The 72,089-nt window shown below is 37.0% G+C and overlaps 1 protein-coding gene and 1 non-coding gene across 3 annotated transcripts; both read left to right on the top strand.

Annotated features, from left to right (window-relative positions):
* The first annotated feature begins 15,429 nt into the window (after positions 1-15,429).
* RNF11 (ring finger protein 11) lies at positions 15,430-69,835 on the top strand. 2 transcript variants are annotated; one of them, XR_013170978.1, is made up of 5 exons: positions 15,430-15,753; positions 58,196-58,365; positions 60,065-60,388; positions 66,290-66,389; positions 67,795-69,835. XR_013170978.1 is itself a non-coding variant. In XM_077149700.1 (3 exons), the coding sequence occupies exons 1-3, from the start codon at positions 15,631-15,633 to the stop codon at positions 60,234-60,236; spliced, it is 465 nt and encodes a 154-aa protein (XP_077005815.1). In that variant the 5' UTR covers positions 15,430-15,630; the 3' UTR covers positions 60,237-60,620. The 2 variants fall into 2 exon arrangements, 1 of the variants encoding a protein (XP_077005815.1); XM_077149700.1 differs by lacking the exons at positions 66,290-66,389; positions 67,795-69,835 and having other exon boundaries at positions 60,065-60,620.
* LOC143675132 (U5 spliceosomal RNA) lies at positions 35,920-36,036 on the top strand. The gene has a single exon (XR_013171376.1). It is a non-coding gene; the product is annotated as a U5 spliceosomal RNA (small nuclear RNA).
* Positions 69,836-72,089: the final 2,254 nt, after the last annotated feature.

The raw sequence follows: 72,089 nt of genomic DNA, 5'->3' as shown, positions 1-72,089 counted from the left end.
GAGTTGGCTTGACTGCCTTATCAAAGATCAATTGTCCATAAATGAGAGGGTCTATTTCTGAACACTCAATTCAATTCCATTGGTCAGTATATCTATCTTCCTGCCAGCACCATGCTCTTTTGACCATTGTAGCTTTGCAATATGCATTTTATATATATAATATATATATATAGGGGAAGGAAACAGAGAGTCCTGGGATACAAACATGGCTTCCTTGGGCCATGCATCTTTGGGGATAGGTGAAAAGTTTTTGGAGAGGGGAACACGGCCATGTCAGCAATTTAGAAAGAGGCCCAGCTTAGGTCAGGCTTGCGTGACTCAGCAGTGCTCAGTACATCTGCCCCTGCCCTGAGCAATCCCAGAGACTGGGGTGGGGGGTGGGGGTGAGGATGGATGAGGGTGGGAGGGATAGAGTGGAATTCTGCTGCCCACCCCCTGGAAACAGTGCATCCGCTTCAGGCTGGTTTTTGCCTTCTCTGCCAGAAGAGAAGCCTGAAGCCTACCTTCAAGGGTACACAGCTTTGACCTTTTCTCCTGTAGGACTTAACATCTGTTTAGAGCAGTGGTTCTCAAAGTATGATATTCTCTGAATGGGGATGTTGAATTTTGTCAGATGCCTTTTCTGCATTAATCGAGATGATCATGTGGAGTTTGTGCTTTGATTTATTGATGTGGTATATTACATTAATTGATTTTATTATGTTGAACCCGCCTTACATACCTGGAATAAGTCTTACTTGGTCATGATGTATAATTCCCTTAGTGAGCTGCTGGATTTGATTCGTGAGTATTTGTTGAGGATTTCTGCGTCTATGGTCATTAAAGAGATTGGTCTGTAATTTTCTTCTGGTATCTTTATCTGGCTTTGGTATTAGGGTAATGTTAGGTTCATTGAATAAGTTAGGTAGTTTTCCCTCCTCTTCAATTGTTTTGAAGACTTTGACAGGATTGGTGCTAATACTTTCCTGAATGTTTGGCAGAATTCACATGTGAAGCCATCTGGGCCTGGACTTTTCTTTTTCGGGAGCTTCTTGATGACTGATTCAATCTCTTTAATTTTGATTGGTTTGTTAAGGTCATGTATTTCTTCTTGAGTCAATGTTGGTTGTTCATGTTTTTCTTGGTTGTTCATGCTTTCTATTTTGTCTACATTGCCTAGTTTATTAGCATATAGTTGCTCATAGTATCCTTTCATTATCTCCTTTATTTCTGTGGGGTCATTAACTATGGGGGAGGTAGTCATGGAAAGTTGCACTGAAGAAGTGACTCCCAAGCTGGGTCTGAGGGGAGAGCTTTCCAGGCAAATGGACTTAATGTGAAAAGGCTTGAAGGTATCATTAAGTTTCAAGTTTGTTAAGGCTAGAAGGCAGGATGTGTGGGATGAAACTCTGTCTCATCCTTTGTTCAATTTTATTTGGGCCAGGCAGGTTTTATGGCCTTTTGTGGACATTTTAAAATCTCAAAGATGTGTCTGGTCTTAAACTTGCAACTGGGGTTCTGGCTTTGAGGTAGCAATAATGCAAACAGCTGTAGATGACGCAGAGTCACAAATGGGAAGGCTAGGAAAACAAGAGAATATTCAAACTCTCTAATAGCTTCATTATAGTTAGGTACTTTCAGTGTGTCTGATTTGTAGAGTTCCAGACTTTCCAAATTTTGAAAATAAGCTTTTATCTAGGCTTCTCAAAGCAAAAAAACAGTCAGTATTTAATCATCCTTCAAAATATCTATGGGAAATACATATTAGCTATGAAAATAAAACCCATTCCATATATTCATTGGTTCCTTTTCCTCCATTCCCACTGCTGCTGTCCTAGTTCTGGCCTCCACATCTGACCATTGCAACCATGTCCTGAACAACCTTCTCTCTGTCTCCAGTCTTTTTCATTCAACCTGTTTTCCCTTGCCACCAAGGGGTGTTCTTTCTAAAATATAGACCTAATTCATGCTGCTCCCTTGAATAAAAGCAAATAGTAAAAAGAAAAAGAATTTCAATGACTTCCAATGGTCTACAGGATAAAGTACAAATTTCATTGCCCAGTATTCAAGGCCCTCCATTATTTGGCCCCTGTTCTAGTTTGCTAGCTGCTGGAATGCAACAAACCAGAGACAGATTGACGTTTAATAAAAGGGGATTTATTTCTTCAGAGGAAAGGCAGCCAGCTTTCAACTGAGGTTCTTTCTTACGTGGGAAGGCACAAGGCGATCTCTGCTGGCCTTCTCTCCAGGCCTCTGAGTTCCAACAACTTTCCCCACAGTGATTTCTTTCTGCAGTCTCCAAAGGCCTGGGCTGAGCTGTGAGTGCTGAGATGAGGTATGCTGAGCTACTTGGGCTGTGTGCTACATTGAGCTCTCTCATTTAAGCACCAGCCAATTAAGTCAAACATCATTCATTACAGCTGGCACACCTCTTAGCTGACTGCAGATGTAATGAGCAACAAATGAGGTTCATGTATCATTGGTTCATGGCCACAGCAACAGAACTAGGTGCCTTCACCTGGCCAAGTTGACAACTGAATCTAAGTACCACAGCCCCCAACTACAATTCTAGCACCTTCTACTATCATCCTTCTCCTCTTAGTCTCTCTTTCCACCTCCCAACACACACACACACACACACACACACACATAAACGCAGTTATTTCTCTATGTTTCAGCTACCTTGAAGTATTATTCTTAGAACACACTCAACTTTCATGCCAACAAACATTTGCATGTGTTTTTCTCTCTGAAATGTCCATTAGCCCCACAATTTGTCCTATCCTAAGACCCAATTTAAATGGTTTAAAAATTGTATCCAATCCTGGCTCACTAGATGTGGGACCTTGAACAAGTTACTTTACTCTCTTTGCTTTAGTTTCCTCACTTATAAAATGTGGAAAATAATAGTACCTACTTCATAAGATTGCTTTGAGACACAAACAAAACAATACATCTAAAAAACTTAGAACAATGTGTGGCATATAGTAAGAGCTCAATGAATGTTAGCTCTAGTTTAAAAAATACTATTAATAATGAATAGATAAAATGTCCCATTTTCTGGGTTTTTTTCACTTCCCCAAGGAAAATTTATAATTTCTTCCACAATACAGTCATAGAGCTATATTGCTTAGGATACTTACTTTTACATTTCTTCTAGTTTATATAATCTCTGGGTACAAAAAATCATTAAAAAAAATTAAGTCATATTCATTTTTGTAATATTTTAAATATAATTTCAGAGATGTTAGACGTGGATTCAAATCCTAGATTAGCCACCTACTAATTATGTGATGTTGGACAAGTGACAAAACCTCTGAGCCTCAGTTTCCATGTATACATAATAAGAGGAATGATATCACTCACCTGATTGAGGATTTAGTGATCATTTTGCTTTTGGAGTCTCCTATGGCCTACAGTCTCTCTTGGCCTAACACACAAGTCTCTCTACAATCTAGCCCTTATCTACCTTTCCAACCTTACCCCTGGCCACCATCCTCCCCCTGTACTTGCTACCTCAACAATTCTGAAATGATTGCAATTTGCTAAACTTTCTAGGTTTTTGAGTCTTTTTGCATGCTGTTCATTCTGTTTGAAATGACCCTCCCTTCACTTCACTTCTACTTCCTCGGCTCTTATTCATATTTCAAAACAATTAAAACAGTTATTGAATACCTAATTATATATATTCTATGTTTCTCTGGTAATCCCATGAATGTCTAAATGTCATCTGGAAAAGTCCAACCTCCTTCACCTAGCATCTGCATGGGAATTGAAAATTAGAGCTATAAAATCCCTTAGATTCATCTAATTCAACCTAACACTTCCCAAACTGAGTGCTCTGCTGCTAAAGCAAATACCATACAATGGGCTAGTTTAAACAATGGGCATTTATTGGCTCATCGTTTTGAGGCTATAAGAAGTCCAAAATCAAGGTGTCATCTAGGTGATGCTTTCTCCCAGAAGACAGGGACTGGCTGCTGGTAATCCTGGGTGTTTGACATTTTTGTTACATGGCAATGTATATGGTGACTTTGCTGGGATTCCATTGACTTCCAGCTTCTGGCTGCTCCGTGTGGCTCTCTCTCATGATCTCTCTCTTTTTATCTCTCTCTCTCTGTGAACTTCTCTACAAGGCCTTCAGCAATATAATAAAGACCTATCCTGATTCAGTTGCCCACACTTAAACTGAAGTAATCTCATCAAAAGGTCTTATTTATAAAAATAAATAAATAAATAATAAATAAATAAAAAGATTTTTTAAAAAAGGGTCTTCTTACAAGGGTCCACACCCACAGAAATGGATTAAGTTTAGGAATGTGTTTTCCTGGGGTACATTGCTCCAAGTCATCACACTCTGGAAATACTTTCAGAGAGGGGATGAGATGACTCAGGGTCACGCAGTATCTCAGTTATCCAATGCTGTTTAAAAAACTACCTCAAACTTAGTGGCTTGAACCGATAGCCATGTTTTTATCTCTCATGATTTTGTTGATCAGGAATTCTGGTAGGTCTAATTTGATCACTTCTGCTCCACATAGAGTCAACTGAAATTGCTCAGTGGTACTCATCTGGCTTCCCTCATATTCCTTGAGACTTGAAGGGAATGTCTGGAAAGCTGTCCCCTGACACATATAGTTTCAATGTAATTTCTCCAGCAGGGTACCTGGTGGTTCAGGGCTCCAAAAGACAGTGTTCCATAGAGACAGTAAGTAGAATTTACCAGTCTCCTAAGACTTGGGCTTTGAAACTGGCACAAAACAATCACAGATCCCACCTAGACTCAAGAAGAGAAAACAGATCCCACCTGTCAATGGGAGAAGTGTAAAATATTTTACAGTCATCTTGAATCTGTCACAGTCTGCCCTTTGGCTACAAATTATTTACATTGCTTTCACATGCAAAATACATTCAGCTCCTGAAAGAACCTATTCCGAAAAACTCAACCCATCAGACTCAGGATCAAGGTCCAAGGTCTCATCATCTGAGTAAGTTCCAGGTTTGGATGAGGATCCTCAGGTGCAGATTTTAGGGTACAGCTTTTTGAGTCCTGTTCTTTTGAATCCAAAGACCTGTGAACTAAGGACATAAGTTATCTGTCCCTTATGCAACCAACTGCAGTGATGAGAGGCCCAAGATAGCTGTAATAGATACTCCTGTTCAAAAGTAGGGAGAATGGAAGCACATAATAGTCAGCCCACAGAAATTCTGAAATCTAGCCTCACACATGTTGCCAGTTCCTTAATTATGGCCTAGTTCTGCTCCCTAGAAATGATTCTCTGAATCTTTTGGTTCTGCCCTCTGAGTCATCCTTCCTTTTCCATAAAAAATGCCCCAAATTTGCAGCTTAATCGTTTGGTTTTTTTTTCAGCTTGCTTTTTGCCCGCAGTAGGTTAGGGATTGAAAGCCCTCTTCTCATTTTGTACTGTCTCTGTCACTTTCAGGCCAAGATAATGTAATCCCTTTAAAATTGTGTTTTGTTGGGGTTTTTTTTTTTCCTGTGTATCAAATTACACTCATTCTGTTCGCCAAAAACCACACCAAGAAATCTTTTCAAGATAACTTTTCTCTACATTGGGACCCTGTGAGGCTGCTCTGAAACAACATACTTAAGACTCTTAAAAGCCCCATTGTTTAACAGAGAGGGTCCATGAGGCACAGCAGTAAGAGCCTTAGAAAGAATTTAGAAAGGATCTAGGAGACATTGCCTGAAATCTTTCCGAGGTCTTAACAAAAGTTTTTACATTTTGCGCCTTTGACTTCTCTTTACCCAGTGACTTCATTTCACCGGTAACACTCTGGATTTGATCTTTACCCTGAGACCATTACTTCCTTTGAGATCCTCATGCTGTCTAGAAATATTATTTCAGGCCCCTCTTTAGTTTAGGTCTCTCTCTCCTCTTATTCTAGGCAGCTAGAAAAGGCCCATTGACACTTTGCACTTTCTTCCTGGAAATCTCCCCTTTCAGAGCTACAAGTTTATTAGGTATCTTTCGATTTTCCAGGTCACCACAAACTTCCAATAACAATTTCCAATAACAATTTCTTAACTGCCTTGCAGGTCCTCACCAACAATCGCCTCCAGACCTTTTTTTTTCAGTTTTCACTAAAAATCTCAAGGCCCTTCAAGTCTCCACCTACTGCTTGAGTTCCACCACATGTTCCAGGTCATTTGTTATAACAGTCTTACATCTAGGTATGGAATTCTGTTCTTATCTGATCCCATGTAACAAACTATCCCAAAACTTAATTGCCTCAATTTTGTGGGTCAGAATTCAGGATAAGTCTTGGATGACTAATTCTTCTGCTCTACATAGAATTGACTGGGGTCGCTTGGTGGTATTCAGTCACAGCTGGGCTAGATGGAGGATCCAAGACAGCTTTATTCATATGCCTGCATAGTCTCAAAGTCTGCCCATGACTCTTGAGAAGGAGTCTCAGACTTCTTTCATGACACCTCAGAATTCAAGAGGCAGTTTGGGGAAAGTGGGAGCTCCCGGTCTCTTCAGTCCTGGTTTGGAAACTAGCGCAGTATCATTTCTGCCATATTTTATTAGTTAAAGCAGCATAGAGTCTGCTCAGATTCAAGAGGAGGGAACATAAACACCATGTCTTAATAGGAGGAACATCAAAGAATTTGTGGCCATATTTAATCTGCCAGTAAAAAAAGTTAATAAAGCCAAGAGTTGAACTCAGATCCTCTGCCTGCAATGCATGTGTACATCATAATGGTATTCATTCATTCATTCATTTGTTTATTCACTCATGGATTCAACAAACATTTCTAGAATTCCCCTGTGTGCCATGGCAGGTGCCGAGACAGTATATAAACAAGAAAAAGGTATAACCTCTCCCCACAGTCTAATGGGCTCAGCAGATAGGTTCACAGATAACGCTAGGGGCCAATGAAGAAGTGTACCAAATGCTGGAGAAACACAGAAGAGGGAGAAAATACCTACAGTGGGGAAACAGGGATATCAAGGAGGGCTTCCCAAAGTAGTGAAGTTATTAAAGTCTTAAAGGATGAATACAATTTGCTAAGAGGAGAAGAGAAAGAAGGACTTTCCATGCATGGGCCAAGGAGAGGAGGGTTGAAAGAGCATGGTATGTATGGGAAACAGTGAGGAGTTCGTATGGTTGGTGTAGAAAATATGAGTATGAACTGCTCAGAAATTATTTCAGGGTTTTCCTTGAGACGATTAGAGCTGCTTAGGGGGGAAATTATTTAAGATTCATTTCTACTTAATGTTTTTCCTATTGATAATTCTAAGAGTTGTGATTCCAAAGCTTTCTTTTATGTGTTCCCACATGCAACTCATCCCCTCATTCCTTCATTAAATCATGGCAGTAAGATTAGAGCAATATAAAGTCATTTAGTGTACTATATTTACATTCAACATATAAACTTGTCTTTCAACATGTGTATAGATCTGGTCAATAGACTGTATGTGATAAATATTAATCATGCTTGTTCACACGGTTCTTTGAAGAGTATGCATTGAAGCTGCCCCTAACACTTGATGGCACAGAGACTGATGTGCAAGTAAAAGGCTATTTCACTTGGCATCAGACTCCAGCATGGCCCATTATACTACCCGTAGTACGGCTCCTGGTGTCCTCTGTGATACCTTTGTGAAAATTAGAAAAGACACATCCTCTAGGTAGATGCAGCCCCATGCAAGGTTTCAAGGGCTTGGAGAGCAGAATAAGGTCTGAATTTCCTGGCTTGGGTGCCTTTGCGACATGTACAAACTGCCCAACTCTATGCTTTTGCTTTGCCTGATCACTGGTGTTTCATCATTAAATTCAGAACAAAGCCTGTGGACACAGACCAGAGAGGCTACTTTCTGTTCATTTCTCCCCATAACGTGGGGAGATTCTGATGTGTACTGTGACTTAACAGGTTAAGCACCAAGCAAATCATCTTACTTCTCTGTGCTTATTTTTCTCTCTGAAAGCTTCAAGGACTACCCTGGAATATGGAGCTCCATTTGTTAGAAATAAGCTTGGCAAACATAATACAATATCCATACCTTCATTTGATATTTTTAAAAAATGTTTTCATTGCATAAAACATTTTGAAACAATAATAACGAGAGAGAGAGAAAAGAGAGAGAATATTACCCACAATCTTATCCCTACCAAATCAACTGTTTTCATTTCTCCACATTACCTTAATGATCATCACGTATAAGTTTCTAAATTCCAGTCACTGTCAACATGTACGTGTCATTTTTTCATTGTTGTAATGAGAAAGCACATTTCATTTTATTTTATGTGTGTTTTCCTAAATATAACCCAAAGAAATTTTTGTGTTTCTGTATAGCTAATTCATGCATTCATCCAACAAATATTTATACAGCTCCTTCAGGGTGCCAGGTTCTATTTTAGATGCTGAGGATTTGGTAGTGAATAAGACAAGGCCCTTATTCTGTGGACTTAATTCCAGTGGAGGAGACATACAATGAACAAATTCATACAGTCAAATGTCAGGTGCTATAAAGAAAATCAAGAACGGTAAGGGAATTGAGAATGATGGTATGGAGGTTGACCATTGATATTGTAATCACCACAATTCTTTTTTTTTTTTTTCATTTTTGCAGTGTTTATTTTTCAAATAGTTGTGGGGTTTTTTTTTTTGTATTTTTTAAGACGCAATGGTCCAATTTCTTAAGTATTCTGTTCCTTTTTTTTTTACAATTGACTTTTTTCTTCTTTTTTGTAAAAAATAACATATGAAAAAAGCAATACATTTCAAAGCATATCACAATTAGTTGTAAAACAGATTTCAGGATTTTGGTATGCGTCATAATTCCACAATTTTATGTTTTTACTTCTAGCTGTCCTAAGATACTGGAGACTAAAAGAAATATCAATATAATGATTCAGCAATCATATTCATTTGTTAAACCCTACCTTTTCTGTATAACTCCTTCTTCTCCTTTGATCTTTCTCCCACTCTTTAGGGGTATTTGGGTTATGCCCATTCTAACTTTTTCATGTTGGAAGGGGCTGTCGATAACATAGGATAGGGGATGGAACTAGTTGATGCTCTGGAGAGGCTAGGCCCTCTGCATTTCAGGACTTATCTGGTCCAGGAACCTAGGAGGTTATAGGATTCTAGAAAGTTACCCTAGTTCTAGTACATGGAACTTTTGTAGAATCTTATGTATAATGCCCCAGGTACTTTTTAGGATTGGCAGGAATGGTTTTGGTTGGGGTTTGGTAACTTATGGTAGGTAGCAATGTCTAACTGAAGCTTATGTAAGAGTGACCTTCAGAGTAAATTCTCGACTCTATTTGAAATGTCTCAGCCACTATCAGTGATATCACCTTATTTGTCGCACTTCTTCTCCCCCTGTTGGTCAGGATGACATTGTTCATCCCACAGTGCCAGGGCCAGGTTCATCCCTGGAAGTCATTTCCCTTGCCACCAGGGAGACTTTCACCCCTGGATGTCATGTCTCACATAGTTGGGAGGGCAATGGTTTCACTTGCAGAGTGGGCTTAGAGAGAGAGAGGCCACATCTGATCAACAAAAGAGGTCCTCCAGAAGTAACTCTTAGGTATGCCTATATGCAGGCTAAGCTTCTCCACTACATATGTAAGCTTCACAAGAGCAAGCCTCAAGATCAAGGGCTTGGCCTATTGATTTGGGTGTCCTTAATGTTTGACACAGTGCCAGCGGTTTCCCCAGTGCTAAAGGTTAATAGTTCCATATTTTTCCCCCATCCCTCAAGGGATTTTGCCAATACTTTTTGATTATCTGTTTAATATACTCTGGGATGTGTCCAGGCATTACATTAAACTATATAGGATTAAAGGCTCTCATTCGTATTCTGGGCTGCCTGTGTTTGGATCCTTTAAATGATCTATACAGACAGGTTGAGTTAGATTATGTGCTACAGAAAATTTAGGTTCTTTACAAAATAAACCTTTCTTCCTTTGGTCTCAAATTGCAAATGAGACAATGCTTCCTTACCCCTATATTCTGAATTATCTTAATCCTGACTTGATTGGCTTCATTCTTACGTCTAAATACCAGGCTACCACAACACATTTTTGAGAGGATAAAATGTTACTGACAATCGAAATACATTCTATTTGCAGTTTCCCAGTCTATCGAGATAGTTCTCTCTATGACACCTTCTCCCTTTGCCAGAAAGGTCCTCCCCAGTTGTGCCTGCTCATCCTCATTTATTATCTCCTCCAAAAAGTTTTCTTAACCACCACCACACCACCCAGACAGTGTTTCTCAAACTTCAAGGTGCATACAAATCAACTGAAGACCATGGTAAAATGTACATTTTGACTTAGTCAGTCTGGAGTGGGATTTGAGACTTTACATTTTCTGACAAGTTCCTCAGTGCTTTAGATAGTGCTGATCCACTGACCACATTTTTAATAGGATGGCTTTATACCAGCGATTCCCAAACCTTTTATCTTAGGACCCTGATACACTCTTAAAAATTATTGAGGACCCAAATTTGATTTATGTAAATTATATCTATCAACATTTACCATATTAAAACTCAAAACTGAGGAAGGTAAGAAAAATATTTAATTCATTAAAAAATAGTTTATTAAACCCATTAAAAAATAACATATTAAGCCCAGTACATGATAACACAAATAACATGTTTTTATGAAATATTTTCCAAGAAAATAGTTTTTTTATATTTTGCAACATCTCCTTAATATATGGTTCAGTAGAAGATAGCTGGGTTCTCATATCTGCTTCTGCATTCCATCTCCTGCAATAGTCCTGTTTACCATTTTCAATTAAATGATGTTTTATGGTCTACAAGAACTCCTACCAAAAACCCTGTTTGTAAGAAAGATAATTGAGTAACTACTTCCTTACAAAGGTAGAAGTGGATGCCAAAGGCATCCCTTAATTCCTTTGTTTTTACACAGTATGGGAAGAATGTAAGGATGGAAAAATATGCAGTCCCTTCCTGCAACCTAAAAAAGTTAACTGGTATATGAGTTAAAGTTTGGTTTTACATCCAAAAGCCATGTGACATCAGAGAAATTACCTAATCTCTCTGAAGCCATGTTTCCATTTCTGTAAAATAAGGATATCAATATATACCTTTCAGGGCTCTTACATGTCTGGTTCAGACCAGTAAGTGATAGTTATGACTATATATACTAAAAAAAATAGTGTTAAAATAGTTATGTAAGATTATTAGTATAAACCATAACACAATGATAGATTCCATTTGTTTTATTTTATATGTTCCAACTGGGTGAAACCAGGAACAGCTTCATGAAGAAAATGGTGTTTAAGGTTGGTCTTAAAAGATGTCTGAATTTCAACAGAATGGAATAGCATAGCAAAAAAAGTCAAAAGTGAAAAAGGCTAGGGTAAACTGAGGGCATAGCAGGCAACATGAGGATGCCTCATTGGGGCTGGAGTCCTATGAGAGACAAGGATGGGTCTCTATGGAGCAAGACCTCAATGGCACATTAAATTTCTAAACACAAGTCTGTGAATGCTCTCTGATTACATTTTTCATGGCAGTAATGTGGAAAATAGATTGATGGTGCAGAGGCAAGGGCCTCATTAAGAAGCAGTTGGAATTATTCAGAGGAAGCAAGGAAAATGGCAAATGGGGACTGGGGGTAGGGTGGGGAGGGTCAGTGAGGAAGGAAGAGGCAAATGCCTGCGAAACTTTCCTCACAAAATTCCTGAAGTTTTAACTATTGGCCAAAAGCAGGGTATGAACCAGTCTAGAACATTTCTGCTTAAATCCTATCTCATCTGTAATGTGGGGCTTTTAGAAGTGCCTACTTCATAGAGTACTGAGGGTTAAATGAATTACTATGCAGTTCAGTTAATCCAATTGCTGGTATGTAGAAAGTGCTTTATAACTGTTTGCCATGATGGTTACTCTTATACTTCGTGTTTTAGTTTCATAGCTGCTGAAACAACTACCATTCAGTGAGTTGATTTAAACAAAGGGAATTTTATTGGTTCACAGCCGGAGATGCTTTCTCCCTGAAGACTGTCGCATTCTGGGGCTGATTACCAGTAAATCTCAGTCCTTGGCTTTTCCATCACATGGTGATATCCTCTCCTTTCTCTTTTGGGTTCTGTTGACTTCTGTTGTCTTGCTCTTCCTGTGGCTTCTCTTTCCGTGCCCAATTTCCTTTGCTTAGAAGGAATTCAGCCATGTTGAATTAAGTCCTACCCTCATTCAGTTTGGGCATCTTCAAAGATCTTAACTAATAACATCTTCAAAGGTCTTATTTACAAATGGGTTCACACCCACAGGAACAGGGTTGGGACCTGAGCATGCCTTTTGTGGGGGACATGATTCAATCACCAATACTTGGGTTAAGGTCAATATTATTATTACATCTCTTTAGCTTGTGAGTATCCAAACCAGCCATGACTTTGTGTTAGAATCTATTTACTTAGCAGATCATTTGATACTTAGTATAGATATTCCTATCATTCAATGAAAAGAAATAAGTAAATCAGTTAGAATGCTGCTTGGTACATAATAAGCACCACATAAATAACAGCTGTGATTATTTTTATGGTATTGTAATCTTATTCATTATTATTATCAGAGACCATTTGTATCCATTTAAAAACTTATGTTACTGAAATTATATGCTATAGTTTGTCCATCTCTAAGGAAATAATTAATAGTAACCATCCAACTTTTCTAAAATCCTTTTGACATCTCTTCATATATGTGATTTACATGATATTTCTTATTATGTCCTGGTAGGTATAGCACCTGATAGGTGCTGCTATATAATCATGTGCTCTGTGGCTACCCAAAAAATGATTTGTTACTGACTTGAATTTCTGCCAAAAGAGAAGGCAACTGACCTCTCTACATTGTCCACTAATTTAGGTTTCGGCAGTAGTGCTGTGCTCAGGGGAACATGCAACAGTTGTTCTCACCACACACACACACACACATACATCTAAAGCTGTACATCTGTGAGGCGTGATTATATGCTCATGGGAACAAAAGCATAATAAAGTAAAATAAGGATGAAGGTATCTGAATTGTAGTCCTGCAAACTGTCTGCTCATCTGTTTGTGTCTCCAAGGAGACACAGCTGTTCGAGAGCAGAGACAACCTCCAACCCATTATTGGGCCTCAAATGCCCCTGCCATTCCCTGGTAAACAACCAGTTTACTTTCAGACTCAGCAACATCTGCTCTTCTCATTAGGCAGTATAAACATGGTGACCAATGCCCATGAGCTTTTCAATGGCCTATGAAAACATTACACACCTGAAAGAAAAAAAGTATGAAAGCCAAAAGGTATTTTTAAAAAAACTATCTATAAATCTAACACTATGTAAATATTATATTACATTTATTATTTATTAAAATTTCATTATGAAGACAAAGTAAAAAAAATTAAAAACAAGAAAAAAAGTTCATTATGCTTGAAAGTAATTTATAAGCTGAATTTTCTCACTAGGCAAACAATTCCAGAGTACCTCTGATTTCTGGAAAATGTAGTCAAATATAAATTAAATGAGTTTCTGGGAGCTCAATAATTTCGAAAGCAAAATTTTAACAGTCTATTCAAAAGCTTATATGTCATATGGGATAAAATGCATTTCAACAAAATGGTGTCTTTTTAGAATGGCTACTCCAAAGCCATTGTGCCTCGACCATATAGTCCTACCTCTAAGAATCCTTTCTGATCCCCACCCAAATGGACTAATTGCTCTCCTCTGGGCTCTCTAGAGATGCCTGGGGAGAGGGGGAGCATGTATTTATTTGTCTTCCCATCTAGACCCTGGGTTTCTCAGGATCAGGAACATTAAATTTATTTACCATGTCAGGTAAATAGTGACATGGTAGTGCCTAGCATAGGTTCTGGCACTAAATAAATAAATAAATCAGTAAATGGTGAATAAAAGGAGGAAGTCAATACCCATTTCTTTTTTGAATGAATGAATATCATCAGGGGCACTCTCATCTTTGTTTCCTGCCTTTGCAGTTGTTGCTTCATGAGCTGTTTGCTCATTAGACAAAGAAGAGCGCTTACTGTTCCTTAGGCAATGTGCCAGACCTTGCAGACAGAAGGATAAATGATTCAGCTTGATCAAGTTGTGACAGAGAAAAGCTCAGGGGCTGCAGAGCAGAAGGAGGCAGCTAAGGCAGGCTGGAGGGTCAGGAGAGGCTTCCCAGAGGTAATGAAGTTGAGACCAGGAAGGAAAAGTGGGGAAATACGGTTAATCTGGTGGAAGATAGAGGGTTAGGAATGGGGAAAGTGGGTTTCTGACAGAGAAATAATATGGGCAAAGGCCCCAGTCAGGAGGAACAGTCTTCGAGGTAACCGAAAGTAAGACAGGCTGGAGTTTAGGATTTGGGATGTGGGGTGTGTATGTGTGGTGTACACTCCTACTAATGAGTTTGAAGAGATAACCGACTTACGGATTTATAGTCCAGTCAAGGATTAGCACTTTGTTTATAACGGTATTAGAAGCCCTGGATGGTTTTTAAACAGGAGGATAACATGATCAGATTTGCATTTTAAAAAAGCAAATGTTTTGCAAATAGTAGGTCGGATAAGAACAACCGCGAATGCAGGGAGAATAGCTGGGAGTCTACTGCAGTAGTCTGGGCAAGAGATGGTGGTGGTTTGGACAATGGTGGTGTGAATGAGAAAAAAAATTGGAACAATCTGAGATATACAACTGTTTATCAGTCTATCCAGTAGAATCTGTCTGGCTGTGATGTTGGAAGATAAGGAAATGATTGGACAGGTAAGGAGGGTTCATTAATGAGCTCGGACTTTATTCTGAAGGGATAAAAGGGAACGCATTTAACATTTTAACCCTGGGAGTGATCCATTCAGATATTCGTTTATAAATAGACCACTTGGCAGTGAAGGATGTCAGAACAGTGCACAGGTGAGAGCTGAGACCTAAAAAGGGCGGAAGCAGTGGATGAAAGGAGGCGTCGGAGACTGGAGAGAGGTTTCGGAGTCAGGTACCGAGCCAAACTGTCAGAGAGATTAAGCAGAAACTGACGCAGGCCGGGGAACAGCTGCTGGGCGGGGAGCGGAGCAGGCGAGGGTTGGGGGGTGCAGTCGGCGGGTTGAGACGCGCAGCCGGAGCCGCCCAGGCCTCTGGGCGCCGAGGGCGGGATCAGGCCACGCACAGCGGGATGACGCAGGGCCGAAGCCCGCTTCGTTCTGGCCGTCGCCGCCGCGCTGAGGCGGTGTAGGATGAGGCCCGCGGCCGCAGCTCCGGCGTCGGCGGGGACAGCAGCTGAGACAGCAGCTGAGGCAGCCGCGGCGGCCGCGCCCCCCCCTCCTGACCTGGATTAGGTCCAGCAGCTCCGTGGCCGCCGCCGCCCCGCGGGGGGGCGGGGTGGGGAAGCGCCTCGTCTCCCCGCCCCCCCCCCCCCCCCACATCACCGCCCTGCAGGAGGCCACCGCCGCGACCCTAGCGGAGCCCGCGGCCCAGGCTTGAGCCCCCACTCTTGGGGACCGGCATGAACGGCCCCACGGCGGCGCCGAGGGGCGGGGGAGTCGCCGCCGCCTGAACCCCGGCCTGCCGCCGGACCCCACCTCGCCGACCGAAGCTGACCGCGGAGCGTTCGAAGGACCCCGCCACTCCTTTCTTCCTCCCCCAGATCACACACCCCAGCCCCAGAAGATGGGGAACTGCCTCAAATCTCCCACCTCGGATGACATCTCCCTGCTTCACGAGTCTCAGTCTGACCGAGCTAGCTTTGGCGAGGGAACGGAGCCGGATCAGGAGCCGCCGCCGCCATATCAGGTAGGGGAGGGTGTGTGTTTGGGGAGGGGGGACGAAGAGCAGTAGCAGCTCTGGTCGGAATTGTGGGGCTTACGGACCGTCACTACCCCTGTGTCCTGACAAGGCCTGGGTTGGGGGGATTTGGCCCTCTTAGAGGGCTGGGTCTGAGGGGATTACTCCCACTCCCAGAATAGGGGTGATCCTTCGCCTCCCCTTGGGCTCCGTGTGGGGATGGGACTCTCTGTCCTTGCGTTCCGGGATCCGAATATGTGATCATATCCTCTTGGCCAGTATGTGGTAGTTCGCTTGTGGAGTTTGGGAGTGACATTATTTTCCTGCTTTTATGGTTGAATCGTGGAGTCTGAGCTATGGTTTGGGAATGATTTCCTCATCACGACACCAAATTGGATTATGGTTTCTGGATAGGTTGTTAAAACCACTCCATGTAAATTTTCATGTGTGATAACCTCATACCCCCACCCCCACCCCCACCCCCGTTTCTCTGTTAATTGGATCTGCTAAGTGTTCATTTCTTCCTCTCCTTAGATGAGGATCTCCAAATGGTGATTTTTTTTGTCCTAGCAATATCTAGTCACTTGTTTATGTATGTATGTATATATTAATTTTTTTAACCTCTCCTCAATACAGCTCCACCCTCTGTGACACACCTCTTAAAAAAATGTGCTTACTTAATGAAACTTGATTATCTTGAACTTTGGAAACCTTTAAACCTAATTTGGGAAGTACCTTCTGTTATTTCTGGGGTTTTTGTATCAGACTTTCTCCTAAATAGGTGTCATTGCTCTGTGTACAGCAACCAGCAGCTTCGAATGTGTTTACAGAATTAATAAAGAACTAAAACCTCTTGAGGGAAATCAGAATATGCGGATATTATAATCCATAATATGTACTTAAATACCTTTTCTCTACCTTTTCAAATTTCAAATAAAAACTTTTTTTCCAGTAGGACTTGGATAGTTAAGTGGCTTATAGGTTAATTTTATCCTGAAGAGAGTTTAGTTTTTCTAACTAGGCAGTCTCCTTTGTTGTTTCATGTGGTGACATTATTATCCAGTGTTATTCTTTTCTTATTCCTGTGTAAGCTAGTGTCTGATCACATATGAAAAACTTGATCACATGTGCTGGTTTTCTGATTAATACCCTCCAGTGACCTTTCATATATTCATATGAAGTCCATTCTTATTATGGCATACAGAATCCTCCATGACTTATCTCACATTCTGCATTCCAGGCCTACCAAATACACCAGACTGTTCACACCACTCTCCTTTTGCTCCACTTGCTCTCTCTGCTTGGAGCTCTTCAGGGTCTGCCAGGTGAACAACTAGTCCTTTTTTGAAGACTCAGTTCTCATGTCACCTTATATCGGAAGGCTTTCCTGACATTCCCTTTTCTCCAACCTTAAATCCTTCGCTCATCTGTGTCCTATTGAACTCGGTACACGTCTCTAAACAGCACCTATAACACTTTCGTGAATATCTTTGTTTAGTTAGATGTGTCTGAACCTTGAGGCTTCCTTCCTTCCCCAGTATTGGCTACATGTAAGTGGGGAGCCTGTGTCTTCTGTGTTGCTCCTGTGTCCCTGGCCTCTGGCACGAGTTGGCAGTCACTAACTGGGATAAATGGCGAATATAAATCGTTGAGAACAGGGACTGAATCCCCAACACTTCACACAATTTCTGGCATATAAGAAACACTTAAATGTTGAATGAATCAATGCATTTGAATTCAGTATTATGTTTTCTATATGTACACATCTATTTCCCTCTAGGAATTGTCACAGGGGTGGTAGTCTTTTAAAATTTCAAACCAAACATGTATGTCTTTCCAAATATCTTTGAAGCAAATGAATTGTTTATATTTCAGTCCCACCACCACATTTACTGTGCAACAGTGTTTATTTCAATTTCACAGACACATTTTTTAGAGATGTGAATTTTTATTTCAAAATCCCCGTCCATATTCCTTAGCGCCTTTCCAAGCACATTTAAGATCTTTGACTTGTTGCCCTCTTTCTCTTAACCTCATGATAATTGTAGTGTTGAGAATAACTTCTTTAGAATTTATGAGAAGTATATAGTATTCGCCCTCACCAGGAGGGCAATCATGTGACTGTTTTGGTATTGTGAAGGAACATTTTATGAAACATGTTACTTGTGACAGTGGGAGATTTTGTAGTTGCCCTTTCCTGAAGTGAATTACCTAGATATTGATAGGTAAATTTAATATCATTTGGAAGAAAATAATAAGAGATGGAAGCAAAAATAGAGAAACTTTTGTAGAAAAGTATATCACTGCCTCAAAAGAAACAAGATTTCTTAGGAATGGTTAATTTAGGTGATCCAAGGTAAATGATTTATAGTGTTTTCAGTAGACCTAGGTAACTTTTTAAAGAAATGATGTATAATTAACATAGAGCTATAGGAATATTAACTTGTTTTTTGTTTTTAAGAATTAATGTTAGCTGCAATGGGAATTTTTTTCATAAACGGGATCGCTGATTATAAAAGAACATATATGATATTTTTATGAGTAGTTAAACGATGACCATGGTGTTATGTTGCACAGTGTACATATATGCCAGAAGCTCTGTGGAGTAAACTTGTATAAATTCCAATTATTTTCTTTCAGTAGGATCTGACAGATTTGTTTCGCTGAAGTTATTTAATTTTTTTTCCTGAAAATTAAGCCCTGTGCCATTATGGTTCAAGTTTGTAGGAAGTACCTGTTTCTTTCCTGGGTTACTGTCTTTCTCCTAATTGTTCTCTCTGCTTGTACCCTTGCCTCTCTATTTTACCCTTACGTCTCTATAGTCTATTCTCAACACAGCAGCCAGATCTGGATAAAATGTATCATGAATCTCAGTACTCTCTGTGGATTCCCATTTCCTTTAAAAGTAAGAGCCAGATTACCTACAGTGTCCCATAGAATCCCCACGCCAGTCCCTACTCTCATTTTCTTTCCTCTCTGGCGTCCTAGAACTTTGCAGGACCTTGGCCCTGATTGTTCCCTGCTTGGAGTACTCTTCTCCCCAGGTTATCGCTTTGACTGGCTCCCTTACTTCCTTCAAGTCTTTACTCAAATGTCACCCTCTTAATCAAGCCCTATTTAAAATTGTAACCTCCCTAAACACCCAGGAATTCCCATTTCCGCACCCTCCCCCTCACATGCCACTTAACACTTTTAAACACGCTGTCCTAAACTTATAATAATGTTTATTGTTTATTATCTTTTCTCACAAGGTGGTGGTAAGCTCCCTGAGGAAAAGGATTTATTTCTTTTTTAAATTGGTGTTTCCAAAGTAACTAGAAGACTACTTGGCACATATGAAGCATTCAGTAATTATTGAATGAATTAATTAATGGGTTTATTTTGAATGAATAAATATATTTTGAGGCAAGTGCAGTTAAACGTTTTATAGCAATTATGCATATTCGTGGTCCCATTTTTTTCTGTCAGTTTGAATGAATCAGTCCTAAAAATCAAGTTTCAATAATATAAAAAATAGGAATTTATTTAAAATGATAAAATAGTTACTGATAAAATAAAATCTTTAAAAAGAATACAAAGGAAATCTATTTTAAATGAAAATTCAGGGTAGTGAGAGGGAGGATTAGCCAGGGGACCAGATCGGCAGCCCAACTTGGAAGAGTTAAATGTGAAGAGCTTCAGATACCACTTTGTCGTTCTTACAGTACCCCATTTGTCATGTGGTAATTCTAGGCTGGCAGTCTGTTGAAAGAGCTTAATATTCATTGAACACCACCAATTTTAAAAAAATCCACTTTACAGTATTTATCTATGTATTTATATAATATATATAAGTAAAGATTGACATCTTTAGGTTTTGCAGTAATTCTATAATTTAAGATTTATTAATCTTTATGATTAATATTTTGAGATTTAAAATTAGAAGAAGAAAATAAGTTATTGTTAATAGAGCAGCAAGTACACCAGTTGCTCTGGTTTTGGAGTCAGATCGCCCTGTGTTCAAAGCCTATCTCAGTCACTTACATATGAAATATGAAAAAGGAAGGCAAGTTTTCCAGAATATGTTATATTTTAGGGATTTTTTTTCACAAATAACAAAGCATAATATTTTGGATATCAACTCCAACTTATTTAGTAAAGCCTTCCTGGACCACTTTTTTTCTCACTTCTCTGTACAAGTATAGTACTTTTGGTACCATTTACCTAAAATTATATATTATCTTGTTAATTAGTTCTTGATGTTTTAACAGTTTTTATTTCCCCATAGCACAGTTTCCATGAAAATTAGAATGGTGTATTAAGCTTTTAAAAATTTCTCTGTGGAGTGAAATGACATCTTACACATTGTAGATACCAAGTGAATATTTGATAGTTGACTAACTTAAGACTGCTTCCTCCCTCTTATTTCACCACTATAATTGAGATCCTTATTATCTGTCATAGCAATAACCTAATTGATATCTTCTCTCCCCATTTATATCATCCCATGCTATTAGATAAATTATATCCAGGGTCAGATCCCTTGCCTCTTTGTCATTATTGATTTTTCATGACTAACCGCTGAAGAATTCTGTCTTAGTATATGAAGTCATGATCTGGCTCCTTATATACTTTTCCAGCTTTGTAGCCTTGTACTTTCCTATTTGCAACCTATATTCCAGTCAAACTGAATGATTTGTTATATATTCCATATATGCCTTCTGCTTTCCTGCCTCTGATCATTCATTTCACATTAGGCAGAATGCACTTCCCTTAATCTTTCCCATGGTAAATTCCAGCATTCAGAGTCTACCTCAAATGCTATGAATCTTTTTCTGATCTCCCCCAATATAAGTAATTTCTTAATCTGAATTCCTTTTGCACTTTATCACTTTTAGGACACTTTACACTTCCTTATCTATTTTAATTATTTATGGCAATGTCATATCTCGCCTACTGGAGAATCTGAGTCTGAGTCGTCTTTGAATGTACTTTCCCATAGTATTTGTTGAGTGAATGTGAAATCAATTGCATTTTGCTGTAACTGTGAAGTTTTATTGTTGATTGCTTCTACACAACACCCCAGAATCCTGTGCTTCAGGACCTTTGTACTTAAGTGCTGCTATTTTTCTATCCCACATTAACTGTTTTGTCTGGCTATATTCAGGTTTGTCCTATAGCTTCTAATTTATAAAAGCACATGAGCTTTGGGACAGTTAATTCCTCATACCTTTTTTATTTGATTTTGGTATTGTGTTCTATGTAGTTCAGCTTGCCTACAAATCTTTCTTTTTTCTTTTTTTAATAAATAAGCAAAAGTGCTTCTGTGTGTGACCATTGTGAAAGTTTTTTTATTTTCTATGCATGATCTCCCACTCTGGATGTTCTTTAATTAAGACTGATTCTTAGGCATTAAGAATGTATTGTGCCTTTAAGAGTAGGGCAGTCTGTGTATCATAGTCTAGTTCTAGAGCTAATTATTGGGTAACTAGAGAAGTTAGGGGCAATAAGTACCTTGATTTATAAGATCTAAGAACTAGACTTACAATATTTTTTAGGTAATAGAAATCGCCATATTTTATTGTAGATTTTAGATTTTTTAAATCTTCATATAATACTTTAGAATAAAATTCTTTTTTTTTTTTTAGAATTTAGTTTTAGTTTCTTCTAAATAGAAAAAAAATGTCACAGAATGATATTATAGGTTCTTCTTGCTTTTTTTTTTTTTTTTACTTTAACTCATGCCACTTTTTCTCTTTGTCTTCTGTCTTTACTGTGTCTCAGCCAACGTGAATTCAGGAGACTAGAAGAGGGGAGTGAAAAAAGAATGTTTGTAGTTACAGTTAGAATGAGAAATGTTATTTCTTTGTCTTCTTGTCCCAAGCCATTTCTGAGTATAATTATTTTAATTCTTAACTCTCCTTTAATAGTTAGGGGCCATATCACACTAAGGCATGATATATTTCTGTCCTTTATTCAAATAGGCTATTGAGAATAGGATGTAAAAATATCCAGAAGTTGATTCCTTACCAGTAACTATAATATTGAATTTAACAAATATTTATAGTATTCCTAACATGTTCAGAATTTCTGTTTTGTAACTGATGTTATTAAGTGAGGTGATGAAGACACTAAACAGTAAGAGTGAAAATAGGAAGTTAGCAAGATGTAATCTAAATGAGTCAACAACAAAAAGACAATTATAAAGTGGGCAAAAGACTTAAAAAGGCATTTTTCCAAAGAAGATGTACAGATGGCCAAAAAAAGTACATGAAAACATGCTCAAAATCATTAGCCTTTAAGGAAATGCAAATCAAATCCACAGTAAGATACCATTCCACACCCACTGAAATGGTTGCTTTTAACAACAACAACAATGACTAAATGACAAGTGTTTGCAAGCATGTGGGAAAATTGAAACCATAATGCATTGCTGGTGGGAGTGTAAAATGGTGTTGCCACTGTAGAAACAGTTTGGTGGTTCCTCAAAAAAGTTAAACATAGAATTACCATATGACCTGGAAATCCCACTTCTGGGTAAATGCCCAAAAGAATTGAAAGCAGGGACTTGAATAGATACTTGTACATCAACCCAAGTGTCCATCATCAGATGATAGGATAAACAAAATGTGGGCTATACATACAGTAGAATATTTGTGTAAAAAGGAATAAAGTGCTGATGCATGCTACAACATGCATGAACTTGAGATCATTATGTTGGGTAGAATAAGTCAGACACAAAAGGATAAATACTGTATGACTCTACTTTATATAAAATATCTAGAATGAGCAAATTCATGGAGACAAAATAGATTAGAGGTTACCAAGTGCTGGGGGAGGGGTGAATGGGGAGTTATTACTTCATCCTTACAGAGCTTTAGTTTTGGGTGATGGAAAATTTTGGTAATAAGATGGTGGTGATGGTAGCACAAAATTGTAAATGTTATTAATGCCAATGAATCGTACACTTAAAAATAGTTAAAATACCAAAAAAAATTTAAGAGATTTGAAGAAGAATTGACATAGATGGTTAAAGTGTATGTTTTTAAAGACAGAAAAGGAAAGATTGCTACATGAAGTTGAAAAAATAAAGTAATAAGGGAGAAATAAATATATATCCTGGTCTTTGGGTATCTGCCTGACCTATTGATTTTTATATTCAGTTTGGCTTTATGGTATGTTGTTTAAGAGATCTTAGAAGAATTCTTTATTAACTGATTAAGAATATTTGAAGTTGAATTTAATATGAATGTACATATACCTACCCTTTAAATAGCCAAGTGGAATTATGCTCCCAGGAGCCAGGTAAGTGATTAAATTGTTACTTAATCCAGACAGCATACCATCAGGAACTAAAGGATCTGAAAGTATGAGAATGAAGGAAGAGAACAAACCTAATGTATCTGTATATGAAGCAATATGTATGAAGCAGTAAGTTCAGTATAAAACAGTATTAATCAAGTGTTGTATAGTTTGGTACAGATTTTTACATTTGAGGGATTGATTTTTTATTAAAATTAATTTGGTAAAATGAATCAGAAATTTGCTTTTAATTTCTGACGCCTTTGAATGAAATCTCTCATGGAATTTCAGTGTAAAAAAATGAGTAAAAACTGCAAAGCTGCTCTGCTTAAAATGTGAGGGAGATTGGAGCAGAAAGAATAATCAGTAGCTGGTGAGCATGAATTTAGAGTGGAGGGAGTTATATGATTTTGTACTTTTAAAGTGTTTTTTAATAAAAGCATGTATGTATGTAAATATATATATATGTGTGTATATTTATATATATTTGTATTCACCCTTTTATTAAATTTAGAGTAAAATATCTTAACTATATAGCCCAGTTAATTTTCACATATTATAACCCCCACCCAGATCAAAACATATAGCACATTTCCACAACCCCAAAGGCTCCCTCATGCTCTCCAACAGTCAGTACACGTTCCTCAAAGGTAACCACTATTCTGACCTTTTATCATCATCTATTGCTTTGCCCAGTTTTGAATATAAAATAAGTGGAATCATATAGCACCTACACTTTATCTTCTTTTGTTCAACATCACATTTGTGAAATTCGTTCAGGTTGTTACATTATAGCAGTATATTTGTGAACATATACATACAGTAGTATAGTTCATTTCTTTTTCATATTCAGGTGTATAAATAACACATTTTATTTATCTATTCTGTTAGCATATATTTCAGTTATGTAAATTTCTGGCTACATGAATAAAGGTGCTATGAACATTCTTATTTGTACCTAATACCTAAGCATCTTTTTATTTACGCTGTATATCCAGGAGTGCATTACTGGGTGATGGTGTAGGTGTATATTTAGATGTTCTGCCAACGTTTTGTATTATGTATTTTATTTTTTATTTTATTAGAGAAGTTGTAGGTTTGCAGAAAAATCATGCAGAAAACACAGTTTCCATGTACTCCTCTCATACACACAATTTTCCGTTATTAGAGTGGTACCTTTGTTTGCTTTAGAGTTGTACTTTGAGGATTTATTAACTTACATAATTTATGGTTCTAAGGCTGTGAAAGCATTCAAATTAAGGCATCAACAGAATGATACTGTCGCTGAAGAAAGGCTGCTATATTAGTCAGGGTTCTCTAGAGAAACAAACCAACAGGAGATATCTGTAAATATGATATTTATAAAGGCGTCTCACACAGCTGTGGGAATGGAATCTGTAGGACAGGCTGTGAAACTGTCAGCTCTGATGAAGGGTCTGGACGAATTCCATAGGAGAGGCTTGCTGGCTGAAAAAGCAGTAAAGAAGTTTCTCTTCTCCCTTAAAAACCTGTAGCTGATAGGATTGTATCAAGTGGTGGCCCTCATTCAGAAAATCAGATCCCAAGGTCTGAAAAGCAGAAACAGCTTGACCCCACCTTCTCCCTCAGCCTCTGTCTCAACCATGCCCCTGACAGGGACAGGGTCTCCTGAGAGTTAAATGTCCCACACCATTTTATACTGGTGGGGAGCTGCAGGCTGACACATACCACCTGTTGGGCAGGATAGGAAAAACATCGAGTCTAGAGGCTTCACAGGAATGTCTGACAACCCTGCTGGGTCTTATCCTCAGGGAAATTTGATACTGGATACATCCTCCTCCTGAGACCTGAGCCTGTCTGAACTGGGAAAATATGATTGTGGTTGGTTATATACAGGTTCGGTGTAGGCAGGGCAAGAATCAGAAAAAGAAGAGCTGAAAAATTCTGATTAGTTAAACAGAAGCAGTGCAAGAGGTCTAGAATAACTTGAACTGAATACCAATGAACAGATAGAAAACAAAGCCAACCAACAAGATAACCCTAGGTAAAAGAGTAAAAATGACTTCCAGAATAAACTAATGAAGGAAATCAGATACCAGCAAAAAATTAGGAGTCTAAATACTAGGAAAAACAAAGATATGGCCCAATCAGAGGGTCAAATTAGCACTTCAAACCAGTTGCAGGAGTTGAAACAACTAATTAAAGATGTTCAAACAAATGTGCTAAATCAAATCAATGAATTGAATGAAGGGATAGTAAAATGGTGAAAGATATAAAGAAGACATTGGGTGACCGTAAAGAAGAACTGAAAAACTTGAAAAAAACAAATACCAGAACTTATGGGGATGAAAAACACAATGGAGACTTACAGCAGCAGATTTGAAAAGGCATAAGAAAGCATTAATGAACTAGAGAACAGAACATCTGAAATGCTATACACAAAAGAACATATAGGGAAAAAAATGGAAAAATATGGACAGGGTCTCCGGGAATTAAATGACAAAATGTAACACACAAACATACATGTTATTGGTGTACAAGAAGGGAAAGAGTGCACAAAGAATAATGAGAGAAATAATAAATGAAAATTTTCCATCTCTTATGAAAGGCATAAAATTACAGATCCAAGAAGCACTGTGTACCCCACACATTAGATCCAAATAGACCTAGGTCCAGATACTTACTAATCAGATTGTCAAATGTCAGAGACAGAGAATTCTGAAAGCAACAAGAGGAAAGTGATCCATCACACCAAGGGAAGCTTGATAAGACTATATGTGGATTTTTCAGCAGAAACCATGTAGGCAAGAAAGCAGTGGTGATGATTTTTGTTTAAGATACTAAAAGAGAAGAACTGCCATCCAAAATTCTATAAACGGCAAAGCTGTCCTTCAAAAATGAGGGAGAGTTTAAAATATTTTTAAACAACAGACATTGAGAAAGTTGTGAGCAAGAGACCTGCTCTTGCTCTATAAGAAATACTAAAGGAAACACTACAAGCAGATAGGAAAATACAGGAGAGAGGGGTTTGGAGAACAGTGTACAAATGATGATTTATCAGTAATAGTAAAAAGTGAGAAAAAAAAGATATAACATGTAAGATCCAAAAGATAACATCCAAAAAGATGGAAGAAATACTGCAGTTACAGTGATAACATTAAATGTTAATGGATTAAACTCCCAATCAAAAGATGTAGACTGGCAAAGTGGATTAGAAAACAGGACCTATCTATATACTGTCTACAAGAGACTCACTTCAAACCCAAGGACAAAAAAAAATAGATTACTGAGTGTAAGTACAGTTGAAAGGAAGACTAGGGGGCATGTATGACCCCAAAATAAGAATTATTTTACATGAGGGAGAACAAATGAATATCAGCATTGCAAAGTGTTGAAAATGGATGATATATGGAAAAATATAATTAATGCAAGCTAGTTAACTGTAACATTGTAATATGCTTCCGTTAAATTTAACAAAGGCAATATACCAAAAGTCAGTAAGAAAGGGCTATACAGAAGGGGTATAAGATTCTTGGTGGTGGTGGTGGTGTTCTTCCTTTTTATTATTTATTTATTTATTTATTTTTCTTTGTTTGCAGAAAAAATAGAAATGGCCTCATACAGAATGTTGTGGTGAGTGCATAGCTATGTGATTATACATTGTTAACTTAGGATGGATTATATGGGATATGGATAAAACTGTTTAAAAAATAAACAGAAAGATACAAGTGCTGAAGAAAACGTGAAGTGAAAGAAATGAATGTCTTCGCTGTTGGTAGGGAAATACAAGGGTGCAGCCCCTTTGGAGAGCAGTGTGGTTGTTCCATAGGAGGCTAAGTATAGGGTTGCCATTTGATCCTGCAACCCTGTTATCAGGTAATACTTGGAAAATTGAAAGCAGCAGAAATGGACATTTTGCACATTGGTATTTATGGCAGCAGTATTCACGATATGCAATGGATGAAAGTGGCCTAAGGGTACATCACCTGATGAATGGAAGGGCAAACTGTGGTGTATACATACAATGGAATATTGAGCTGCTGCATGAAGGACTGAAGTTGTGGGGCATACAACTAGATGAATGAACCTTGAGGATAGTATATATAGTGAAATAAGACAGAAACAAAAAGACAAATATTTTAATGCCTCACTAATATGAACCAACTGTAATGAGCAAACTCTGAGAATTGAGTTCAGGGGAAAGCCTTTTGTAAAGTTTTCTAGATTATAAACTCTTCAATAATCATGGCTATTCCTGAGTTAAATTATAGTTATTTCTAAATTCTGAGATGTGGAGTGCTTTGTGTATAAAACCTGGCCATTCCCTGGAACTTCAGGTATCTACGTGATACCTGAGATTCTGAGCTAGAGTTCTGTGACTATATGCATAACCCTATATAGCAACTATTTAAAAAGCTGAAAAAGAGATCAGATTTCAGTTAGATATATGAATGAAGCTGATCTGGTTAGGACTAAGGTAAATCAGACTAAAAGGTAAAGGATGATATGAACTGTTTTTTAAAACTTCAACTTCTGTGTGAGACCAAACGAGAAGATATTTAATTAGTATTAAGTTTATATTTTCTGTAGCATGCAGATTTAACCTGTGTGGTCAGTTTATTTGAAACAGCATAATTACATGGAACCTTGAGTAGGGAGTGAGATCTTGTCAGTTTGTACAGGTTAATGTGATGGCCCGAAATATCCCAGAGTAATCTGGACAAATAATAAAAAAGTATGAGCAAAATCCCCTAGAGGGGCAGGGGGAAAATGTAGGAATATTAAATTTCTCCACCTGAGGACTTCCTGATATTCTTGCAAGCATTAGGGACTACAAATTTAATAGGCCAAGGCCCGATCTTGGGGTTTGCCCTTCTGAAACTTATTTCTGCAAAGGAGAAGCTAAGCCTACTTAACATTATGCCATTAGTCACCCCCAGAGAACCTCTTTTGTTGTTCAGATGTGGCTTCTCTCTCTAAGCCACCTCTGCAGGTAAACTGACTGCCCACCCCCCATGTGGGCCATGAATTCCAGGGGTGTAAATCTGAGACTTGGCAATGTTAGATCTTACCCCAGGAGATGAGCCTGGCCGCAGCATCTTGGGAGTGAGAAAGCCTTCTTGACCAAAAGTGGGAAGAGAAATGAACCAAAATAAAATTTCATTGGCTGAGAGATTTCAAATAGAATTGAGAGGTCATTCTGGAGGTTGTTCTTATGCATTATATAGATATGCCATTTTAGTTTTTAGTGTATTAGAATATCTAGAAGGAAATACGCAAAACTGATAACTGTGATCCAGTAGCCTTAATTCTTTTTTTTTTATTCTTTTTATTTATTTATTTATTTATTTTTATTAATTAACGGAAAAAAAGAAATTAACCCAACATTTAGAAATCATACCATTCTACATATGCAATCAGTAATTCTTAACATCATCACATAGAAGCATGATCATCATTTCTTAGTACATTTGCATCGGTTTAGAAGAACTAGCAACACAACAGAAAAAGATATAGAATGTTAATATAGAGAAAAGAAATAAAAGTAATAATAATAGTAAAAAAAAAACAAACCTATAGCTCAAATGCAGCTTCATTCAGTGTTTTAACATGATTACTTTACAATTAGGTATTATTGTGCTGTCCATTTTTGAGTTTTTGTATCTAGTCCTGTTGCACAGTCTGTATCCCTTCAGCTCCAATTACCCATTATCTTACCCTGTTTCTAACTCCTGCTGGACTCTGTTACCAGTGACATATTCCAAGTTTATTCTCGAATGTCCGTTCACATCAGTGGGACCATACAGTATTTGTCCTTTAGTTTTTGGCTAGACTCACTCAGCATAATGTTCTCTAGGTCCATCCATGTTATTACATGCTTCGTAAGTTTATCCTGTCTTAAAGCTACATAATATTCCATCGTATGTATATACCACAGTTTGTTTAGCCACTCTTCTGTTGATGGAGATTTCAGCTGTTTCCATCTCTTTGCAATTGTAAATAACGCTGCTATAAACATTGGTGTGCAAATGTCTGTTTGTGTCTTTGCCCTTAAGTCCTTTGAGTAGATACCCAGCAATGGTATTGCTGGGTCATATGGCAATTCTATATTCAGCTTTTTGAGGAACCGCCAAACTGCCTTCCGCAGTGGTTGCACCATTAGACATTCCCACCAACAGTGGATAAGTGTGCCTCTTTCTCCGCATCCTCTCCAGCACTTGTCATTTTCTGTTTTGTTGATAATGGCCATTCTGGTGGGTGTGAGATGATATCTCATTGTGGTTTTGATTTGCATTTCTCTAATGGCCAGGGACGTTGAGCATCTCTTCATGTGCCTTTTGGCCATTTGTATTTCCTCTTCTGGTAGGTGTCTGTTCAAGTCTTTTCCCCATTTTGTAATTGGGTTGGCTGTCTTTTTGTTGTTGAGTTGAACAATCTCTTTATAAATTCTGGATACTAGACCTTTATCTGTTACGTCATTTCCAAATATTGCCTCCCATTGTGTAGGCTGTCTTTCTACTTTCTTGATGAAGTTCTTTGATGCACAAAAGTGTTTAATTTTGAGGAGCTCCCATTTATTTATTTCCTTCTTCAGTGCTCTTGCTTTAGGTTTAAGGTCCATAAAACCGCCTCCAATTGTAAGTTTCATAAGATATCTCCCTACATTTTCCTCTAACTGTTTTATGGTCTTAGACCTAATGTTTAGATCTTTGATCCATTTTGAGTTAACTTTTGTATAGAGTGTGAGATATGGGTCTTCTTTCATTCTTTTGCATATGGATATCCAGTTCTCTAGGCACCATTTATTGAAGAGACTGTTCTGTCCCAGGTGAGTTGGCTTGACTACCTTATCAAAGATCAAATGTCCATAGATGAGAGGGTCTATATCTGAGCACTCTATTCGATTCCATTGGTCAATATATCTATCTTTATGCCAATACCATGCTGTTTTGACCACTGTGGCTTCATAATATGCCTTAAAGTCCAGCAGCGCGAGACCTCCAGCTTCGTTTTTTTTCCTCAAGATGTTTTTAGCAATTCGGGGCACCCTGCCCTTCCAGATAAATTTGCTTATTGGTTTTTCTATTTCTGAAAAAGAAGTTGTTGGGATTTTGATTGGTATTGCATTGAATCTGTAAATCAATTTAGGTAGGATTGACATCTTAACTATATTTAGTCTTCCAATCCATGAACACGGTATGCCCTTCCATCTATTTAGGTCTTCTGTGATTTCTTTTAGCAGTTTTTTGTAGTTTTCTTTATATAGGTTTTTTGTCTGTTTAGTTAAATTTATTCCTAGGTATTTTATTCTTTTAGTTGCGATTGTAAATGGGATTCGTTTCTTGATTTCCCCCCTCAGCTTGTTCATTACTAGTGTATAGAAATGCTACAGATTTTTGAATGTTGATCTTGTAACCTGCTACTTTGCTGTACTCATTTATTAGCTCTAGTAGTTTTGTTGTGGATTTTTGCGGGTTTTCGACGTATAGTATCATATCGTCTGTAAACAGTGATAGTTTTACTTCTTCCTTTCCAATTTTGATGCCTTGCATTTCTTTCTCTTGTCTAATTGCTCTGGCTAGAACCTCCAACACAATGTTGAATAATAGTGGTGATAGTGGACATCCTTGTCTTGTTCCTGATCTTAGGGGGAAAGTTTTCAATTTTTCCCCATTGAGGATGATATTAGCTGTGGGTTTTTCATATATTCCCTCTATCATTTTAAGGAAGTTCCCTTGTATTCCTATCTTTTGAAGTGTTTTCAACAGGAAAGGATGTTGAATCTTGTCAAATGCCTTCTCTGCATCAATTGAGATGTTCATGTGTTCTGCTTTGATTTGTTGATATGGTGTATTACATTAATTGATTTTCTTATGTTGAACCATCCTTGCATACCTGGGATGAATCCTACTTGGTCGTGATGTATAATTCTTTTAATGTGTTGTTGGATACGATTTGCTAGAATTTTATTGAGGATTTTTGCATCTGTATTCATTAGAGAGATTGGTCTGTAGTTTTCTTTTTTTGTAATATCTTTGCCTGGTTTTGGTATGAGGGTGATGTTGGCTTCATAGAATGAATTAGGTAGTTTTCCCTCCACTTCGATTCTTTTGAAGACTTTGAGGAGAGTTGGTACTAATTCTTTCTGGAATGTTTGATAGAATTCACATGTGAAGCTGTCTGGTCCTGGACTTTTCTTTTTAGGAAGCTTTTGAATGACTAATTCAATTTCTTTACTTGTGATTGGTTTGTTGAGGTCATCTTGATTGGTTTGTTGAGGTCATCTATGTCTTCTTGAGTCAAAGTTGGTTGTTCATGTCTTTCCAGGAACCCGTCCATTTCCTCTAAATTGTTGTATTTATTAGCGTAAAGTTGTTCATAGTATCCTGTTATTACCTCCTTTATTTCTGTGAGGTCAGTAGTTATGTCTCCTCTTCCATTTCTGATCTTATTTATTTGCATCCTCTCTCTTCTTCTTTTTGTCAATCTTGATAAGGGCCCATCAATCTTATTGATTTTCTCATAGAACCAACTTCTGGTCTTATTGATTTTCTGTATTGTTTTCATGTTTTCAATTTCATTTATTTCTGCTCTAATCTTTGTTATTTCTTTCCTTTTGCTTGCTTTGGGATTAGTTTGCTGTTCTTTCTCCAGTTCTTCCAAGTGGACAGTTAATTCCTGCATTTTTGCCTTTTCTTCTTTTCTGATATAGACATTTAGGGCAATAAATTTCCCTCTTAGCACTGCCTTTGCTGCGTCCCATAAGTTTTGATATGTTTGTTTTCATTTTCATTTGCCTCGAGGTATTTACTAATTTCTCTTGCAATTTCTTCTTTGACCCACTCGTTGTTTAAGAGTGTGTTGTTGAACCTCCATGTATTTGTGAATTTTCTGGCACTCTGCCTATTATTGATTTCCAACTTCATTCCTTTATTATCCGAGAAAGTGTTGTGTATGATTTCAATCTTTTTAAATTTGTTAAGACTTGCTTTGTGACCCAGCATATGGTCTATCTTTGAGAATGATCCATGAGCACTTGAGAAAAAGGTGTGTCCTGCTGTTGTGGGATGTAATGTCCTATAAATGTCTGTTAAGTCTAGCTCATTTGTAGTAATATTCAGATTCTCTATTTCTTTATTGATCCTCTGTCTAGATGTTCTGTCCATTGATGAGAGTGGTGAAGTGAAGTCTCCAGCTATTATGGTATATGTGTCTATTTCCCTTTTCAGTGTTTGCAGTGTATTCCTCACGTATTTTGGGGCATTCTGGTTCAGTGCGTAAATATTTATGATTATTATGTCTTCTTGTTTAATGTTCCTTTTATTAGTATATAGTGTCCTTCTTTGTCTCTTTTAACTGTTTTACATTTGAAGTCTAATTTGTTGGATATTAGTATAGCCACTCCTGCTCTTTTCTGGTTGTTATTTGCATGAAATATCTTTTCCCAACCTTTCACTTTCAACCTATATTTATCTTTGGGTCTAAGATGTGTTTCCTGTAGACAGCATATAGAAGGATCCTGTTTTTTAATCCATTGTGCCAGTCTATGTCTTTTGATTAGGGAATTCAGTCCATTAACATTTAGTGTTATTACTGTTTGGATAATATTTTCCTCTGCCAGTTTGCCTTTTGTATTATATATATCATATCTGACTTTCCTTCTTTCTACACTCTTCTCCATACCTCTCTCTTCTGTCTTTTCGTATCTGACTCTAGTGCTCCCTTTAGTATTTCTTGCAGGGCTGGTCTCTTGGTCACAAATTCTCTCAGTGTCTTTTTGTCTGAGAATGTTTTAATTTCTCCCTCATTTTTGAAGGACAATTTTTCTGAATATAGGAGTCTTGGTTGGCAGTTTTTCTCTTTTAGTAATTTAAATATATCATCCCACTGTCTTCTAGCTTCCATGGTTTCTGCTGAGAAATCTACACATAATCTTATTGGGTTTCTCTTGTATGTGATGGATTGTTTTTCTCTTGCTGCTTTCAAGATCCTCTCTTTCTCTTTGACCTCTGACATTGTAACTAGTAAGTGTCTTGGAGAACGCCTATTTGGGTCTAATCTCTTTGGGGTGCGCTGCACTTCTTGGATCTGTAATTTTAGGTCTTTCATAAGAGTTGGGAAATTTTCAGTGATAATTTCTTCCGTTAGTTTTTCTCCTCCTTTTCCCTTCTCTTCTCCTTCTGGGACACCCACAATACGTATATTTGTGCGGTTCATATTGTCCTTCAGTTCCCTGATCCCCTGTTCAATTTTTCCATTCTTTTCCTGATAGTTTCTGTTTCTTTTTGGAATTCAGATGTTCCATCCTCCAAATCAGTAATTCTATCTTCTGTCTCTTTAAATCTATCATTGTAGGTATCCATTGTTTTTTTCCATCTTTTCTACTTTATCCTTCACTTCCATAAGTTCTGTGATTTGTTTTTTCAGTTTTTCTATTTCTTCTTTATGTTCAGCCCATGTCCTCTTCATGTCCTCCCTCAATTTATCGATTTCGTTTTTGAAGAGTTTTTCCGTATATTCAGCATTAGTTGTCTCAGCTCCTGTATCTCATTTGAACTATTGGTTTGTTCCTTTGACTGGGCCATATCTTCAATTTTCCAAGCGTCATCCATTATTTTCTGCTGGTGTCTGGGCATTTGATCAGATTTCCCTGGGTGTGAGACCCAGCTGGTTGAAAGGTTTTTCTGTGAAATCTCTGGGCTCTGTTTTTCTTTTCCTGCCCAGTAGTTGGCGCTCGTGGCACTCGTTTGTCTGCGGGTCCCACCAGTAAAAGGTGCTGTGGGTCCTTTAACTTTGGAAAACTCTCGCCGTGGGGAAGGTTCGCCAGCCGAAGCGGCTTGGAAGAGTGCCAGCTGGCCCGGGGGTCTGAATGCGGGGATGGTCGCCGGCCGCCACAGCCAGGGAGAGCGCCCGTCCGAATTTCCTAGTCGGCCCGGGACGCCAAGCGTTTCGGGAGGGCACCAGCCGCCACAGTCCGGGAGAGTGCACCGTTCCCAGCCGGACCGGGGAGTCACGTATTTGGAAGGGACCCCCCTGGTCACCGTTCTCCGTGGTCTGGGGATTTCCGACCCAACTCTCTCAGTTGGTCCGGGGGGCCTCGCGTGGTGGGGGCGCCAGCCGCCGCTGCCCGAGGGGATCGCCTGCCCAATTCTGCCAGCTGGCCTGGGAAGGAGGAAGGGAGAGACTCCGGTCGCTTGCCGCCCCACCTGGGAAAGCCCGCGCCCCTCGGCGATCTCACCGGAGCTGGTTCTCCCAAACAGTCAGCCGTTCCAGGATGGGGTACGCTGTCTTTTTGATCTCTGTCGTGGCTCTGGGAGCTGTTCTGTATCGTTTCTACTCCCCTAGTAGCTGTTCTGGAGGAGGAAAGGTGAGGGTGGCAAGGCTGTCGAGGACGGTGGCGGAGGAGCCGGTGAAGGCGGAAGAGGGCACGGTGGTGGTTGGAGAGCCACTGGAGTAGGAGGAGAAAGGGAAGGATAAGATGGCGGATGGAGCGTCACCGGAGCAGAAGGGGAAAGAGAAGGGCAAGATGGCTGCGGTTACGCCACCGGCGGAGAAAGAGGAAGAGGAGGGCTAGATGGCAGCAGGAACGCCAGTGGAGAAAGAGGAAGAGGAGGGCTCAATGGCGGCGGGAGCGCCGTCGGCAGAGAAAGTGGAAGAGGAGGGCTAGATGGCGGCGGGAGCGCCGGCGGAGAAGGGGGAAGAGGAGGGCTAGATGGTGGCGGGCGCGCCAGCAGAGAAAGAGGCAGAGGAGGGCTGAATGGCGGCGGGAGCACCACCGGCAGAGAAAGAGGAAGAGGAGGGCTAGATGGCGGCGGGAGCACCGGTGGAGAAGGGGGAAGAGGAGGGCTCAGCCTTAATTCTTGAAGATTATTGTATTATTATATAACTTTTATGGTGTGACCATGTGATTGTGAAAACCTTGTGACCTTTATCCAGTATATGGACAGATGAGTAAGAAGATAAATAAGTAATAAATAAATAAGAGGGGGTGGATACGGGGCATGGTATATTTTAGGTGTTCTTTTTTATTTTTTCCTATTTTTATTTTTATTTTTTGAGTAATGAAAATGTTCAAAAATTTCTTGTGGTGATGAATGTATAACTGTATGGTGATACTGTGTACCATTGGTTGTATACTTTGGATGATTATGTGGTATATGATTATATCCCAGTAAGATTGCATTAAAAATACTCAGTTGGATTTGATTTGTCAGTATTTTCTTGAGGATGTTTGCATGTGTATTCCTAAGGGATATTAGGGGGTAATTTTTTTCTTGTGATCACTGTATCTGGCTTTGGTATCAGGGTGATGTTCATTTCATAGGATGAGTTAGGGAATGTCTTCTCTTCAATTTTTTGGAAGCGTTTGAACAGGATTGGTAATAATTCTTGGAATGTTTGGTGAATTTCATCTGTGAAATCATTTATTCCTGTCCTTTTCTTTTTTAGGAGATTTTTTATTACTGTTTCAGTCTCTTGTTATCAGTCTGTTGAGATCTGCTATTTCTTCTTGAGTCAGTATAGGTAATCTGTGTTCTTAGAAATTTGTCCATTTCATTCAAGTTATCTAATTTGTTGTAGATGTTCATAGTGTCCCCTTCTAATCGTTTTTATTTCTGTACAGTCAGTAGAAATGGCCTCCATTTTGTTTCTGATTTTACTTTTTTTGTAACCTCTCATTTTTTCTTTAATCAGTGTAGCTAAAGGTTTGTCATGTTTGTTGATCTTTCCTATGAACCAATTTTTTATTTTATTGATTTTCTTTATTCTCTAGTTCCTTTTCGTCTTCTGTAATCTTTGTTATTTCCTTCCGCTTGCTTTTGGTTTAATTTGCTGTTACTTTTCTAGATCCTCCAATCGTGAGATTAGGTCACTAATTTGAGATCTTCCTTTTTAATGTAAAAATTTACATCTATGCTCAGGTTTCTCTTCAAATCGTATAAATCTTTCACCTTTTACTAAAGATTTCAGTGTAGAGAAATAATAGCAAGTTATAAGACTAATTTTTTGAGGTCTTGCTTTGGCAAGGCCAAATATAAGCTTTCAAGAACAGAAACTTGGGCGGGCCGCGGTGGCTCAGCGGGCAAAGTGCTTGCCTGCTATGCTGGAGGACCTCGGTTCGATTCCCGGCCCCAGCCCATGTAACAAAAACGGAGAAACAGAATACAATAAAAACAAGAAAATGTTTAAAAATGTTTCCCTTTCTTCCTTCCTTCCTTCCTTCTATCCTTCCTTCCTTCTCTCTGTCTTTCCTTTAAAAAAAAAAGAACAGAAACTTACCAATAAACAAACTTCTAAACAGGAAAAAAAATTTAGATCTTTAAATTTCCTTCTCAGCACTGCCTTTGCTACATCCTATAAGTTGTGATATATGTAGTGTATTAATATATATATTATTTCCTTAAAATTCATCCTAATTTCCTTTGTTATTTTTTTTTTGACCAATTTGTTGTTTGAGTCATTGTCTGGTTTCCACAAATTTCTGGATTTTCAGTTTCCCCTTCTGATATTGATTTCTAACTTCTTTCCTTTGTTTTTGGAGAAGATGCATTGTATCATTTCACTATCTTAAAATTTATTGATATTGACTTTGACCTAACATGGGCTGTGCTGGAGAATGATCCATGTGCGCTAGAGAAGAATGTGTATTCTGCTGCTGTCGGCTAAAGTGCTCTATATATGTCTGTTGGGTCTAGCTGGTTTATAGCATTGTTCAAGTCTTCTATTACCTAATTGATCTTTTGTTTAGATGTTCTATTCATTATTGGAAGTGATGTATCGAGGTCTCCTATTATTATAGGAGATATTTTTGTATATATTTTGGGGCTCTGCCATTAAGTGCATATGTATTTATAATTGTATGTCTTCTTGCTGAATTGACCCTTTATCCTTAAATAGTGACCTTTGTCCCTTGTAACAGTGTTTGACTTAAGTCAATACTACGATTGTAGTATAGCTACATTCCGTTTTTGGTTACTGTTTGCATGATATATTTTTTCCATACTTTTCATTTTCTACCTACTTGTGTCTTTGAATTTAAAGTGAATCTCTTATAAAGCGTTTATAATTGGGTCATACTTTTTTATCTATACTACCAGTCTTTCTTGTAACTGGAGAGATTAAAGCATTTACATTTAAAATCACTGTTAATAATGCAGGACTTTCTTCTGCCGTTTTGCTGTTTGGTCTTTGTAAGTCTTATGCCTTTTTTGGCCTCTCAATTCTTCTTTACTGCTTACTTTTATATTTGTTTGATTTTTTGTATTATACCATGTTCAGTCCCTTCTCATTTCTTTCTGTGTTTATTTTTTTTTTAGATTTTTCTCTTTGTGGTTACTACAGAGTTTGAGTTTAATATCCTAAATCTAGAACAATCACCTCTTATTTGCTACTAGCTTAGCTTCAATAGCATATACATATACTGTTTTTATTCCTTTTTGTCTACCCATCTTTTTTGTATCTATTATTCATTACCTCGTTATACATTGTATGTCCTAAGCCATAAATTTATCATTATATTTTATGCATTTACATTTTAGAACCTGTAAGAAGTAAAATCGGAGTTACATACCTGGAAATACAAAAAACAGTACTGGCATTTATGAATTACCCGTATGGTTACCTTCACTAGAGATATTTCTTTCTTTATGTTGCTTCAATCTGCTGTCTAGTTTCTTTTTCTTTTAAACTGAGGAACCTCCTTTAGCATTGCTTAGGACAGATCTGGTGTGACAAACTCCCTCAGCTTCTTTTTTTTTTTTTCCACATGAACAGGCACTGGGAATTGAACCTGAGTCTCCGGCATGGCAGACAAGAACTCTGCCACTGAGCTACCATTGCCCACCTCCCCTCAACTTTTGTTTATCTAAGAATATCATATTTTCTCCGTCATGTTTGAACAACTGTCTTACTGAATATAAAATTCTTGGTTGGCAATTATTTTCTTCTGGCACTTTAATTTACCACACTGCCTTCTTGCCCCCACAGTTTCTTATCAGAAATTGGTACCTAATCTTAGCAGGAATCCCTTGGACATGTTGCTTTTCTCTTGCAGCTACCAGAACTCTCTCTCTGTCCTTAGCATTCTTTCCTTGACATTTTACCTGGAGGTGGTTCTCTTCAAGTTTATCCTGTTTAGGTTTCTTTAGACTCCTTCAATGTACATGTTCTTGCCTTCATTAAATTTGAGAAGTTTTCTGCCATTATTTATTTGAATATTCTTTCTGCTACTTTCTTCTCCTTCTAGGATTGCCGTAATATGTATATTGGTATGTTGTCCCATAGGCCTTTTAGGCCCTGTTCACTTCGTGCTCTTTTTTCTTTCTGTTCCTCAACCTAGATCATTTCACTTGTCTTCAAGTTTACTGATTCTTTCTTCTGCCAGGTCAGATCTGCTGTTGAAATCCTCCAGGGAAATTTTCATTTCAGTTATTGTGGTCTTCAATTCCAGTATTTCTGTTTGGTTCCTTTATAAAATTTCAATCTCTGTTGATATTCTCATATTGTTCATTTATTGTTTTCCTGATATACTTTAGATCTTTCTTTCTGTTTTCCTTTATCTACATGAGAGTACTGAGGACCACTTCTTTTAAGTCTTTGTCTGGGATGTCCATAGTCTGGTCTTCTTTGTTGATGATTTCTGGATTTTTTTTTTTTTTTTTTTTTTTTAGTTTTTATTAATAAAACCAATCAACATACAATATGAACATTCTGGTTTTTTCATCACATAGTTGTATATTCATCATCATGATCATTTCTTAGAACATTTGCATCAATTCAGAAAAAGAAATAAAAAGAAAACAGAAAAAAATTCATACATACCATACCCCTTACCCCTCCTTTTCATTGATCACTAGCATTTCAATCTACTAAATTTATTTTAAAGTTGTTCCCCTTATTATTTATTTATTTTTATGGATTTTTTTTTCTTGTTTCTTTGGGTAGGCTATCATTTCATCCTGTTTTTTTGTCCTTGGAATATTCTGTTGCACTTTGTATATTTTAATATTTTATAGTGTTAATTCTGGGATTTAGTCCTTGAACTTTCTGTTACTAAAGTTTGTATCCAGGTAGTTATATGACATATTTCCTTGAATGCCAGGAACTAAGAAAACAAACAAAGGCAAAAAACACCTTTCATGGTCTTTAAAAATTGGTGAAATGACTTGTGTGTTTAGCCCTTCTATCAAAAGGTTCAACCAGAGGCAGCTGTTAAGTGCTGGGTCCTCTTTAGATTTTTTTCTGTAGTCTTGTCCAGGGCTTGAGTTTGCTTGTGGCTTTAGTAATTTCCCTGTTTACAGAAATTTGAATGCCCCCTCTACTCCCTATGAAATATCTCCCCATCCCAGTTGACTTAAAGCAGGTAATCCTTTGCCTTAGTCCACTTTGACTTATGTCTTATACTGCTTTAGCTATCTGCAAGCTCCTTCTGCTTGCAGGGCAAGTTCTAGGAGAGCAAACCCCAGATGAGGTTACTGGTTCAGACTTTCAGGCTGCCACCCAACAGATTGGCATAGACTTATAGTTACCCCAGTATACCCATAGGGGTTACAGGCCAGGGACCCATGATGGGAGCATAGTCTGGTTCCATACCATACCAAGGAGGGGCCGGCAATGTGGCCAAGAGCTTCTATTGTGTTTCTTTATGGTTTTTTTTTTCACATGAACAGGTACCAGGAATCAAACCCAAGTCTCCGGCATGTTAGGCGAGAACTCTGCCACTGTGCCATCATTGCCCACCCTGCCCAAATTTTAAATTGGGTGATTTATCTTCTTATAGTTAGTTGTAAGATTTATTTGTATATTTTGAGTCCCTTATCAGGGAAATATATTTGCAAGTATTTTCTCCCATTCTACAAGCTCTCTTTTCATTTTCTTGATAGTATTCTTTGAATCACAGAAGTTTTAAATTTTGGTGAAGTCCAGTTTATCTGTTCTTCTTTTGTTATTTGTGCTTTTGTTGTTGTGTTGGGCAGTTTTGTTTAACCCACGGTCACAAAGATTTACTCCTGTATTCTCTTCTAAGAGTTATATTTTTAGTTCTTACATTTAGGCCTATGATCCATTTTGAGTTATATTTTGTATATGGTATAAGAAAAGGGTCTAACTCCATTCTTTTGCATGTGGATATCCAATTAATAACAATTAAGGGTAATTGCAGCATAGTGTGGATGTGTTTTGTTTTGATTGGGCGGGCATATGTCTCATTATTTATGGCTTCTTATAAAACCAGGAAACATCTATGCTTGCTCTGCCTTGTTAGTTTATTACTTCAAGACCCTGTTATTTGCAGCATGATGTTGGTACTATAAATTGTGAGCTTAAATTGTAATTGGCTGAGGAGCATTGGTGATATGTTAAAAATTTTTGTCAAACAGTTGTGGTTAAAAGTTGAAGTTTTTTATAACCTCAGTCATTGTTAATGTATAAAATGAGGTCAAAACAATTACAACGCAATAACTGCCAAATAGTGACAATAACTGACAATAACTACCCATAGGGAGGCCAATTTCCCCTATTAGGGAGGGGCACAGTCCTCCACAAGACTGCCCTCACTTCAGATAGCAGCCACAAGTTTAGGGGGGTTTTAGGACTACCTTCATCAACTGGATACAAAATCAGGGCTTCCCACTACTTCCTTTGGTTTGATAATTAATTAGAGGAACTCAGAACTCAAGAAAGTATATACTTAAGATTATAGTTTTATTATAGGAAAAAGGATACACATCAGAAAATTAAAAGAAGAGATGTATAGGGCAAGGTCTGGAAGAGTCCCCAAAGTTTGTGTGTCTTCTCTTTATGGAGTTAGGACATGTACCATCTCTGCATATCACCCAAGCTTTACTGTCTACTTTTTATGTAGGCATGATCTATTGATCCCATGTGCTGGAACTCCAGCCTGCTTTGCATCCCCAGAGATTCAACTGATAACCTGCTGTTTTAGTTTGCTAAAGCTGCCAGAATACAGTATAACAGAAATGGGTTGACTTTTATAAAGGAAATTTACTAAGTTGAAAGTTTACAGTTCTAATGCCATAAAAATGTCCAAGCTAAGGGCATCCAGAGAAAGAAACCTTGACTCAAGACAGACCAATGGCATCTGGGGCGCCTCTGTCAGCTGGGAAGGCACATGGCTGGTATCTGCTAGTCTTTGGCTTCTGGTTTTAAATACTTTTCCCATGGGCTTTTTCTTTCTGCATCTCCAGATGTCTTTGTGCCAGCTCTGAGCTTTTCACAAAATCGTTCTTTTTTAAAGGATTTTTTTGAAGGACAAAATGGTTCTTTTTTAAATTAAGCCTGCCCTGAATGGGTGGGGACACATATCCATGGAAACTATCAAATCAAAAGGTCCTACCCGTGTTGAATGGGTCGTATCTCCATGAAAACAACTTAATCAAAAAGATCCCACCTATACTATGTCTGCCCTCACAAGATTGGACTAGGAGAAAGAACATGGCTTTTCTGAGGTACACAACCTCAGAAAACTAGCACACCTACCTCAAGTCCCAACCCTCTAGTCACATGATTAGTCTCTCTGACATGGCCAGTCCTCTACCCTAAGACTAATGTCAGGTGTGGTTCAAGGATCCCACATGAATTAAAAAGACACCTCTGTCCCTTGGGAAATTCCAAGAATGTAGAGGTTAAACCCCCAAATCTCTTTCCCCAGGAGCCTGGACAGAAGCCAGAACTGTTTTTAGAGCCCAAATTCTTCTTATATAACAATATGGTTGTTAAGTTATTTGAGGGAAATTCATTTTTTATTTTTTTTTAAATTCATTTTTAAGACTGATTGTGAAGCAGAAGAAGGTAACAGTTTTCCTGAGACATTACAGAGGTTTTCATTTTAAGATACTTTTCTGTTTACTTTCCCTTTTCCTGTTAGTGCTATTCTCTTAAAAAAATATTTTTTATTATGTAAGTAAAAAAGTCTATTGAAGTATTAATATTAGGGTGGTATATGGGAATCCTGTATTTTATGCATGATTTGTATGATTACTCTGTAAAATCCACAACTTCTCCAATAAAAAAATTAAAGGTAAAAATTAACAGTTAAAAAATATATTGAAATACTAGTGCGAACCAAGGAAAAGTAAGTAGAGGTGAGGAACAGTTTGATATTCTACTTTAATTACGTGAAGACAAAACTGAATAGAGGAATACCATTTGTGAGTTTTATAAAGCAAAATTAATTGCATGTAAAAACATATGCAAAAGTAGAGATGGTTAAAATTATAGTATTGGTTACCTTTGGGAGAAAAGTGTAAAAGGGACCTTCTATCCTGTGTATTTCTGATATCCTTGAATTTTTTAACAATGATTATTTATCATTATACTTATGAATTTTCTTTGTTTACTTTCTAGAGAAAGGGTGAGAGAAAAAGTTCATGCACATGTTTCCATTGTCAGGATATTATGTACAGAATTACCAGATTTGTCTAATTTGTTCAGTGGCAGCTAGGGATCATTAATTATTTTCAGTAAGTTATTCTTGCAAAATTGGAGAGATTGAATTAATGATGTGTCTAGCTGTCCTTTTATTTTGTAGTATAATACAAAAACGAAGTTAATTTCCACTAATTTCGTATCTTATGTTATCCAAGTTGCATTGTTGAACCCTAAAGCTGTTTATCTGATAGTAGTAACCCTACTTTCAAGGCACTCTCCAAAGAATGTTAAACGGATTCATTGCTTATATTTTAAAAATGAACTTTGACTAGGCTATAAAAGTCAGGTACTCAGCAGAATTATGTATTGTGACTTATCTCTGACTATTTGTGTTTCCGTTTTCCGTTCAGCTCATGAATTAGGTTTTCTAATGGTTACTTGTAGTTTTAAAATTAGCCATTCACTTAGTGACACCAACTTGTGAAGGTAACTTTCCTTTTTAATATACAAGTAACAATTGCAAATTAAATATAATTAAAGATAAATAAAGAAAAAAACTGTAACTTATATTTTCAGTACTCTAATGCAACCAAAGTTGACGTTTTAATGTATTTCTTTATGGTCTTTGTCTGAATGCACGTATTTTTAAATATATGTATAATAGCACTCTATAATTTTGAATCCCTTTAATTTTACTTAAGGGCATTTTTATAAGCATTTTCTTGTGTTGTTACATGTTCTTCAGAGCTATAATTTTTAAAAGCCATAAATATTCCATTAAGCCTATATATTTTTATTCTCCTGTACATTTAGGGTGTTGGCACCCCAACCCACACCCCAAATAAAAAGTGCTTTATTGAACATCATTATAAATTAAGACTTTTTCCATTTCTATTTTTTTATGATCAGAGCAAGATAAATTTCTTGATTCCTGGTGGTGGTAATGATGGTAGTAAAAGTAGATGGCACAGTGTGTTTCTTATTTAGATATTGGTAAAGGTAGATGACTATGTGTGTTTCTTATTTAGAAATTTTGCCAGGAAATGTTTTCTGAGAAGTTGGCATGCTGACTTTGTAAATAACTATCCAATAGGCAGATATTGTTGCTTAGAGCAGCTTTACATTTGTATTCTGAAAGTAAAAACTTTTAGATTGTGACGTGGAAAAAATCTTTAGTAATCTTAATTCTTTTACTTAATTTACAGTTAAGCAATCTGTTCTAGTTTGCTAGCTGCCGGAATGCAATATACCAAAACGGAACGGCTTTTAAAAAGGGGAATTTAATGAGTTGCTAGTTTACAGTTCTAAGGCAGAAAAAATGTCACAATTAAAACAAGTCTATGGAAATGTCCAATCAAAGGCATCCAGGGAAAGATACCTTGGTTCAAGAATGCCGATGAAGTTCAGGATTTCTCTCTCAAGTGAGAAGGCACATGGCGAACACAGTCAGGGCTTCTCTCTCGCATCTGGAAGGGCATGTGATGAACATGGCATCATTTGCTAACTTCTTCTCCTGGCTTCCTGTTTCATGAACCTCCCTGGGAGGTGTTTTGCTTCTTCATCTCCAAAGGCCACTGGCTGGTGGACTCTGCTTCATGGTGTTTCAGCATTCTCTGCTCTCTCTGAATCTCTCATTCTCCAAAATGTTCCCTCTTTTATAGGACTCCAGGAAACCAATCAAGACCCACTCAGATGGGTGGAGACATGTCATCCCCTAATCCAGTTTAACAACCATTCTCGACTAAATCACATCATCCAGGGAGATTGCAGTTTCAAACAAACAGTACTGAATAGAGATTATTCTACCTTTATGAAATGGGACTTACATTAAAACATGGCTTTTCTTAGGGGGCATACTTCCTTTCAAACCAGCACACAACCCTATTCTACTGCAGGTTAGGAAGTTTTTTTTTTCTTTGAGGAATATTGCCAAAGGACCTGAGCACTCTATATTCCATAAATTGCTTGTCTCTGTTTCTCTTACTAGTTAAAACAGTTTTCTGATGATGACCCTGGAGTGGAGCTTGGGGGAAAAACTTACAGCAAGATTATGCCTGATTTTCCACTTCCAAGCTTGATACAATCTGAGTAGCCTAGGAGACAAATACAAAAATACTATTGTTTAGTAGTCTGAGCATCGAGATCCATGACATTCTAGGTATCTGTGTCTTAAATGGATTATCATAAGACAACCATAATGTTTCTCATTTCCTATGCTATATGTGTTAATAGGAAATAATACAAATGCATAAAAGTCAAGTATTAGGGATTTAGCATTTAATGAACAGTGCATTAGGAAATAGGAACCACCAGTGTAGAAGATGCCTGATCTGACTAGAGGGTGTGGAACACCTCTACTTAGGCTAACTTCAGGCTTCCTCAAAAAACACAGGTTGCTTCAGATAAGCAGTGGGTCTAAGATCTTTGTTCCTTTTACCTTCACCCCTAAATGTTTCATTGAGCTTCTAGGAAAGAACTCATTAAAATGTAGGCCTTTCAAGACAGTTCAGTGGGCACAGAATAGCCTTTTCAATACATGATGCTGGGACAACAGGATAACTACATCATGCATATAGAAAAGTTAACTCAAAATTGTTCCTAAGACCTGAATGTAAGTGCTTAAAGCTATAAAACTCTTAGAAGAAAATATAGGAGTAAGTCTTCATGACTTCGGGTTATGAAGCCTTCTTAGATATTTGCCACGAGCCCAAGTAACAAAAGAAAAAAATAGATAAATTGAATATGATCAGACATGAAAACTGCCTCAAAGGAAGTCATCAAGGAAATGAAGAGACCACACACAGAATGGAAGAAAATATTTGAATGGACTAGTATCCAGATTTATTATATAAAAAATTCTTACAACTCAATAATAAAAGCAAGTAATCCAATTTTTAGAAAGGGTAAATGATCTGAATAAGACATACTTCTTCAAAGACATACATATGGTCAATAAGCATGTGGAAAGATGCTTAACGTCATTAGCCTTTAGGCAAATGTAAATCAAAACCACAATGAGATGCCACTTCACATATTCTAGGTATCTGTAAATAAAAAGATAATAAGTCTTGCCAAGGGTGTAGAAAATTGGAACCCTCATACTCGGCTGGTGGGAATATAAAATGGTGTCAGTACTTTGGAAACAGTCTGGCAGCTCTTCATAGAGTTACCATATGACCCAGCATTCCTATTCCTAGTTGTGTGTGTGTGCATGTATTTTCATTCCATAGAGTTACCATATGACCCAGCATTCCTATTCCTAGTTGTGTGTGTGTGCATGTATTTTCATTCCCAAGAGAAATGAAAACATACACCCACCCAACTTGTGCATGAATGTTCATAGCAGCAATATTCATAATAGCCTAAAAGTGAAAAACAAAAAGTGAAAATAACCCAAATACCCATCAACGGATGAATGGACTAACAAAATATGGTATATCCATACAATGTGACGTTATTCAGTATAAAAAGGAGTGAAGTTCTGATTCATACTACAATGTAGCTGAGTTTTTAAAACATTATGCACAGTGAAAGAAGACAATCACAAGACCATATAATACCTGATTCCATTTATATGAAATGTCCAGAATAGGCAAATGTGTGGAGACAGAAGGTAGATTAGTGATTCCCTAGAGTGTGGGGTGTAGGAGGTGGAGTCTGGGGAAATGAGGAGTAACTGCTAATGGGCACAGTGTTTCGATTTGGGGTGATAAATGTCTGAAACTGTGGTTATGGTCATACAACTCTGAATACACTAAAAACCATTGAATTGCGTACTTTAAGTTGGTGAATTGTTGCATTCTCAATAAAGCTGTTATATATTTTTTAAAAGATAACTTTTGCCCTATGATGATATTTCCCCAATAACAAGATGTATTTTTTAAAACTTTTCAATGTTTTTTGAAATCAGAATGTATATTTTAATCAATGTGTATACTTAAGGGAGTCTCCATTTTTCCTCAAAAACTTTAAGAATCCAAGAAATATACCTCCTGAAGAGATGTTTTGCATTTTTACAGCATGAATTTAGCTGGCTTGGGAGGAAATTGTTTTTTTATTGGCAATGTTAGTCCTAGCCCTTAAGCAAAAAAAAAAAAAAGTCCTTTAAAAATTGGGAAGGGGGCATCTGTTAGAGAGCTTAGTGCAATAAATGCAATACCAGACTTCCTGAGCCCTAAAGCCAACCCTTGATTACAATAGACATTTTCTTTTTGGTATTAATACCTTTTTTGTTGTTGTTGTTATGTACTTATTTTGAATTGCCAAAAGCTACCTATTTTTCTGACTCCAGTTGTTTTTACCTGGAATCTTGGGCTTACTCTTAGCTTTCAAATAAGAGACTTACATTTGCATCTTCCATTTGAGAACTGAAAAAAATTATTGAAATGAATATTATTTGAGCTGATAAAATTCAAAGATACAGTGCTAAAATAAGAAAAATTCTTGCATTATTTGATTATAGCAATAAAGTGGTTCTGACAATAACTTACATATAGATCCAAATTAAGGCAGAGAAATAAGTCTTGGCATTGGGGATCCTCGCCACAGGTAAGCAATTCTTAGTTGTTAAGTAGGTGCCATTTCTCCTTTGGCAACTAGTTTGCTTCATGGGAAGGAAAAGGTAGTCTAATTTCATTCTGGGAGGGAAGAAAGTGGCAGTGGTGTTTAGGGGGCTATTGTTTTAGACAAAATATCTGTGGTAAAGACAGTTTATTTTAATGATGCACATGGGTTAGAATCAGAAAGCTGTCCAGTAACCAAGGCAGTCACTCTCTCCCATCTCTCTTACATATGGGCTTCTGGTTTTTTTTTTCCATTTGTGTGCTCCCCTGTCTACTTCACTCTATTTCTGTTCTAATTTATCTTCAGTACAGACAGCTGCCTCATAACCTAAGTTTACACATTCTTCTTATTTGTTGCTCTGTAACTTTTCAGATCAATTGATTCAGTTTCCCAATTCTAATTTCTAAGAAAGGAAACTGATTGGCTTAATCCCTCTTCATCAGCCAGGAGGTGTAAGACTAACCCTTGGATCCCCAGAAGATGTGTGCTTGTCTCAGAAGTTGCCAGGTCATGGACTAGTAAGGAGTAGTAGGAACTGTGATGAGGTAGTTTTCTTGTTTACTTTCTTCCTGTCTCTGAATCCCCCCTATTAAAGTGTATTTAAGCTTCATAAAAGCAGAGACCATATCTATCTTGGTCACCACTGTATCTCCTTTGTCTAAAACAATGTTAGAAATGTGGTTGGGTGTTCAGTAAAGATGCCCAAGCTTAAAATCTGAGCTTGATTTCAGCTGTTTTGAAGGCTTAGAAGGACAAATAAGCTTATCTCGTGACTTACTCATCCTGAGTGCCTGTACAGCAATAATGTCTACCCAACCTTACCCCAAATAGAATATTCTGTATAACCCTGTATATGAAATTTTCAGTGAATATTTATTTATGAGTGAAAGAATCCAACCTCTTCATTTCTTTAAAAAACAAAAACAAACCCCATTTCACTTCCCTGGAAGCAGTGCTCTTTTTCCATGTAAGCCACTCTGTCGAATTTGTATCCTTTCTCATTAAATATAGCATCATATAATTTCTCAGTATCATAAATGTAATGCTGGCCCTTTTTTCCCTCTGTGTGAATAATTTTTATCCTTTATGGCTATAAGAACTATATTAATGCTATTTTTTTACTTTCTCAGTCAAGATTCATTGAATTTCAGAGCCAGAATATACATTGAGACCATCTATTCAAAATGAATCCCATTTTGTGGGTTTCAGTTCAGTATAGCAAAATCCAGAGAAAACATTCCCAGCAATTTAGACATAAGAGATGCAGCTGGGGAGGGGGTGTGTGCCAATAGCAGTTTGTAAGACTATAAGGAAAAAGATTAGAAGAGTTGGCTCTTATTTCTTACTGGAGAAAAGGATACAGCTTTTGGTGACAAGTTGCATTCTTTAGCAATGACTTTATTTTTTCCTTCACCACAAACCAGACTTGTACTATTTCCAAGCCACAGCATATTATTTAGGCACTTACCCACTGCATTGTTTTAGTTTCTGAATGTATCATATTCCCTAAATTAGGGTCAATAGGTCTACCTGTTAATGCAGTGCCTTTCAGATGGACATGTTTTCACATTTTCTGTTTCTTTTTGATTTGCAAACTCACTAAGATGAGGACCAAAGATTGATTTATTTATATGTATATTCTTTACATTTTCATCATGTTATAGATGCTTCTTTATAAGTTAACTAACGGCTGACATGCTTCAGAGATTTTTCTCATCAAACAGAACTTTGCTTTTCTGTGTCTGTCTTTTCCCTTTGCTCTCTCTCAGCATAATTTTTTATTTTTTAATGTAATTTTATTGAGATATATTCACATACCATACAACCCATCCAGAGTATATAATCAGTGGTTCACAGTATCATCACACAGTTGTGCATTCATACCCATGATCATTTTAGAACATTTGCATTACTCCAGAAAAAGAAATAAAAAGAAAACCCAAACATCCCATGTCCCTTACCCCACCCCACCCTTATTGACCTCACTAATATTGTAGTCTACCCAATTTTAAGACTTATAATACAGGTAGGTTGACTAAAACAGTGTAGTATTGTCAAAGATAGATATATAGATGAGTGGAACAGAGCAAACCATCCGGAAGTAGAGCCTTACAAACATGGGCAACTATCTTTTTTGCTTTTGCTGAATAATACGATCATTATCAAAGATAAGTGCCACAGCATATTTTGTAATCCTCTTTGTTTCCCTCCTCTGTGCTTTTTCCCTAATGTGCATTTTAATTTAACATTCCTTTTCTTTAAAGCAAATGCTTTTCCTTGGATTCACTTGTTTTTTGCTTGAAGACTTAAGTTGGAACATTAAGGCATTAAGGAGAAAAGAATTGTTAATAATTTACTATTTGAAATATATTGCTTCTCTCATTATGAATTCACCCTTTCTCTTTAACTCACAGGGCAGGTAATATGTGTCTCCTATCAACACTGAGGAAATGGTAGTTAGATTGCAAATAGATGTTTGGCAATACTCTAAATATATTTTTAAATGGAAGTAAACTTTTTTGTGTGGGTTTGATTTGTCGGTGCCAATATTCTATTAAAAGTTAAGATTATTTTTAATTAAAAACTAATGATATGAGGAAGAACAAAGGAATGTCATTATTGCAGGGTGCTGAAAATAGATGGTAATTAATATTTTAAAATGTCACCTTAGGTGTGAGACAAAAGCAAAAAATGTTTATTTGGTACAAAATTTATATTTTGACTAGTGCATTTCCTAATATAACTTATGTGGATAGTTTGATTGAACACCATAAGTACTTGGAATCTCAGATAGGACATGAGATTTTGTTGGTTCGTCCAGAGTGATGCCCCGATGAATCCCAGAGTTATTCGATCAGTGAGTGGAAAAGTATTTGCAAAGCTCCCTTTGGGGAATGGTGAGAACGGGGAGAAATTCAACTTCTCCAAGTTGAGTTCTTGGTGTTCTCACAAGCAGTGTGGACAGCCAGGGCTGTAGGCTGAGCCCCCAGTCTTGGGGCTTGTTCATGTGAGGCTTAGCCCCACAAAGGATAGGTCAAGTCTACTTGGAATTTGGGCCTAGGAGTCACCCCCAGGCTCTTTTGTTGCTCAAATGTGGCCTCTCCAGCCAACCCAACAGCCAATCTTGCCACCCTCCCCCTGTCTGCATGGGATGTGACTCCTGGGGGTGTGAACCTTCCAGGCAACATGGGACAGAGCTCCTGGAATTAGCTGAGACTCAGCATCAAGGGATTGAGAAAAACCCTAAAATGAGCTGAGATTTAGCATCAAGGGATTGAGAGGACCTTCTCGACCAAAGGGGAGAGGAGTGAAATGGGACAAGGTGTCAATGGCTGAGAGAATCCAAAGAGAGTCAAGAGGTTATTCTGGAGGTTATTCTTACACATTGAGTAGATATCACCTTGTTATTCAGGATGTGATGGAGAGGCTGGAGGGAACTGCCTGAAAATGTAGAGCTGTGTTCCAGTAGCCATGTTTCTTGAGGATGATTGGATAATGATATAGCTTTCACAGTGTGACTGTGTGATTGTGAAAACCTTGTGTCTGATGCTCCTTTATCTACCTTGTCAACAAACAAGTAGACCATATGGAATAAAAATAAACAGTGGAGGGAACGAATGCTAAAATAAATTTAATTTGAAATGCTAGTGATCGGTGAAGGCAAGGGGTAAGGGGTATGGTAGGTATAATTTTTTTTTCTTTTTTTGTTTTATTTCTTTTTCTATTGTTTTTTATTTTTTTCTGAATTGATGCAAATGTTCTAAGAAATGATGATTCTGAATTGATGCAAATGTTCTAAGAAATGATGAATCTGCAGCTAAGTGATGATATTGTGAATTGCTGATTATATATGTTAATGTTTTATTTGGTTAAATTTTTTTTGATTAATAAATAAATTTTTAAAAAAACTAATGATAAGCTCTATCAGCATAAGGCCCTTAATATAACTTTCAAGCAGTTAGGCCAAGTGATTTGAGCAGTGCACTGGAATTAACACTGTATCCAGAATGAGTGACAAACTCTATAACATTAGGAGACTTCTTTTCTTTACAGTGAAGGAAATTTCATCACATTTTCCACCAATTTTCAGTAGTAGAATTAGAGTTAAAAAATACTAGTAGTACTAATGGTGTATATAATATAATGCTGCTCATACTTCCCCTTTTCTAGTAAGTGAGATGTTGGTTGAAATTATATAAAGAACTGTATAAGCAAAAATCACCCCTGGTTGGTGGTGTATCACAGATGTTTTAAATGAGGCTGGATGTTAAATAATAATTTTAAAAGGTTGCTAGGTAAACGAATTGAGGAAGGAGATATAAAAAGACAGAGATTTCACAACATAGTATTTTAGGAAATGGTCCATTGTTTATATCATTAGATTGGTAGGGTAGGAACGGGTGATGTGAGGCAGAAAAGGTGAGAATAAGGCTCGAAAAACACAGGGACCAGATCATAAAAAAGTATATTACATGCCTTGCTCTATGTGATGCCATACCACTCAGGAATGGTTATGGTTAATGTTGCAGGCATTGTGATACAGGACAAATTGGAGGGAATAAAGACATGATACAGTAGAACAAATTAGAGGAAATAAAGACCTGATATTCTTTTCTCAGTCAAAGGTTATTGAAATAATCCATGTAGGAAAGAATGAGATAGATGACTAAGGCAGCAGCAATGGGAATGGAAGGGAAGAAATTAATTTGAAAGATATTTAGGAGTCAGAGTTAACGGGACTTGAACACGTAAGTAGATGATGAGAATAAGGGATGGGGGGGTCTGTCGTCAGAGGAATCAGGAAAGGTGAGATAGATGGCAGTGATTAATGACCATTAACCCCAGATATTCAGCCTCTATCATTGTAGGCATTTCACTTAACAATATCTTAGTTATTTCTTACAACAGCATTCACAGGTTCAATGATATTAAGTAGTTTGCCTAAGGTTGCACGCAGGATAAGTGCTAGAGGTGAAAATCCAGCCCATGGCATTCTGATTCCAAAGCCTGTGCTCTTTTCATGATACTTCTTTGCATTCATCTAAATAGGGAGTGTAAGAATTTTGAACTTGAAAAATACATAGAAGTAAAAATAGATAATTTGGTTGGGGACATACTGAAGTTCCCTTGGGATAGGTAGGTAGAAATTTGAAAGAGGCAGTGCACCACGTATTTTCTCTTGGTGAAGGAATGGTTGTAATTTCCAAGTCTTTCCTTTTTAGTTTTATTGTGGTTTAATCACTAGCAATTTTTTCATAGGATATTTATGATATGTATATAACATGAATTAATAGAAACATAAGTGCTTTTCAGTTATCCAGAATGTTTGAGTCCCCAGTGTGTGCCAAATACTGTGCTGAGTAGATAGTATAGATTGGCAAGCAAAATAGATATAGCCCCCACCTTCATCAAGCGGATAGTCTCAAGGAGGAAAGACATTTTCAAATAATCACACGTAATTAAAACCGTGATAAGATCTTTGGATCACATTTTAAGCCCTAGCACTAAACAGTACCTCATGAATTGTATACATAGACATAGAAATGAGGGCAGTCAGTTGAAATACAGATTGATCTTGCTGTGATGTGTGTCCATGGGTTTTCCATTCAGGAGCAGCCGATTCCCAAGTTCTTTTGGCTTGTCTTCATACTGACAAGCTATCATATTCAGCACTACTCTTGAAGACCAGCATTTACATGAATTACTGATATAGTGCATTGTGATTTAAGTATTCATAAACTGATTCATAAACTGGTATTCCAAAATTGATTCATCTCATAGTATTCTTTTGTACTAAGTGCCTTGTACATTGAAATGATTGAATTTGCAGACATTTTCCACAGGTCTTCAAGGTTCTTATGGACTGGAGGGTTAGTACCGTTATTGTCCCTTTTTACAGATAGGACATGTATAACTTAGAAAGTTAAGTAATCTGCCCAGAAATAGACACTTAATAAACAAGAGAACCAAAATGAAAAATCAGGTGTGCGACTTTAGAGAGACTGTTTTCTTAATTATGAAAAAAAACAAGGAAATTTTAGTGTTCTTAATTATCCTCCAATCTTTTCCTCTAAGAAACTATTTGTCTAACTTTAGTCTCTGATGAGTACTTGAAAAGTATTAATTAATAGTGAGTAGGGGGCAGGCCACGGTGGCTCAGCAGGTAAGAATGCTTGCCTGCCATGCCCGAGGACCCGGGTTCGATTCCTGGTGCCTGCCCATGTGAAAAAAAAAAAAAAGAAAATAGTGAGTAGGACCAGAGATTTTGATACTTGAGTTTAGAGCTGTAACACTTTCCAGACTCCTGATAACTTTGGTTATATTAAGTGGAGAGGAAAATAAAGTGAGAAAAAGTTATTCTAGAAAACCTATTTTATATAATCCTATTCCTATCTTTATTCTTAATCTGGCAATAAGATGTCAGCTAATGTTTAAACTAGTGGATTATTTCAGAAACAAGCACATCTTTGGAGTTAAAACACTTATTTGAATTTTTTTAGCTTTTTTATTTGAAGAATAACAGACCTACTATGCTTCTTAGCAAGTGCTGTTGATTTTAAAAGGGTTAATTGCCTATTTGGCAGATTGGATATGAGTTATAGATTAAATCTACCCCATCCCCTGTTTTAATAATAGACTCCTTTCTTGTTTCAAAGTCCTGAGATTGCCCCCAAGGGATTTGTTTAATGTGGTTTTTGTTGGGGATTGAATCATATCCCCGACAAAAGGCATGTTCAGGTCCCAGCCCATGGTTCTGTGGATGTGAACCTATTTGTAAATGAAACTTTTTGGAAAATCTTATTAGTAAAGGTGTGCCCAAAGTGAATGAGGATGGGCCTTAATCCAATTTGGCCGAAGGGGTTATAAGCAAAGTAAATAGACACAGAAAGAGAAGCTACAGAGAGAAACAAAATGCTAGAAGTCAACTGAACCCAGAAGAGAAAGAAGAGGCCACCATGGGCATTGACAGGTGACAGAAAGGCCAAGGAACCTCAAAGATTACCAGGTAGGAAAAGATACCAACCCTGAGGGTGAAGCAAGCCTTCTAGCTACTGAAATCTTGAGCCAGTGAATTCCTGTTGTTAAACCAATCCATTGTGTGACATTTTTTTAGCAATTAAGAAACTAAAAATTTTCTAACAGTTTCTTTTCATTTAAATATGAATTGGTGTGCTAGATCATAAAATGAGCTTCTTTCTGAAGAGCTCAGTGGCCCATTTGAAAGATCCTTAGTTTTCTCTGCTGGAACTTTTAAAAGAAGGGGCTCATAGCACTCAGCATATAATTGTTCTCTTGTCTGTGATTTATTATAGCAAAAGGATACAAAGCAAAATTGCAATGTGAAAAGATGCACAAGGCAAAGCCTGGAAGAAATAAATAATTCCATTTTGCAAGTATGGGGATTAAAATTTTAAATTAGGTATGTGTGGTAAGAGAGGAATGGCTTCATCAGTCTTTAAACCATCAGGAGGCTTTAGTAATTTCCTTCCTTCTGCAACTGTTTAATTTCATGTAAACTAAAATTAAAATGTTGAATCACTTCAGATATCCAGAGGGTACTTAGAGGGTTCCTTTGGATTGACAGCAACAACAGCGAAATAAAAAAAAACAGAAGAAAACACATCGATAATGTGAATAATCAAAATATGACGTTTTATTTTACTCTTCAATCTCTTTTAATATGGTTTTTCATAAAATAGAGTTTACCTTTACTGTTCTGCAGTCTCTGTTCTCTGTATACAATATGTGAACTACGAGGCCAAAAATATCTAGTTCCTTAAAAACACATGCTTGGAGATTATTTACTCCAGAATAATTTGTTCTATTTGTTTGAAAGAGGAGAAAACAAAGAGTCAGAAAAGTGTATAAATGCTGGCATTTACAAGTCCATTGGTTCCTAGGAGTCTACAAAGGTGCCCAAGGTGGGAGTGGCACTCTGTACCTGGGTTATTTTCCATCCCAGCCCCATTCCACCAAAATAGCTAAGATTTAAATAAGGGGATTAAAAATAAAATTTCCTCTTAAAAAGATAGTTTTGCTGCTTTAAACATTTGAAACCCATTGGATTAAGAAACCATGTTGCCGTTTCAGACCAGATAGTTTGAAAAAGGGACACTGGAGAGCAGAAATCACCCCTCCCCTCAAAAATGGACAAATCCAAGTCTCTTAATTTACATAATCTCATTATCCAGCAATCAAGAATAGTGTAGTGGAAATTACTGGAAACCCAAATGCTGATTGCAGTATTGCCAGTAGCTCAGTAACTAGGCAACCCTGTGCCTCAGTTCCCACCCTAAAAAAAAGGGACATTTTGTCTTAAATGACATTTAAGACCCTTTTTAAAAAAAAGGTTATGTCTGCCAGAGTCCAATCCATTTCATAAAATAAATTTTGGAATGTTGTTCTGCAGCCACAGCTGGAATAATTGTAGCTAATGTTTATTTATTGAGCATTTATATATTTGTCTGGTACTATATCAAGGACAACACTTGTAATTCCCATTTAAATCTTTACAGTGGTTCTAGTTCTTTACACACAGAGAAATGAGGCTCGAAGAGGTTAAATAACTTGCCATGGTCATAATACTAAGTGTCAGAGCTAGCACAACAATCCAGGTCTTTTTGACTCTGAACCATGAAACTTTTCTGCAATGAATTTTTGCCTACTAGGTGTAAGATCTTGAAATGGTGACTATCTAAGCCACAAATGCCCACAGGAATGTGATTGCAGAGCCATATTTATGATTATTAATAACCAAAATGTGACTTTTTTTTTTTTGTATGTTATGTGGTGGGGTCACAGTTCATTATTTTTCCATGTGAGGATCCCATTATTGCAGCACCATTTATTGGATTTGCTTGTTTTGTTTGGCTTGTTTGTATGGTTTTTGGGGAAGTGCATGGACCGGGTATGTTTTATATACCTTGTTAAGTCTAATGCAGGAAATAAAGTTTTGAACATTGATGATGCATATAAAAGATTCCCTGAGTTTGAGTTACAAGCTTAAAATTTTTTGTGTGTACTAAGCTCATTTAAAAGGAAATATTCATTTACAAAATAACTTTATAAGGCAAAAAAAAAAAAAATAATGCCCACTGCATAGTGCTAAAGGTACACAGGGCAGAGAGCAAGCTTTTAAGATGTACTAGAGAAATGAAGTCAGTTTGGTTGTTATCTTCCTCATCCAGAAGAACTGATAGTCTTTTTCTCAGAATCGGCAGTTGTACCTGTTAAACATTTCACTGTATTCCATATAATTTTCCTAATTCTCTCATAGGTAGACATCACCTAGGTAATTAAGCTGTGCTAGAGGGAAAATCTGTTTATATTAAGGGGAAGGGAGGAGGATTGGGGAAGGTTTAATTAATGTCAACAGCATGCTGGATAAGATAGAATTTGGACCAGTAGACTTGCAGAGAAAGGTAGAAGGAATAGTAAGAGCAAAGACCTGGGTCATTTTATAGGAAACAACTAATAAAGCAGCATGGCTATAATAATAGATACAGCTCCTCCAATATAATACTGTTGATAATAATGGCCACCATTTATTGTGTTCCTGCTGGTACAAGGCTCACGATTTCAAGGGCTTTATAGAATATCTTTATGCAGCCTTTTAAAGTTGGTAGATGACCCACAGTTCTCCTGAGAAATGAAGGCAGATGGGTTAAATAACTTATATTTAGTCACGCTGTTAAGCAGTAGAGAAGTAATTAACCCTAAGACTGGATCCAAGAGCCGTATTTAATAATATGATGGTCTTCTTTCCATGTAGTAGGTCCTAATAAATATTAGATGAAGAATAGTTCTGATATTCACATGCTCAGTTACTAAATGATGAGATAAAAGTATGTGAAAGTAATTTTAAGTAAACATTAATGATTTTATGTAGAAATTCATAAAACATGAAACTCTAAAGTACTGGTATTTTACTTTTTCCAGAGAATATATGCTTAATTATTTGGCAAAGGACTTACTGTTTTTTACAATAAAAAACATATGTTTTGAATCTCACAAGGAACATTTGAACTCTTATATTGAATTGCCTTTGACAAAGCTCAATAAATACTGTCCAAAAAGGGAGTTATAAGAATAAGGCTAGTTTAAAGAGTCAGTGGGATCTTTTGGAAACATTGTAGTATGTTGTTTCCTAAACGAGATACCGAAGTTTTACTTCCAGTTCTGTGGCAAGTTGTGTGACCTTCGGCATATGACTTAACATACCTGAACCACTTATGCATTCACTCAGCCTACTGTATGCTAGATATGTGTGCCTACTAGAAAATAGGCCTTTTTTCCATTTGAATAGCCAAAGAAAGAATTAACATCAGAACGATCTTGGATTCTTTACAACACAAACTCTATAGTCCTAATTACCTTTTGAAATAGATGTTTGATATTTACTGACCGATATTTTAAAGTTCCTCCTTGAATTAATAATATTTCAATATTTGAGTCCAGTTCATATGTATTTTATAGATTCATGAATATGTCTATTGTATATGAGAATTTTCTTCAAAACTTTGCTTAGAAAAAAGGGGTATTTATATTTGAACCCTCATAAAGTCTCTCATTTTGTCTCCCAACAGTAGAATATAAGCTTTATTCTGGGAAATTTATTTTGTTTCCTCTTGATTCCCATCGCTTAGCACATTAACAGGTACTCAAAAAGTGTCTGTTGAAAGAATATTTATGGTGTGAATAAAATTATTTCATAAAATGTGAGTAGAAATAAAGCAATATGTCTAAATTAATATAGCTTATATAGTAATATGTGCAACTAATTAAATGTTAGAAATACACCTTTGTCTGTTTACATCCCTGAAAGCTTGTGTTGAATACATCCCAATTGGTTAATTGCATGGCAGCTCTATTTGTATTAATGTATCTACTTATGTATTTATAATAAATATATCTGGCTTAATTGTTCTTCATGTGGAAATGCTTCAAATAATACTCCATGCCAGTTTTCCAGTGAAGTTTTTGTATATATCCTTTAAAAGTAGGTCAGAAATCTAAAAGTGAGTTTTCTTGGTGTATGTGTGTTTCCAATGGCTAACGTTAAAGCCAGGATGAGAGAGAATCATACTGCTGCACGCTACTCCAGCCATCTCTCCCATGGTTCCTCTTTCCCTACCTCCCACCCTTTACCATGGTCTAAAAAGAAAAAAAACAAAATTCCCAGAAAACGTGTTTTTAAAAAATAATTCTTTCCTTTTTTTTTTTTTTTTTAAATACTTAGGAACAAGTTCCAGTTCCAGTCTATCATCCAACACCCAGCCAGACTCGACTTGCAACACAGCTTACTGAAGAGGAACAAATTAGGATAGCTCAAAGAATAGGCCTTATACAGCATCTGCCTAAAGGAGTTTATGACCCTGGAAGAGATGGATCAGAAAAAAAGATCCGGGAGTAAGTTTCATAAATATACATATTTTAGAGGTCTGCTTTTAGCTTATTTGCTTTTGAAAAATATTCTCCTTCATTTTGGTGGTTGTATATTTAGCACATTGGACACATCCCAGTTTCAAATAAGAGAATGTTAGATGTAGCAATTAAGAAGAATGTTCATATAAAAATAACCAAGAAATGATGGAATGAATTCTAATTTTTTTATATGCTGCTTGCCCAATTGGATGACAGTTCATGACACTTTAAAAGCAATCATCTATGTTTGATTATGGTAAAGAACTAGGTACCAACATTGCTGGTGACCTTGTCAGCTGGTTTTTAGAAAGTACTTTGGAAATATGCCAGTTTCTATACTCTCTGAGACAGTAATTCTAGGAATCTATCCCAAAATGTGTGCCTCCCTACCACCCCTAGAACTTTGCAAACAAAGATATTCACAATACTCTTATTTAGCGAAAATATATATATATATAAACCACATAAATGTTCAGGTGTCGGTAAGTAAATTGGAGTAGAGGAATACTTTGGTAGGTTATATAGCCCTTAAAATTGTTTGCTAAGGATTTTTAGTGACATGAGACAAATCTTATAAATGAAAAAATACTACAGAAATATATATTTATTAAAATTAAAATATGCACAGAGAAATAACAGGAAAGAACCCTACCAACATTGGTGTGATTGTGGTTAATTTTCCTAATTGGTGTTTGGGAAGGAGGAGAACATAAAAAGTATTAAGAATTGCTTTTTAAACAATATTAAAACTTGTATTTAAAATACCAAAGAAGAAAGAAAGCTTTCTATGTCAGTTAATATTTCAGTGAATTTTGTCTGTTTTTTAACTTGTAAAATAATTTATTAAGCCTGATGAGTTGTGGTTAAAATTTTACTTGTGTATTTTTGTCCTCTAAGGCTCATTACTGTCTATAAGAATTCCTAGTGAGGATAGCCATTCTCCTTGGGTTGAGAATGGCCTCACCATTACAGACATAATCCAGTTTACAGTGTTGATGTTAAATTTGGCTGTTTGAACTACATTAACATGTTACAGAGATCCATAGCACCATTTAGTGCCAGTACTTAAGTACATGTTCCCTCTAGAATACTGATTTCTGAAACACTACAGAATTGGTTTCCTTCTTGAACCTGTAGAAAACTGCCAGGAAGTTGAAACTGAGCCTAATGAGATGAAGAGAACTTTAGAAGTTTAAACTTAAAGCTGAAATCAGTGGTTCTATTTTTACATATGGTTTTTAAAATGATTGTCATAAAACTGTCGTGCTCCAGTACTCACACTAAAAACTAAGTAAAAGGAAATAAATGAGAATCATATAAAGTTTGATTGACTATTAAAGTTTGATCCAACTGGAGCTTTCCTACTTGAAGCATCTAATTCTGAACACATAGCTGTTTTACAAGCACAGTTCTAGAGGTGGACTTGATCCCCATTTAGTCCATTTCCCCTTGTCTATTGATCTTGAATTCTGCAAATTCCCATGGAATTGGAATAAATGAATGTGGGCAGATCATTACTTATTAAGAGAATGGTTCAATTTGCATGCTTAAGTAGAAAGATGGTAGGCAAGCCTTTTAATGTGTAGCTCAGTTTAGTACTGTCATTGTAATGGAGTTTAATTGTATTTTAGATAAAGTAGTTCTCTAAAAGTGCTTTCTGCTTTCTTTCCCTCACTCCCAACAGGTGTGTGATCTGTATGATGGACTTTGTTTATGGGGACCCAATTCGATTTCTGCCGTGCATGCACATCTATCACCTGGACTGTATAGATGACTGGTTGATGAGATCCTTCACATGCCCCTCCTGCATGGAGCCAGTTGATGCAGCACTGCTTTCTTCCTATGAGACTAATTGAGCCAGGGTCTCTCCTCTGACACTTCAAGTGAACCATCATTTTTGGTGGTTTTGATCTTTTGTCACTGAGCCCAAAGAGCCAGGGATTAGGAATTAAGATCATGCACAAAAGTTTCCTAAGAATTCCTGAATGGCTGCAGATGTTGAGAGAAAGTACGTGATATTTTAGAAACTTAGGGGGAAAAGTAGGATGGTATTTTTATGTAAAGCCTTGACCCAGTGTTTAAAATATATAATTGTATTTAGATCTTGTTATTGCTCCAGTACATAGGAATTGTGTAAAGTGTTACAGCATCTGTATATGTTTAAATTGTGTGTGTTGAAGATTTAATTAGGAAAAAGATAGTGGTTATTTTTCCTAAATGAAATAATTCTTCTCTCTCTCCCACTCTAATTATTTTCTGAAGCTGGCATTTGGGTCAAGGTTTTATTAAAAGCTACATTTTATAACACTGGCACAAAACAAAAAAGTAGTTTTAAGCTTGTTTGCACAGTTCTTTTTTTCCATTGGAAATGGAATCCATTGCCTTAGGTCTTTTAAAATAGTGTATTATTGTTGGGGCTGGCTCTATGCTTGAAAACCAGTTTATTTATAACCTGTTTAAAGTGCTATATTCTGTTTGCAGTTAGGAAATGCAGAATTCAAAGTGATCTCCTAGCTTCTAAGCAAACTGAGATGCACTATCCCTTTTCTATAAAAAATGAGTTAATGTGTCAAGAAACCAATTGTGATAAAGTGGGGTTTAATATTACCCTTTGCTATGTGTTTTATCTAATTATTTTGGTTGTTAATATGGTGATAATTAAAAGTCAAGGTAAATTTTAAATGTTAAGATTTCTGATTTATGAGTTCAAATTATGCCACCATGCTAATGTAGAAATTAAAGTAGCATGTGGTGAAACTGAAGAGAAAAAGTGTTCCTCAGTGGTAACACTTATGATTTATTATTTTCCCTATGCCCTCCCTCCTTGTTGTCTTGAACCATAGCAAAAGGATACTGCATCTCTCATTACCCTAGTATGAAGTTACTGATGTTATATAAAACACATCTCAGTCTCTGTTTCTTGGAAAGGTATCTGTTAAGTCCTGCTAGCTGACTGACAGACAAATGTCATATATAGGCAGAGAGAATTAAGATTAATGTATTTCATGTTTTGCACCAGATGCAGAATTTGTATAACCACAGACTTCATAGTTATGATTTCAAAAAAGAAGGAATTCCACCTTTATTTTTATCTTGGAGCTAATGTAAGAATGCTCTGAATCTCTAAGCTTTTGAAGCATTTTTCAATAGAGATGGTCTAGTAAAAGATGTAGTAGTAATTTTTTATCCATTTAGCATGTGTTTATTTTTCCTTATGTACTCTCAAAGGTGACTTCTTTGTTCAGCTCAGTGATATTATAGCTGAAAAAAATCATTCATTAGGAAAAGGAGCAGTCTCAACCTAAGAAATCAATTTATCTTATTATTTTATATTGAGTTGAATATTTGACTCTAACACTTTTCTACATACAAAACACAAGTATCTTGAAGGTTCTTCATAATTGCATTATAAAGGAATTCAGTTTATCATAAGTACTTTCTAAAAGATTTGACATTTGACCGTAGTATCATATGTTGGTTAATTTGTTTATAAGTCCCATGATGGAAAGACTTAAAAATGAAATTGAGAAAAGTTGAAAGAAATTAGAATATCAGGTTCTGTTAAATTGTTATATGTATCTTGCTTCTTAAGTTTTTGTTCTTTAATTTATATCCCCCAATTACATAAAGCAAATTTAGATCAAACATCTGAAGTTGTGCAATATTTTCAGTAGTAATACGCTCTTATCATTGTGTTTTCTATTTAAACTTGATCTCTGTGTCATCAGGTTTCATAGCCAGACTTTCTTTTCTTCTAGATTATTAAACTTGGTAAATGAACTTTAAAAAAAAAAAATCACCTTCCATGTTGCTGTTAGTCTTTCTTTATTACAAGGCTTGTTTCGCAGAAGTTTGACAGTAAACTTGAAGAAACCAGTATGGGGCTGAATGCTTTTTGATAGGGACAGTGTTCTTTAACTTGATCTCCGCATACCATGTTAAGAAGCAGCAATTCTTTAAGGTTGTTAGATAAAGTTATAATACAGTTATAGAGGGCTAAAATTTAGAATTGATTACATAAGAATATTCCCCCAATTATCTAATCTTTTGTTTAAAATGACATATAAATTTTATTTTCTAATTCCTTTTAAATCTCTAGGTATTTATGCTTTTGAAGTATATATATATTTTTTGCTTGACATTTAATACCATCTAATAAGTCACATACTTAGAAGCTTGATAGCTTCAAAATTACTATTACTAAAGTGAAATAAATAATGAATAAGACATTTAGATTTGGGCAAGATCGAACTTGGCTTTTTAAATCATTATTAAAAATTCTAAATTAACTAAGCTTTGAAATATCTGAAAAGCCTGACTAGGGAAAAATAAAAAAATATTTTCCTCGTGAATGTGAAACCCAGCAGTCCTGCAAGAAGCAGAAATGCCTTGAGATAACATAGTTTGTTCACACAAACTTTTTTCGGTTCTTTAATTATTCTTTTAAATTGGGTATTAAAAGACTCTCCCCTAGTTACCAGTGTCTGCCCTGTGATATAAAACAGTGTAACTTTATAGAATACAGTGAGCATTACAGTAACTAATTCTCTGGGTACAAAGCTCCCTTGTAAGGAAGGATTCATTTTAGAAAATGGAATAACACTTAATAAAGTAGTCAGAAGCAGAGCTGTGGGCGTCCTGAGATTGAAAGTGGTAAACTTCTTAGGCATAAATTCAGAAATGTAGGCATTTTGGTGGCTACTTCTGCTTACAAAAGCATTGGCTAGCAATCATTCCTGACTGATGACACTTGCATGTAAATACGTATCTTGACAATATAGTAGCCTCATGTTTTAAATCTTTTCTTTAAACGTTGATATTTTGAAATAATTTCAAACTTATAGGAAGTTATGAAAGTAATACAAAAACCCCATGCAGTACATGCCAACGGACCCCCACCCTTCCAGATACCTAGACCCACATTTTGCCACATTTGCCATATCATTTTATCTATCGATCAATCCATCTATGTATAATTTTTGAACATTGGAGAGTAGATTGTATATTTAATGCTTCTTGAACACTTAATAACTCCATGTACATTTCTAAAGAACAAGGATGTTCACTTATGTAACCACATTAAGTGCAGTTATCAAGCTCAAGAAGTTTAACATTGATAAAAAGCTTACAGTCTATATTCCTGTTTTTTTCTTAAGTCCAATAATATCCTTTTTAGCCATTTCTCCTCCATTTTTAGGTCATGTCCAGGATCATGTATTGCATTTAATTGTCATTTTCTCTTTAGTTGCTCTTTGTTGTTTTAATTGTGGAAATATATATGTATCATAAATTTTACTGTCCCACACACTCCAAGCGTGCAGTCTAGTGGGATTAATCACACTCTCATTCCTCACCATCTTCCATTACTAGAGCTTCCTTGTCACCCCAAACTGAAACCCTATACCCATATGCACTAGCTCCCTATTCCTTCTGCCTCTGCTTCTTGTAATCTGTTCTGTATTTTTTAATTAGTTTGCATATTCTCCAATATTTTGTTTGTGATTATCAGAGGGCTTAAATTTAATACTCTAAACAATCTCATTTGGTTTAATACCAACTTAACTTTAATGGCATACACAAAACTATGTTCCTTATACCCCTGTGTCTACCTACCTTTATGTAGTTCTTGTCACAAATTACATTTTTATATATTATGAATCCCAAACCATAGATTTATCATTACGTTTTATGCATTTGCCTTTTAAATCCTATAGGAAGTAAAATGTGGAGTTACAAACCAAACATACAATAGTACTGGCATTTATATTTGCCCATGTCTGTTACCCATACAGGAGATCTTTATTTCTTCATGTGGCATAAGTCTATCTAGTGTCCTTTCGTCCTGCAGAACTCCCTTTAGCATTTCTTATAGGGCTGGTCCAGTGATGATTGACTCCCTCAGCTTTTGTTTATCTAGGAATGTCTTGATTTTGCCCTCATTTTTGGAGGACAGACAGTATTGATATAGAGAATTCTTGGTTGGCAATTTTTTGCTTCTGACATTTAAAATGTCATCCCTCTGTCTTCTTGCCTCCATGGTTTCCAAAGAAAAATCAGCACTTAAACTTACTGAGGCTCCCTTGACCTTGATACATTGCTTCTATTTTTGCAGCTTTCAGAATTCTCTCTTTTTCTTTGGCATCCCACAGTTTGATTATAATATGTTGAGATGGGGGTCTGTTTTGGTTTATCCTATTTGGAGTTTGCTGAGTATCTTTTATTAAATTTGGGAAGTTTTTAGCTACTATTTTTTAAATGTTCTCTCTGCCCCTGTCTCTCTTTCTTCTCTTGGGACTTCCACAGTGCATTTACTGATATGTTTGATGGTGACCCACAGGTTTCTCAGACTCTGTTTGCCTTGCTTTATTCTTTTCTTTTTCTACTGACTGAATTCAAGTCTCTTATCTTCAGGTTCATTGATTCTTTCTTCTGCCAGCTCCAATCTACAGCTGAACTCATCCTCTAGGGAATTTTAAAAATTGCTGTTATTGTGGTCCTCAGCTAAGTTTCTTTCGTTTTCATAATTTCTGTTTCCTTATTGATATTTTCTTAGTGTTCACCTGTCATTTTCTTAATGTCCTTTAGTCCTTTGTCTATGTTTTCCTTTAGCTCTTTGAGCATATTTAGGACCAATTTTTAAGATACTTTCTGGTATGGTCCCAGGTGTGGTCCTCCTCATTATTGGTTCCTAATGCTTTAATCTTCCCTTCTCTGTGGGCCATCATTTCCTGTTTCTTTTTATATTTTGTAATCTTTTGTTGAAACATAGAAAGTTTTAACATGTTATCACTGGGATTTAGACTCTGAGGCATCTGTTACTTAAGCTTATATTTAGCTAGTATTATGACAGAGCTTTCCTTGAATGCTAGGAGCTTAGAAAAAAATTTAAAAAGAAAATACCCCTCCCATTCTTTGCCGATTGGCTTGTGCAGTGTTCTTCAGTGCTTAGCCATACAATGAGTTTAGAGCATAGCTTGAGGCAAAAGCATAGGATCCTCCCTGGTCCTTGTGAATGCATCTTGTCCTGGACACACTCAAGTGGCCCTAGGAGTTCCCCACATACGTAAATCTGAAAATCCCTTCTTCCCTAGCAAACAGTATTTCCTCACAGTCCCAGACACTGCATTGTATGTTCCTTGGCCAACAAACCTTTGACCCAGGCAGCTGCAGTTTTACAGCCTTAGCTCTGTGAGTTGCCTTCCACACAGAGGACGAGTTCTGGATGGTAAACCTGTGATTAATGTCCTGGTTCTGTCTTTCAGGTTGCCACTAGCTAGATTGGCACAGACATACATTCTCCTAGTATGTGCACGAGGGTTACTCTGTTATCTCCAGAGCCAGGACCAGGGACCAGAACTGGGAAGTGGGCCAGCAAGGGCACCGTAAGATACTACCATCTTTTAGTTGCCTTTTTCCTACTTGGGCACGTGTTCTGTTACTGCAGTCTTTTAACCGTTGCTGGAGCTTTGAGAAATGGCTCTCCCTCTTCTTGCTGGTTGTTCAAAACTACAGTGAAGGGGCAGAGCCCTGAAGCTTTTCACTCATTATCTTAATTGGGGCAGAGCCTCTTAGGCTTTTAATTTTGAGATTAATGAACATGAGGAAAGATGGATTTTGAGGTGATACTGCACCTAAATTTAAAGCTCATCTACTCTTATACTGAGTGGTGAAAGATCAGAGAAAACAGTTTATGGCCCCTCCTTCTGTGCTTTCTCTATGCAGCTCCTCTGCTACAATCTTAAATTTAACTGGATTTCTTCAAGACTCTTCAGTGCCAATTTTATGATTTCAAATATTTTTACTCTTTAGAGTTAGTACTATTTTTGTTCCTTAACATGTGTCCATTTTCTGGTGTATTAGAACTCATTCGTATATTTTTCTAATTTTTTCTCAACTCTGTGTATGTCAGAAGTCTGAATAAAGGAGGCCCAGAGGAAAGAACACTGAATCAAGTATCAAGTAGGCGGAGTTCTCTCTAATCCCAATTCTCAGTGGTTGCATGACCCCAGGCAAGTCATTTTTGTCTCTCTAAGCCATGTTTTTCCAACCTGTAAAATTAGGGGGTTGGTAGGTTATTAGTTCTCAAAGACCAGGACAGCTAAACATAATTATCTAGAGCTCTAAATCCTTGTTAGCCTTGTTCCTGGGCCCTATCTCAGACTTATGAAATCAAGAGTTGGAGAGCAAAGGCAGGAATTTATCATTTTTTAACAATTTCTCCAGGTGATTCTGATGTACTGGAAAGTTTTAGAACCATTGATAGATAATTCCTTTTCAGAGTAATTTAAGATATGGCTTGATACTTTTGTTTTCTTAAAAAATTGCTTAAGTAAAACTGAAGTCAACTTTTAAAATTTAAAAATGCACATATATATGCATAAAGTACATATATAAAATTAAAATGTGTATCTAAATATATGTATAAGAAATAAGACACTTAAAAAATTTTAACTGTCTCTTTGGTTGCCAGTGGTTTAATCGACTTAGAGGGGACTTACAATTCAGAATTATACAGAGCTTTAGAGATATATTAAGTCTATAATTTATGTATTCATGGAAAGCAAACCTTTTTAACTAGAGAAAAATAACTTCCCACCTCCATTTCTTTTGGGGGGGTGGGGAATCCTAATAGTTTTATTGCGACACATTACGGCTTATATGAAAATAACATAGAAATGAGTAAAATGGCTGAGGCACATATATTTTGGGAAGACATTTACATATACTTTGTGATTCCCTTTCTGAGAGCCTCTGGGTCTAAAACACACCCCATAAAAAAAATGATTGGCCCATTTTTTTAGCTTTAATTGGTCCTTTTCTAAATCATGCAGAGGTAGATAACAATAATAGCAGTCCACAGCAGTTCTGGATGCATATTGATTATTCAGAGGTTGATTGTCCAGGCATGTTATCCAGGCTTTTTTTGCTTTTCCGTTTGTCCTTTGGCATTTCCTTTGCTCTTTAGCACAGAAACAGAAAATCCTTTACAATTTACTATCTTATCCATTAAAAAAAAATTTATTTGGAGAGGTTTGAGATTTATCTGTAGATATTAATTGTCCATTTTTTTTTGTCTGCTCTATCACTCTGAGTAATAGATGTAGTTCAAGACAACTGACTCGATGCATCTGATTAATATTACTAACAGACTAAAACCATTTACCGTTCCTTCATAAAAAAATAAAGTGTTTAAAAATTCTGGGGAATATAGCAGAATAGGAAACTGCAGAGGCTCACTCTTGCTCCAAAACAGCTAGTAGACACTGTCTGACACGATGTTTTGGGGCTCCAGGGGCCACGGGAGTACCATTCAGCAACTAGGGAGAAGCAGGAGGAAGAGGCTGAGAAACTGATAAAGAATAGTCTGAGATGGTTGTCAGTACCCACCCCCCACTTTTTTTTTTCACCCAACAGGTATTAAGCAGCCAAGATAGAGCTGGTACAGTAACCCAGACTTTGAGACTACAATGCCCTCCATGGGACGCACAAAACGGAGGTGATTGAAACTTCAGTTAATCATCATTAATCAGGACTAACTGTAAACTAAGATAACTGCTACAAAGTTAAGGAACAGTATTTTATGAGGCCAAATAATGAGGCTATCCCATTTAGACTGGAAAGAACCTGGAGCTTCTACTTAAAGTGTAGCAAATGATCAGAGAAAAAGTCCAGGGAAGAGAGTACAATTTAAAACAAAAAAAAAAACAAAAAAACTTTCTGTGTAGCAATGTTAATACAGTAAAATTTTTTGCATCATTTATCAAATCCTGCACCATGGCTGGGTGTGAACAACCCTGTGCATAAGGTAAGCATATGAATGTATGAAATGTACAGTAATGGACATAGTATTATGAACAGGGCTATGGAAAATCAGCAATGCATCTTTAAACACTAAAATAACCCTCAGTGCTTGAATAGGTTCAAACAGTGAGAACACTACCCACCCCCCATTCTTGAGGTGGGCTGCCTCAGAGTCTAGTCCCTGGCTGACGGCTGTGGACAAAGAGGAACATGAAGTCCTCTTTCCCCAGAATAGGAGTGGGGGCAGTGTGGGGACATGGCCAAGCACTGTGATCATGGCTTTTGGCAAATTCAGATTGCTGGATCCCAGCTCTTAGCTGCTGTTTCAGCCTGCCCTGGACAGGAATGGTTGCAACCCCAGCCTCAACAGGGATGAAGGTGGTAGAGGTTTAAAGATACAGGGTCTCCTTAGGGCTATGGGAAACAGTTTGCTTTAGGTACCATTTGCTGGACAGGCCAGGAAAGTGCAACTCAGAGGAGTTGTCAAAAAGCCTTTTGGTGTCTTTCCTGACTCCCTTTGCAGGGTTCTTTGGAACTGGACTGTGTACCTTTTGTTGATCCCTGGCCTTGTTTTGGCTAGGAAATATTGACTTGGGAAAGTCTTTTGCAGGTAACCCTCCTCCCAAAATTTGCCCTCCAGGCAAAAGCAGCTAGAGGCAACAAAAGGAGTGTAAAAAAAAAAAAGAGGAGGGAAAGCAAAAGCAGAACAGATCAAGATTCCCAGAGAGAGGAAAGGGAGTTATCTCCTGTGGATGAAACAATTGCACAAATAGGGCAATCTTAAAAATTGTACCACATCTCCAAGGCAAGAATCAGATGAGGAAGAGCTGAAAAAATTGTGATCAAACAACTCAGTGCATTGAAAGCAAGCATAAAAAAAGAGCCTTACCGAGCCCTCAATCTTGGGGTTTGTTCATATGAAACTTACCCCCCAAAGGATAAGCTAAGCCTACTTAAAATTAGGCCTAAGAGTCAACCCCAGAGAACCTCTTATTGCTCAGATGTTGCCTCTCTCTTGTCAGCCAACACAACTAGCAAACTCACTGCCCTCCCCTTCTCTACGTGGGGCATAACTCCCACGGGTGTAACCTTCCAGGCAATGTGGGACAAAAATCCTAGAATGAGGTGGGACACATCATCAAAGGATTGAGAAAGCCTTCTCGATCAAAAGGGGGAAGAGAGAAATGAGATAAAGTGTCAGTGGCTGAGAGATTTCAGACAGAGTTGAGAGGTTAGTCCAGAGGTTATTCTTACACAATATATAGATCACACCCTTTTAGTTAAGGTATATTGGAGAGGCTGGAGTGAAGTGCCTGAAAATGAGCTGTGTTCCGGTAGCCATGTTTCTTGAAAATGATTGGATAATGATACAACTTTCACGATGTGTGTGAATGTGAAAATCTTGTGTCTGATTCTCCTTTTATCTGTGGTGTGGAGAGATGAGTAAAACATATGGATTAAAAATAAATAACGGGGAATAAATGTTAAATTCAGTAGATTGAAATACTAGTGATCAATGAAAGGGAATGGTAAGGGGTATAGAAAGAAATAGGGGAAACAAAGGCTAAAATATATTAGGTAGATGGAAATATTAACAGTCAATGAGAGGGAGAGGTAAGGCATATGGTATGTATGAGTTTTTTCTTTTTTCTGTTTATTTCTTTTTCTGAATTGATGCAAATGTTCTAAGAAATGATCATGGTGATGATATTGTGAATTTTTGATTATATACCAAGAATGGAATGATCATATGGTAAGAATGTTCGTATTTGTATGTTGTTATGTTTAAAAAAAAATTTTTTTAAGAGCCTTAACACAAAGCCAATTAACAAAGAAACCGTAGGCAAAAGAGAGAAACTGACCTTCAAAGTAAACTTGTCAACATAATCAGACACCTAGACATCAGCAAAAGATTACAAACCATACTGAGCAACAGCAAGATACGGGCCAGTCAAAGGAACAAATTAAAACCAGAAGAGATGCAGAATTCAGAACTAATCAAAGATCTTCAAACCTAAATCAATTCAAGAAGATAGGGAATTTAAGGAGATGCTGAGCATAAAGAAAAATTTGGAAGTAAAAAAGAAATGAGAAATTATGGGAATGAAATGCACAATAAAATGATTAAATATACATTACACAGGGCTGGCAACAGTGGCTCAGTGGCAGAGTTCTCGCCTGCCATGCTGGAGACCCAGATTTGTTTCCTGGTGCCTGCCCTTGTAAATAAATAAATAAATAAATACATTAGACATTTGCACACTGATGTTCATAGTGGCATTATTCACGATTGCCAAAAGAGCAACCCAAGTGTTTATCAACTGATGAATGGATACACAAAATGTGGTATATACATGTGATGGGATATTATTCAGTTATAAAGGAACCACATTCTGGTGCATGCAACAACATGGATGAATCTTGAGGACATTGTTGAGTGAAATAAGCCAGACACAAAAGGACAAATATTGTATGATCTCACTAATATGAACTAATAATAAGCAAACTCATAGAGTTAAAATCTAGAAATACAGGTTACCAGGAGATAGAATGAGAGAATGGGAAGCTGATGCTTTTTTAATTAGGTAAGATTGTGCATAATTTATAATTAGGTAGATCATGAGTGTTTGGAAATGGGTAGAGGTGATAGTAACATATTATTGTGAGAGTAATTAACAAAACTGAATTGTGTATGTGAATGTTGACAGTGGAAGTTTAGGGTCACTAGAAGAAAAGCTAGAGAATAAAACAGACCTGTATAACAGTGAACTCTGTTGTGGACAATGACTATGGTTAATAGTACAAATGTAAGAATATTCTTTCACTAACTAGAACAAATGAATGTCACCATTATACAGGTTGTTAATATTAGGTGGTATATGGAAAAAAATACATTTAATGCACACTGTGTACTATAGTTAACAGTAGTATTTTAATATTCTGACGTTAATTGTAACAAAGGTACCACACCAATGCTAAATATCAGCAATGAGGGGAGGAGGGTATAAGGGATATAGGGTTTTTCTTTTTGTTCTAAAATTGTGGTGTTGAATGCACCACTTTGTATTATACTGAGAGCTCTTGGTTGCACACTTTGGATGAATTGTATGATGGAGAATATATCTCAATAAAACTGCTAAAAAAATACACTAGAGGCATGCAACAACAGATTAGAACAGCAGAAGAAAGTTCTGACGAAAATTAGAAGACAGGACAATCGAAATCTTTACAGACAGAAGAACAGAGAAAAGAATGGAAGAACTAAACAAGGTGTCAAGGATTTGAATGACAGCATGAAGTGCACAAACATACATGTCATGGGTGAAGACAAGGGAAAAGAGGTGGAAAGAATATTTGAGGAAATAATTACCCAGCTTTTGTGAAAGACATAAATATACATGTCCAAGAAGCGCCGTGTACTCCAAGCAGAATAAAATCTAATAGACTCACTCCCTGGCACATTCCAATCAGAATTTCAAATGCCAAAGATCCTGAAAGTTGCAAGATAAAAGCAATTCATCATACAAAGGAACTGCAATAGACTGATTTCTCATCAGAAACCATGGAGGTGAAAAGGCAGTGGTATGATACATTTAAGGCACTGAAAGAAAAACTGCCAAGAATTTTTATCTGGCAAAACTGTCCTTAAAAAATGAGAGACTTCAAAAATGAAACAAAATAAAAATATTTTAACATGAGGGACTTTGAAATTTTCACAGATAAGCAGAAAATGAAAGAATTTGTCAACAAGAGACCTGCCCTACAAGAAATACTGAAAGAAGTTCTTCAGGCTAAAAGGAAAAAACAGGAGACAGAGAGAGAAGCTTAGAGGAGAAATGAAGATTATCAGCAAGGGTAACCAAAATGATAAAAATAGACAAAATAAGATATGGCATTTAAAAACCAAA

The sequence above is a fragment of the Tamandua tetradactyla genome, chromosome 2 (assembly GCF_023851605.1).
Source record: "Tamandua tetradactyla isolate mTamTet1 chromosome 2, mTamTet1.pri, whole genome shotgun sequence".
Lineage (NCBI taxonomy): Eukaryota > Metazoa > Chordata > Mammalia > Pilosa > Myrmecophagidae > Tamandua > Tamandua tetradactyla.
This window is presented reverse-complemented; position numbering and strand designations above follow the sequence as displayed.

Bases quoted from the DNA above. Each gene is read 5' to 3' on its own strand.
- RNF11 (XM_077149700.1), top strand. From the start codon at position 15,631: ATGGGGAACTGCCTCAAATCTCCCACCTCGGATGACATCTCCCTGCTT. The intron at 15,754-58,195 runs GTAGGGGAGGGT...TTAAATACTTAG, and splicing joins AGCCGCCGCCGCCATATCAG to GAACAAGTTCCAGTTCCAGT. The intron at 58,366-60,064 runs GTAAGTTTCATA...CACTCCCAACAG, and splicing joins TCAGAAAAAAAGATCCGGGA to GTGTGTGATCTGTATGATGG.